A 72,089-nucleotide genomic window follows, 5' to 3' on the forward strand; every position below is an offset into this window, starting at 1 on the left:
TATATATGAATCTATATACAGGTAGTGAAAAATGGATTGCCCAGTTGGTCATAGGCATGGAAGAGAGCACTTGTACCACAGAAGAAGAGCTCAATAACTATTAAGACAAAATGACTCAGTCATTTGAGGTTATCCAGTCTTGGGCAATGGCCACTCCAGTGTCAACACAATGGGCGCAACAGTGGAGCAGTTAAAATGGTGGCGTGAAGACTGCATGTGCTCAGCAAGGACACTCACTCATCAAGGTTGATCTAGTCACTGCTCCTGCTGCCAAATATCCAAGCAGCCAGCCACAGAGATTTACAATGATGGTAAGAGATGAATGCTGGGTCCCGATACGGCATCATTCCTCAGGGAGATCAAAATAATCACTTAGTGTCAATTTGATTACATTTAACCCTTGTACTCCAGAAGGGGCAGTTATGCATCTTGACCAAAATGAACACAGATTTCAAGTATGAGTTTGCCTTTCTTCCTATGCTAGGGCTTAGAGAGTGTCTGACCCATCAGCATGAAATTCATCTAACATTGCTCCAGACTAAAAAACTCACTTTACAGAAAAGAGGGATGGCAGTGAGTATATGACCATAGGCCTATCACATACCATACCATCCAGAAACCGTTGGTTTGATGGGGTAAAGGAAGAGTCTTCTGAAGGCACAAGTGAGACAACAATTAGAAAATAATTTCATACACGAATAGGACAATGTCCTTTATAAATAGCATATATCTTAAGTAAACAACCCTCGTATGGTGTTGTGTCCTCAATAAATGGATCTAGAAATAATGAACTACAAGAAGAAAGTGGGTCTACTTGGGGAATTTGTGCTTCTCCTTCTTGAAACTCTGGGCTTCATAAATTTAGTGGTCTAATTCCCCAAAGCGAAATACTTTCACTGAGGAACAAAACATGATTCTCATGAAATCTGGTCAAGTCAGAGTCCTCATTCCAAGAAACCAGCAGAGAAGGAAAAGCATAGCCATATTGTTAGAAGGAATGCACCTTGATCAATAGGAAGTGATAAGGCTACTCAAACACTCAAATGATGAAGGCATATGTGTATTACTCAGGTGATCCCCTGGAGAGTCTTGTGTTTTTCCCTTGCCTGATTTTATTGATAAATGACTTGTGCAATCTCCATGGGTATAGTGACCAGGGATTTAGACTCCTCAGGATTGAAGTCTGGATCATTTCATCAGGCCAAGTAATTTAAACCAAGAGATGTGGTAGAGAAAAGTGGGAGAAGTGAGTAGAGGGTAGTAGAGGAAGAAGGGAAGGATATCAATTTCAGTCTTAAGACCAGTTGCAGAGATGGGCTGATAACTCATCCCTCTAACCTTTCTCAGGCAAGATTCCCCCCAGAAAAGAGACCAATCAGAATTCTGGGGAAATTGTTCCCAGAACTTCTCCTGCAAAACAAATGGATCTGAGAAACTCAGTGGGTGGACTGTAATGGATGCTGGGAGACAGCTAATGTTTGAAGGTGATGAATCAAGTCCTTCACTGGCAATTGCCCTCAGCAGGAGAGAGAGGTGACCTCACCTTCTCATGGGCAGCCCAAATCCACTCATTGTTTGATGAGTAAGAATAAAGGTCCAGAGCTGGGACGGCGCCGCGGTGCTGAGCAGGCTCGTGCGCCTGCGCTACCGCCAGCTGGCCAGAAACTGGGTATCCACGGTGGGCATGTGGGGCACCGTGGGCACTGTGGGGCTGGTGTGGGCCACTGACTGGCAGCTGATTCTGCACTGGGTGCCCTACATCAACGCCAAGAAGAATGACTGATGAAATCCACTCCTCTCAGACCCTTCCAGTATCTGGTGGTGCTGCCTTCTTCCATCTCCATCTGGAATGGCCCAGGCTCTCGAGATGGACCTCGAGGAAATAGCACGAGTTAGATTTCCTGTGTTGGTGGAAATAGCTTTGGTGTGTGAACAAACATGGTATTAAATGTTGCTCTGAAACCTGAAGAAAGAAAAAAAAAGAATAGAGATCCAGCACATGCAGTTTACTGTATGACAATTATATCTCAATAAAAGTTCTAAAAAGAAAGAAAAGGAATAAAGGTCTAGCTCTGAAGAGTCATCCCAGTTCCACAACTCCCTTTAGGATCCAGTGAGACTTTGTTGTAACTGCATCACAATTCAAACCCTCCCTCTGCCATTCTCCATCTTTCTCTCCACCACAGGTGTTGATCCCAAGAGTATGCCTCAATTAGCATCCTGCATGGAAACTTCTGTCTCAAATTTTATTTCCCAGGAAACCCAACTTAAGATAGTTTTCTATTTACATTTAAAAACATGTTAAAAAAAGATATATCCTGGAAAATTTCATTATGAGAGTAAGTTCAGTATCTTCTAATAAAAATTGATATAGATTTTCCTTAGATTACGAACATGCTCAAGTTTCTAGAATCAAGACGCAATTGGCTTCCTCAACCAAAAGATAGGAATCTGCAGAGGGGCCCTCAACAGTAGTGGGCATTCTGATGAGGTGGTTTGAGATATCAAAATGCTCCTAAGTGTGATTATTTTAACAAACTAATATTTTTAAGCCACTGATGGAAGAGATGAGAAAAATTATCTTGCATGATTCTTAAAGCTAGTACAGAAAGACAAACTTTAAAGAAAATTAAAATAGAAATGAATTGTTAGCATAAACATTTCCTTCTAAATCACCCTTAATCCTTACACTAGACTCAAACTGCTTTCAGCATTAATATGCTTTGGGTTTTCACCAAAATCCCTCTAGACAGCCTTCATCAGCTGCCAATATGTCTCCATCACAGAACCAAGTAGTCTGTTCATTCTTATTATACAGTTGGAGCTAATTTAGAGTATGGCCTTTGTTGTGTCTACAGAAGCCTAATCAGCTAGGAAGATTCTCTGACACCCTGGCATCCAATCCGTCTCCACGTCACTGAAGCAGAAAGACAAAGATTATGGCCATCAAAGTATATCTTCAGGCAGAAATGTAACTCTCCAAACTAGTGCTTAGTTAAAATTGTCATGTTTTAAAATCACTGCAAGGATACTCAGATTTTTGATAGAAATTTCAGGAAGCTCAGAAGTGTTTCAATTGTTTTATCTTGACTAGGTCTCATTTTCCTAACTAGAGGGTAAGTTCCTTGCATTTCCTAGAGTATGTTACAGATAGAATGGTAATAAAACAATTACCTTGTTTTATATATATATATATAAAACAGGGTGATTTACTGAGAAAGTTTCCTGTTACTCTGAGGTTTTTCCAATGCAATCTCACCAGAAAGTAATGAAGTTTCTCCTCTTCCATCAGTAAGGATAGATCAGAATTGTGTTTCTAAAGTTCTGGGTTCTGCCTTATTACCACCACCCCCTGGTGAAGAAAGAATGCCTTTACTTCAGAGCCAGAAAAGAGAATATGCCAGGCAAGGTCTGGCTACTCTCAAGGTAACAATTTACAGAGGCTTGTGGGTTAAGGAGATGTAGGCTCAGGTATTTCAGAAGAGGTAGGGACAGAGGATATTGAAGAGGGAATGATTCAGACTCAAAATGCCTGGTTAGACCCCAAAGACTGGAAAAGAAGACTTTGGATTTGGGTTTATGGGATTTGGTGGTGACCTGGCTGCAATCAGATGAGTGGAAGAACCTTGGATAGAAATGACAACAATTTTAGGAAATGCTTGGTGGAGAGGCCTGATTTGGGGAGAAAAGCCACATCTCTGAATAGGACACATAAGCCTGGACATCACCAATGATCTTCCTCCAATGAGACTCATAAACTCTGCTATGAAGTATAGGAATGGGATCTCCAAATTAATCAGGGAACTTTTCACTAATCCTTGAAATGGACCAAAATTGTTTACAATACAGAGAAGTGTTATTTCTTGCCTCTGAGTATAGAGAAGCAGTTTATACCTATCACATTTATTTAAAAATAATAATAGGGAAACTAACATTTCCTGAACACCCGCTTTGGACTATACACCATGTTAAGTTCTTTTTTATGTATCATCTTATTTACTCCCCACGAGTTTAGGAGTGAGGCTTTATTATCCCCATTGAGACAACCAAGACACAAGAAAGTAAAATAATTTGTTACATATATCTGGTTGGAGGCAAATGTGGTGTTTAAACACAGGTTCTCTGTCTCCAGAGCCCAGGATTTTATCTTCCTGCTTCTCGATGAAGGCAGAAGCTTTCAGAAGATTCTCAATAAGTATAAGAGTTTGCTCCTGGGTACAGCACAAGTAAGGGAGGGAGCTGAACTTGGTCCTGGCACCACGTGTTGAAAAGTGATGTTCGATTAGAGAATAACAAGCATTATACTCCTAGCCCTTCTGCTGGGATAGCTGTTAATTCAACAAATATCTAAATGTTAGCCCTTCCTTATTTATAATCTTCCCTACTTCATCTTCAGGGTTTTTTTTTTTCTCTCATTCAAATCTTGTTCTCATCCCCAGAGATGGCATGGTATGTTGCAAAGAACATGAACCTTGGAGCTGAACCAGCCTAGTTTCATTTCTTTTTATCATTTTTTTTTGGCCATGCCATGTGACATGAGGGATCTTAGTTCCCCGATCAGGGACTGAACCCATGCCCCATGAAACAGAAGCAGCCGAGTCTTAATCACTGGACCGCCGGGGAAGTCCCATCATTTCTGAGTCTACTATTTACAAACTGTGTCCTTGGGCATAGTATTTAAAGTATTTGAATTTAGGGAATTCCCTGGTTGTCCAATGGTTAGGATTTTGCACTTTCACTGCTGAGGGCCTGGGTTCAATTCCTGGTCAGGGAACTAAGATCCTGCAAGCTGCACAGCATGGCCAAAAAAAAAAGAATTCAGTTTTCAGTAAAATGAAGACAAGAATCCCTACCACATAAGACTGTTTTGACAATTAAATGATACAAGGCGCATAAAACTCAGAGCCCCTCAATGACACTCAAAAACTGTGAGCTCCCTTTGCCCTGCTTTGGCCGCTTTATTTTCCCGATGAATGGATACAAGTGCAACCAGCCACCAAGTCTTAAAAGTCTCTCCCTACAGCAAGGAGCAAGGAAGAGCTGCTCAAGCTGGAAATTGAAGATTTCTCATCTCCCACATGTAGAATCGCTTTAACTGAGTCATTAAGAAAGGACCTCAATTACATTTAAATACTCGTCTTGATACTTTAAAAACTTGCTGTAGTGCTTTTGTATTTTAAAACCAGTACCTTTGATGTTTGAGCACTCATCTTTAGAAGACTTGAGGCTCATTGGTTTTGGCAATAATTTTTCAGATACGACATGAAAAGCATAGGCAAAGATGTAGAGAAAAAGGGACCCTTGCACACTCTTGGTGGGAATTTAAATTGGTGCAGGCACTATGGAAAACATTATGGTGGTTCTTTAAAAAATTAAAAACAGAACTGCCATATTATTCCAGCAATCTCATCTCTGGGTATATGTCTGAAGGAAAAAAAATCAGTATCTTGAGAAGATATCTTCGCCCCCATGTTCATTGTGGCATTATTCACAATAGTCATGACATGTTAACAATCTAAGTGTCCACTGATGAATGGACAAAGAAAATGTGATATCTCTATCTATGTCTGTATATCTATATCCATATCTTTTCTTTGATACAACATACAATAACCACACGCCACTTTAAAACTTATAGTTTTCTGTCTTTCAAATGAAAATATAAGGGTTATATCCAATTTGATTATTCGTACTGTCTCCTGCTCTGTCTGGTTCTTACTTTCTAACCCTACAATGTTAAATTAAAAAAAGAGTTTTATCTCAAAAAAAGAAAAAAAGTAGAACCTGAAGATGGACTGAGTTGTTGCAATCTCATAAGGAAAATTAACTGATGAGGGATTTCTTCTTATGGATGAACAAAGAAGGTGGTTTATTGAGGTGGAATCTGCTCTTGGTGAAGATGCTGTGAAGATTGTTGAAATGACAACAAAGGATCTAGAATATGACATAAACTTAGTTGATAAAGCAGAAGCAGGGTTTTGGAGATTGACTCCACTTTTGAAAGAAGTTCTACTGTGGGTAAAATGCTATCAAACAGCCTTACGCACTACCAAGAAATTGTTCATGAAAAGAAGAGTCAGTCGATGCAGCAAACTTCACTGATGTCTTATTTTAAGAAGTTGCCACAACTACCCCACCATTCAGCGACCACCACCCTGATCAGTTAGCAGTCATTAACGTGGAGGCAAGACCCTCTACCAGCAAACAGATTCTGATTCACTGAAAGCTCAGATAATGGCTAACAGTTTTTAGCAATAAGTATGTTTTAATTTAGGTATGTACATTTTTAGACATAATGCTATGGCACACTTAATAGACTATAGCACAGTGTGAACATAATTTTTGTATGCACTGGGAAACCACAACCCATTTGATTTGCTTTATGGCAATATACCCTTTATTGCAGTGGTCTGGAACCAAACCCACAATATCTCCGAGGTATGCCTGTATTTGTTAGCTTCTTAAAATGAATATTTTGTTTTCATTTATTTTCTTATCTAAATAAATATTTACTTTCATACCTAATTTTATATTTTTAAGTTTTTTTTTCTAAAGTACCCACAAATTGTATAAGTGTCAGGCTCCATGAAACCAGGAACTGCCCCGCCTCTATTACACTTCTTTCCCATGGGAGACACTGAAGATGTCAGCCCACACTAGAGTCATCTTTCAGAAGGATATATTTAGGGCCTCTCTTTCAGGGCCTCTGTCCCATAAATGTAAACATACGAAAATAAGCCTTCACCTGTAGAATTTCAATCCCCAGCTGACAGAGTTGCATATATTCCCTTCAACCCTCTTCTCATGTGAGTATTTCCTTCCTCTTCCTTTTTCATTTATGCAGCTTCATCCCAGTCTTCCACTTGGTAACTCTTGATCCAGTGCTTCTAGCTCTCACCACATGACTTTTCCTTCTCCAAGAAAGTTCATGCTTCACTCCAAGCCACCCCTGGGAGATTTTACCAAAATGTCCCAACAGTGCTCATCAAACATGGTTTTATACATCAAACCCTAAAGACACAGCTAATAGAACACTTCATCGGGAATCCTGCCTCCCTGCTGGTTACTGCTATAAGGCAATCATGTCATCTTGTTGTCCTTACCAGAGCAAGGAAGTCCAGACAAATCCTGTTTCTTCACGGGGCATCCTGAGAAAGAGAGGGGAAACCCTTTCTATCAAAATTTGGAACTGAAATCTCAAGAGCTTATAACAGAGAAAGCAATGTTCTCTGCTGCTTGACTTGACCTGACCCATGGAATCATAAAAAAGAGAAAAATAGTGTTTATTTTAACTCAATTATTGCCTGGTTTAAATGGTTTTCTGTGAGTGAACAGGAAAATTAACCACCATTCTCAACATTGTTTTTAAGGCAAATTGTGCTCTTACATTACAAATAACTGGCTTAATAAATGATTGTTGGGACACAAACTGTTGGTGCATTGAGTAAACAAACTATTTCTTTCCAGTCTGTGAAGCTAAAACTCTTTTCCACGATTTCTGTAATTGGAGCTGGTTGTGGCATAAGACATCACAGGATTGATCACCCAGGTGTCACTCCGGCTAATTATTAAAATGAATCCAAGTACATGGTATTTACCATCCTTCAGCACCTTTATTTCTCTTCTAACGTACAGAGTAAACCTAGACAAGATTCACTTAATTTCTGCAAGCAGGTTTGTAATAGGGAAGAACCTTTGTATTCTACTTCAAGTTAATCACTAACGGGATGTTGCCTCTAAGCTTAAATTATACACAATGGCCCATCTCTGGGAACACTGCCTCCCAGGTGAGGAGCATTAAGCTAATACACCTTTTGCTCACAGGAAACATCCTGACCAGGATCACCTATGAATGACTGCAGGAAGAAAGGAATTAACACATCCCCTCCGGAGGCTGACTGGAACCAGGAAATGTTTGACTTTACTCCCTCCCCTTTTAGTATGAAAGAAGCCTGAATTCTAACTCAAGCAAGATGGTTCTTTGAGACATGAGTCTATCATCTTCTCAGTTTGCTGGCTTTCTGAATCAAGTCACTATTCCTTGCCCCAGCCACTCATCTCTCGATTTATTGGCCTGCCATGCGTCAAGCAGTACGAGCTTGGGCTCCGTAACAGGTTCAGAAGCTGCAAGAACTCTCATTCCCTCTCCACTGCTGTGGCCTCTGGGGACCACCCACTGGTTTCTGTTTAATGTTGCCTTAATCTGAGATTCAGTGCAGTAGTTCAGTGGAAGGTCCAGGCTTGACCCGGGGTAGAAGGACAGAGACCACAGCTCTCTGCACATTGCATGAGTCTCCATTCAAGTCTTCTAAAGATGCCTTGAGCTGCTGCAGTTCCCCATGACCCGTTAGTTTTAATTCAAGGATGTAGAACGAAGCCTTATGATGATGCCTAGGCTGGTGCCACCCAAAGCATGACCCTCAGACTAGTGCTGGTCCACAAGCTGTTGCCAGCCAAGGACAAAGGAAATACAGAAGTTGAGAGAATGCTTTAAAACACCTTTTATAGTCAGCAGACATTGCTGTGCAACATCACATCCAAGTACATAATCTGTCATTTCATTAAAGAGGGAACATCGAGTTTGGTGGTTATCAAACACCCAAAGTGAGCAACCTGTGATGTCATGCACAGTAAGACCATGTGTTGGTCTGCAAGAGAACAGAAGTGCAAAAAACCAAAATGTTTTTAAAAACTAGTTCTCCATGATAGTTTTTAAAGCTTTGGTCTAAGCTACCAAGAGGGGGCTGGGAGGCAGGGAAAATTTAACGAATGCACGTTGGAAAGAACCGGGGACCTCTGTGGAGATCCTGCTGATTTCTGCACAGTCTCAGAGTACTCTCCAGCTTTGCCAGGCCCTTGGACTTGAAATTAGTGTCCTAGGGCTAAGGTGTGTTCGGTCCCAGCTTGGATGATATTCCACTGTAAACAGCCTCTTCAGAGACTGCGATGCACTCTCCTTCCATCCAGCAGAGCAGAAAGAACTTGCAGCATGTACAGCACTGGTGTCCAAAAGAAAAGCCACACAGGGACATCTAGTGGTAATGGGAGATCACCAACCTCCTCTAAAGGAGTCCAAGGATTTCCAAACCACGAGCTGCTTGGGGACTTTAGATTCATTTATTGAATTTTACCTCACATCCTAGCGAATTAGTTGCTGCGTTTGAAGGTAAGCAGAGGTCAACGTAATGTGAGGCCCCTGAAATGGAGCTGGACATCTTGGCCACCTGTTAGGGTACCTCTAACAAGTCTCTGTACAACCAGAATGAAGCAAAGAGTGAAGGCAGTAGACAGAGTCTTCAGGCAAGGGTGCCAAGGAAAGAATACAGATCAGAGACCCTCATTTTATTGGCAATTACTTCAGCAGTGTCTTTCTAGTTGGCTGTAAAACAGACCTGACCCCAGAGAGGTAGAAAAGATACAAAGCTCCAAAAGAAACTGAATACATTAAAAATAGTCCTCCAAACTTGTTGATCTATAAATGAGCATCAGCAGAACTCTTAATGGGAGGTACTTGTGAGCTCCCCAGCAAGATGACAAAGCCAAGTCAAAGCTAGCCACCCAGATTGATAAAAACAAAGTCCTTAGAAGAAGCAGGTTTCTTCTGGCCTTTGATGGAAAGATTGAAGCTAAAATAGTTACAGTTGCATCAGATTTTTATTGTCAAAAGCTGACTCTTTTGCAGGCTGACAGATGTGCAAATAAATTAAATTGTCTATTTTATCTGGTAAAAATCATAGTAGAATTTACATGAGAAACATATCTAAAGTCTATAACTGCTGATTTTTGCCTCTTCTATGTGTAGCAAGGTCAGATTTTACATACTACAACTCATGCATCCTAATGTAGCTTTAAAAAAGTATCTAATTGATGTAATATCAAAGTCCTTCCTTCAACCCATCAACCCCCACCCATCTAATGACATGAAAGCTCTTGAACTTGTCCATTCATGCTCACCAATCCCCTTCTTGATTACAGTCGCCCATTATGGTTGAACTTGTATTGCAGTTCAAACTATTTATTCTAACACCTCATTTCTCCCTCTTTCCCAAATAAAATCTGGGCACAAGAAGACGATTAAACTGGAGAGCTGGTCTCTAGTCCCTATGTTGTATTCCTCTCCCAGCTTCTGCTTCTCTGAGCAGTAATTGATTCCCCTGCTCTCTGACCTCAGACTGTTCTATCTAAATCCACTTTCCAAGTCCACCCTGGTGAAACCCATGGTCTGTTCCATCAGCTCCTTTGGTGTCTGGTATTCTGTCACTCTTCCCAACCGATCTCTTCTATCCACCTCCTGCTAGAGCCCCTGCTGCAGCCCTTAGTGGAGTCCTCCCTCGCCACAGGGGTCTCTTAATGTGGCCACCGGTTTCTCAGCGATGCCACCAAGAGTATGTCAGAACTCCAGGAAACAGTCCGTGAAAGCGAGCCAACGGAGACCTGTAGCTCTTATTTCTGGACCTCTCCCAAACCACATGACGCTGACATCACTACCCTGCCGGGCTCCCGTGTCACTTTGGAGCACTGTGTGCGATGCCTGCCTCCACCGTTCCCCACGAGACGCAGCGTGTGTTCGGTTCCTAGGGCTGCGAGAGCAAATTATCATGAATTCAGTGGCTTAAAGCAACACAAAATTGATTCTCTTCCAGTTCTGGAGGCCAGAGTCTGAAATCAAGTGGTCAGCAGGGTGGGTTCTCTCTGGAGGCTCTGAGGGAGAATCCAGTCTACGTCTCTCTCTAGCTTCTGCCGCGGCTGGCAACACCTGGCGTTCCTTGGCATGGGGCTGCGGAACTCCAGTCTCTGCCTCTGTCTTCCCATTACCTCTTCTCTCTCTGTCTGGTCTGTTTTCCCTTCTCATCTCTTACAAGGATTTGCCATTGGATGTAACAGCCATCCTAATCCAGAATAATCTCATCTCGAGGTCATTAATTTAATGACATCTGCAAAAACCTTTGTCCACATAAACTCACATTTTCAGGTTCCAGGCGTTAGAACACATACGCATTCATACCCCCTCTTTGGGGGGGGTGGGGGTGGCACAATTAAACCAGCTTCATGAGGCATGAGCCTCACAGGGGCCTCTACCTTCTCATGAAGCCCAGAGGTGTGTAGGTCCCTGCAGGGGGTCCCAGTAGCATCCTAATCCCAGAGCCATTCTCTCTGAACCCCTTCCTTTTTGCACCAGAAGTGTTTCTACTTCCTGCCCCTCTTTCATGAGGAATTCACCTTTCATATCTGCCCTCTTCCTACTTCCGGGCCTCTTTTTTTCTAGAAGGTACCTACTTTCCTCTTCTGATAAAGATTCAAGGTATGCACTAGTGGCAAAAAAAAAAGTGTGGTTTAAGAGAGAGATTATATTATTTGTCAACATATTTCAAAAACGTTCTCTCATTATATACATGCAGACATATGCAGTCTGTTATATTAAGACGATGGCTCCACATGACAACCAAAACTTTAAAGGAAAAATCCAGATCTGAAAATAATCTAAAGATTTACACTGTATAAAAAATTAATAATCACAAGCATCCGCTAATACAACTCAGCTTATATACAATCTTCCTCTCTAGAGGACGAAATATTGTTGAAGTATTAGTTCAACAGGCAACTGTAACTGATTTAGGTTTCGATAAGCTATAGTTATAGGTCTCAGAAGAATTTGCTCACCTCTACCCTCTATGTTAATATTTTATTCTAGAACATCTCAAATATAAATAACAGTAGAGAAAACAGTATAATAATTCTCCACATATCTATCGCTCAGCTTCAACACTTCACAACTCATGACCAACTTTGCTTCCTTTTACTTGATACCTTCATGTCTCTCTCTATCCCATCCCTGAATTTTGAGGCTATGTCAGAGCATCATGTCATCTGTAAATATTTCATAGATTTTTCTAAAAGACAGAGACTCTTTTTTGCATATTCAATAACATGATCATACCTGAAAATGTTAAAATAATTCTTTAATATTGAATATTCAATCATGCTCACATTTCCCCAATTGTTTTTTTTTTTTTCTATCATTTTCACTTTGTTTTTAGCTTGTTTTCTGTTTCAAGCTTCTTTCAGTCATTAGGTTCTCTGTCTGTGTCTGTCTCCTTCTTTTTTTCTTTTCCCTCTCTTCAAGTTTTTGTTGAAGAAATGGGTGGTTTGTCCTATGAAATTTTATTAGATTGAATTTTTCTCACTTTATCCTCTTGGTGATTTTTGTCTTTTGTATTTTCTGTAAATTTGTGTTCAAAATTAGAGATGGGGGGAGATTTGTGCAGGATTTTTTTGTCCAGACAACTTGGTAGGTGGTGTTGTATGATACCTTCAGGGATGAGTAACCCCTGGTTGTCTTCTTTCTGTGATGTTAGCAGCCATTGATAATCATTGCTTAGATCCAATAATTCTTAAGGTGTTAAAATGATAAAATATTTCTTTAATTCTTAGCTGGTAAGCTTCTCAGATATATTTCCCCCTCAAGAGCAATTGTTTATGCTGAGGTACAGTTTGCTTAGGAGAAGCAAGATGAAGGCTTGGTTCATTTTTTTATACATATATGGTCTTCTATATATATAATATATATATACATGTATGTGTGTATATGTATATGTATGTATTTGATTAACACATGGATTTAAACATCTTTGATGTCTTACAACTTATTGCAGTTATTGTACTTAGTGATACTTAAGTCATCCTCCCTTTGACAAGGGAGTCTCTTCACTTAGACTCCTGAGTCCTTTTGAGATGATGCTAATAAACTGTCAGATAGATAGCTAGTGGGAAGTTGCTGTATAACAAAGGAAGATCAACTCGATGATGGGTGATGCCTTAGAGGGCCAGGACAGGGAGGGTGGGAGGGAGTCGCGGGAGGGAGGGGATATGGGGATATATGTATAAAGACAACTGATTCACTTTGGGGAACCTCAAAAACTGGTACAAGAGTGTAAAGCAATTATATTCCAATAAAGAGCTTAAAAAAAGAAAAAAAAAGAGATGACGCTAATAGTCTTGAATAATATCCTTATTTTCTGATGTGAAAAGATTCATCTTGTATTTCCTACATCTGGCTGCTAGTTTTTTTCAATGGCTATAAATAGAAAATATTGTTATCTTTGTTTTGTTTTAGATAAAACACATCCTAAGTTCAACCTAATACTTCTAATTCAAATTCAGGAATACAAAGTTTTTACTTAACTTAGCTGATTTCATATCTGTTTCTCTCTTCTGCCATGCCCCAAACCCTGGTTTTGATGACACCAATCTAATTTGCTTTATCCATACTACATACATGATGGTCTCAGAATAATATAAACACTACCACCAATTATATCATTATTGTAAACAGGGTTTTTTTCTTTTTTTTAAATTTATTTTGTCCCACTGAGGATGTACAATCCAGCTGTTATGACCTAAAGTCACTTGGGATAATTTCTCTGTGAGAGGTTATACCATCAACAGGATACGCTTTGCGGTTTCTTTTTCTTTTCACTTTTGATATTTAAGAATTGCATTTTGTGTTTAATTTTATTTTTTATTATGTAAAATATTTACATTTCCAAAGTTGCGTCTTCAAAACAAGGCATCTAAAGAAAAATATAGTTTCTATCCCCCTTCCTTCCATCTCTTCCCTCCTTCTCCTATAGTTAGCTACTTTTTCAAACTTGACGGTTTGTCTTTTCATTGAGTTTTAAATTATAATCACACACACACACATGCACGTACACACGAACACACATTCTTATATCCTGGAGATTATTCCATAGCAACATAGAGATTTTTCTCATTCTTTTTTATATCTGCATAATAATCCATTGTATGAATACATCATAGTTTATTCAACCATTCCTTTGAATTATTTGCAGTATTTTGCTGTTATAAATGGTGCTTCAGTGAATGGCCTTGTTCACAAGTACTTTTATATTTCTGACCCATGTATCTTTGGAATTGAGTCCTAAAAATGGAAATCTTAAAAAAAAAAAGGAAATCTATGTAATTTTTCTAGTTCATATTTTGAAATATACTTTAAAATGTTAACTCAGAATTCTAAACATAATGGTTATTGGTTTTGGGTTTTGGTAAAGGGTTTGGGGTGATTCTTGAATTAGTAAATTTAGAATTTGTGTGATAGAGCAGTCACGATTTTCCTAGTGGAACAGTATACTATTTCTCCATAAAATAGTAATAAATTTAAATCCACCAAAGAAACTAGAAGCAATTCTAAAAGCAATAACTGGGATTATGTTATATGTGTGCAATATAAAATCACCACCATGAGTATAAATGTCCCAGGAAAAAACAAAGATGTTGAATTAGACCTCATCAGCCGTTTCTGAGTTTTCCGTTCAGTCTCATTTGGCCATAGCTTATTCCGCTCTCTGTTAGAGTAAACTACTTGGCATTGGATGTGAAGTGATTAAACATTAATGGTTTTAACTACCATTTCTGAGAAGTGAGTGATGTAATAGAGTTACACTGGAAGTGTCATGATTTCTATATATCTACTCCAAATTAAAGGAGACTTTTCCAGCCAAGGGGGCTTTAAAACTTCAATATGCATCACAGTAACATCAGGAGCGCTGATCTCAGAAGACAAATACCATATGATATCACTTATATGTGGATTCTAAAATACAACATAAATGAACCTATCTACGAAACAAAAACAGACTTACAGACATAGAGAACAGACTTGTGGTTGCCAAGGGGGAAGGGGCTGGGGGAGGGAAGGACTGGGAGTTTGAGATTAACAGATGCAAACTATTATGTATAGGATGGATAAACAACAAGGTCCTACTGTACAGCACAGGGAACTATAGTCAATATCCTGTGTTAAACCATAATGGAAAAGAATATGAAAAATATATATATATATACAAAACTGAATCACTTTGCTGTACAGCAGAAGTTAAACACAACATTGTAAATCAACTATACTTCAATAAATTTTTTTTAAAGAGAGCACTGATCTCAGAGAGAAAACTCAGCTACCAGGCAGAACACTCAAAAACATGCCAGTAAGAAGCTGTGTTTTCATAGCAGTCAGTTAACAATATCTCAATCCTTTAACAATTGAGAAAATGCTTATAAGATTACCAAAGATTCCAGCATATACCATACCATATAGGATATAATAATTTAGAACAAAAATAGGTAATAATTTAAATATAAAAGGATAAATGTTGAAATAGTTACCTTAGTTATTTTGATTAAATTCAGTTATTTAGTGAAAAAGAACTAGAAAAATTTCTGTATACATTCATATTCTTTGTATTCAATTGTATAGACTAGGCATTGACAAACTTTCTGTAAAAGGCCAGATAGCAAATATTAGATTTAATGAGCCAAGAGGCAAAATCAAGCATGTTATGTAGGAACTTATATAACAAATGAGAAAACAAATTTCCACATTTTTATTGTTGAAATTCAAAAGCTAATAATGATGGAGCACAATTTTATTTTTATAATTCAGATCTACTAGCGAAAAGAGTGGAATTTTATTCAAAGGATAATATTTTGCTCAAGTGGTTTTCAAGGTTAGTGTTCTCAGTCATCAAATTTATTGCAAATATTCATTAGAAAAAAAAGAACATTTTTAGCTTTTAGGCAAACAAAAACAAGTGGAAGGCCAGATATGGTCCACAGGCCCTAGTGGACTGACCACTGGGATAAAAATTCTCATGATAGTATGAGTTCAATCAGTTCAACAAATCCTTTTGCTTTCCTTACAATCCCTAAATTAAAGAATCACCACTAGAAGGTAAACTCTCCGTGTGTCTATTCATTGATGTATACCAATCACTTAAAACAGCACCTGGCATACAGGAGGCCCTCAGTGAATATTTCTTGCATGAAACAATAAGTAAAATACATAAAATATCTATTTTATGTATAGATATTTGGACTAAGTGGAACCTAACTAACTCTTAGATTCAAGATTCTGGGAGCCCAGGATGAAAAAACAAAACCACCAAGAAACCCTACTTCGCTTACTTCTGGGTATTCTATTTGTTTGTCCCACAATCACTACTACTAGTGACTGAACTACTCAAGTGATAGCACATTCAATGTTTGGAGAAAATTTAATAGAAGGAAATCTTCAAGTGGGGTAACAGTGCATTCGTTTATTTCTGAAAATTAACAAATGATCATTTGATTTTGGTGGCATCACGTTGGTGATTCAGAGAAAATTAAAGATTATTATCCTAAGACACTAAACCACAAAATGCTATTTAACACACAAATTTAGCTTTGACTTCATTAATAGAGGCTACAAGTGTCCTACTATAGTTATTCCCACATCTTGCTATTCGTGTTTTATCACTGGAAAAAAAGGAGACCAACACCTGCCTCCAGAACAAACAGAATTTTTGGAGTCAGAGAATATTTCAAATATTTTTCTAATTTAATCTCTTGATTTTAAAAGTGAAGACATGGAGAGAGCAAGAGCAGGTGATTTGCCTGTGTTTCATGCAACTTAGTAGAAAGCTATTGTTAGAACCAATTTGTGGTTCTCAAGTCCGTATTGTCATGAAAGATGAGTTATAAAGAAAAAAGTAAATTACATTCCATTAGCTATTGAGTTATAGAAGTGGTAGCTCAGACAAGGATTTATCACAGCCCTTATTTTCATGATTAATTCAACCCATAGAAAGATAAAATACAATTATTTCAGCAAACACTAACACAAAAATTTTATATTTGGGCCAGTAATATTGTCTGTGCTACGCTCAATACACCAATAATCAGAGCTTGATTAATTTTGATGAAACACTTGGTTGGGAGCAGGGTACAGATGATAATTTCAAGCGAACAGACTGGGCACAGTTTGGGAACCAACTTGATTATAGAGGCGATAAGGCTATCCAAATATTTGTTCCTTGTCCCATCTGTCTCCCTAAGGCAGCACATTGCAAATGAGAGCGAGAAGACCAAGTTCACATACGACATATTTAGTTATAACTACTCCTATCATACTGAGTAGATAACATTACCACTAATCTGATAAAATCACGACACATTAGAATGAATGCTGTTTTAATTGTGTAACGTTGTAGAGTTTATAAGATGCTTTGCATCTGTCTGACTTGAACCTCATAGCAATATCATGAAGTGGGCAGGTACGGTTAATTGGTTGCATAAATTCTTCATCTCTTCAGGCACCCAGGCCCCTGGGCCACATGACTGCAGTTCTTCTCACTAATAACATTGGGTCTGTGTCCCAGCACTTCAATTCTGCAGTCACACATACGACTTGCTTTGGCCAATAGTATGCGAGCAGATGTGATACATGCAGAATCTTGAGAAGACGCTAACACATTGCCATTTCCTCTCTTGCTCTTTGCAAGAGCAAAATGGCCATAATACGGACTTCCTAGGTGGCTCAGTGGTTAAGAATCCGCCTGCCAATGCAGGGGACACAGGTTCGATCCCTGCTCCAGGAAGATCCCACATGCTGCGGAGCAACTAAGCCTGTGAGCCACAACTATTGAGCCTGCGCTCTAGGGCCCGTGAGCCACAACTATTGAGCCTGTGTGCTGCAACTACCAAAGCTCACATGCTTAGAGCCTGTGCTCCACAACAAGAGAAGCCACCGCAATAAGGAGCCTGTGCACCACAATGAAGAGTATCCCCAGTTCTCCGCAACTAGAGAAAGCCCACACACAGCAACAAAGACCCAACACAGCCAATAAATAAATAAATAAATAAATAAAATGAAATAAAGACATTAGAGAATCAATTCATTAAAAAAAAAAAAGTGGCCATAATAACACATCCAGACTAGCCTACGAGAGCAAGAGTCAGCACGTGTTTTCTGTAAAAGACCAGGTAGTAAATCTTCTTGGTTTTGTGGGCCATGTGGTCTCTATTGCAACTATTCAACTACTCCATGCTGCCATCATGACGTGAAAGTAGCCATAGAAAATATGAAAATGAATGAGCACAATCGTGTTCCGATAAGATGCCATTTATGAAACAACCCATGAGCTGGGTTTGGCACATGAGCCATAGTTTGCTGACCCTCATACTAGAGGATGAGACACATGGAACAGAGTTGAGTTGCCCCAGTAATTCTAGTTGAGATCATTTGGAATTAGCCAAGCTCCAGCCAATTCCCAGATATGTGAGACAGTTAGACACACATCCAGGAGAACCACTTAACCAACCTGTAGCTCACAGCAGACACATGAGCAAACCCAGCCAACCCCAGCCCAACCCTGCAGAATTATTTGCAAAGCCCCTGAGTCATGGATGATTTGTTACATAGAATTATTGTGGCAAAAGATTATTAATACCATAGGTAAAGTCTTAATTTTGCCACTTCAGAATTAAAGATGGGGCTTAAGGAAGTTAGATACCTTGGTCATTATCTCAGGCAGCCAGAAAGTATCAGAACCAAAATTCAAATACAGGTGTTCTCAAATCTAATGTTCTGTTCACTATATAAAACTGCTTCAATCCTTTACTCTTCTCTTTATTTTAGATGGTTTTGTTTATATAGCAATATAGGCATAGATACATATAATTTAGGGTAAAAGATGAATTTTAGGCAGCTTCTGACTCTCCATTGATTCCCCTCTTAGCTTTTAGCTATGAAAAATCATATCACCTGGCCTTAAAATTGGGGTGATTTTCTTGAAGTTGCTAATGCAGATCTCTTTGTGGTGTAACATAGTCTATACCATCCTTGTTCTTATTTTCCGAAACTCCAGTAAGAGGAAATAACTTAAATGGCCTACCCTTGCACACAGCTCCTATCTCTCCATTTTACTGCTCCCATTTTAGGCAGGGCTGTCAGGGCTTTCTGAATTAAATGTGACTTAGGGCCTGCGCTTGCTGACTGAGGAGGCTCATAGGTCCTATAGCTCATCCACAATCCTGTACTTGAGCTGTCAAGTGTGAGAGATTGGTGCCAAATTCAACCCAACATAGCCCCTTCCCAGTAGTCTGCCTTTGACAACCCCTCCTTGTCAAACCCAACAGTTTACATAGGATGTATAGTGAATAAAGTACTCTGAAAGATACGAATGTAGAGGTGCTGCTTCCGCTGATAGCAGGAACACCTATCAGCTTCCCACAGGGCTGACATTTCAGGCTGGCAGGGGGGAGATGATCATAGGATTTTTGTGCTGCTGTTTCTAAATGGATTGTAGAGACTTTCAAGGCAAATTGCCTCACTTCTCACCATCTGCCTCCAAGAAGAGTCAGTGTGAAGCAACTATGCAACTCAAAAAAAATTTTTTTTTTGGTATTTATAAAGTAGAACCTTCAGGTGAATGGTTTCTAGAACTTATACAGGATTCCCTAGGCTTGACTCTCTCTACATTAAAGTTTAATGCTTTGGGCACTGGAATCTCTATGTCCTTCTTCCTGTTGCCTGGAGAAATGTCTAGCCTTAGAATCATTGAATGTTAGAGTGCAGGGGTAGCTGTTAGCAGTGTTTAGGTGTTTCTTGAGGGTCCCCTAATAAATAGGAACTGGAAGTTGTAATTTGGCCTTTGATATTTAACCTCCTAGCTGAACATGGCATAGATATGGCAAGTTACTCACTTCCAGGTCAAGAAGACCCAAGAGGTAGACTCTTTGTCCTTTAATATTGTGTAAAGAAGAATGTTCAGAAGAGGTATTAGATAGCCAAGGAAAAAGAGAAAAGGAAGAATAAGCATTGACTGTGCCTATCTAAGCACCCACAGTGGTGAAGGGCTTGTGTCATTAGACGTGGTCTTTCAGCCTCACTTACAAGACTGGTCCAAGTGTGGAGATGAAATGTGGGGTACTGTAGCCAATGGGCTTTGAGTATTTTTAGTCCCATACGTGACATCATCTCTATCTTGAAATGGATGTATCAGATTACCTTAATTTCATGCCATTGAACATTTGACTCATCCAACTCTCTTTGGTCTGAACACATGCTCATCAAGCCACGCAAGTCTTTTTTTTTTTTTTTTTTTTTTGCCACACAAGCCTTCCTATAGTATGCAGAGCACTGAGTCATAGAGTAACCTTGGTACCTTTGGCAGTGCACCGCAAAGAAAATCAAGAGGATTTCTGATCACGATTTAGCTTCTAAGCTAGCTTGACCACAGGGCCAGAATGGACTGATCCCTGGGATTCAAGACCACTAGAGCATGAGACAATAACCCAGGACTGAGTTTCAATGAATTCCTTGCTACTATGGTTTACACTCAGGTCTCATTTATGAGTCTACCTCTCAGGGCTTAGTCACATCAATACCCTGAAAGAGTAAGTGTTCAGAGAAAGACCCACCCATTTGGCACTGATTAGATAAGGTTTTCTCAATCTTTTAAAACCACAGAGCCCTTTAATATACATGAAATTCTGATGTCCCACCATCTTTCAACCTGTCCAAGCCAAATAAGTACATCTTAGAGAGAGATGTTCCCACCTGCAAAGAAGATTCTACTTTATGTAATACCACAGGAAATAACCATAGGGCTTATGTCCCAAATGATATAGACTCAATATGTTGTGTGTATGTGTGGATGCTAGCTCTAGAGATTGTGATAAACCTGCCCCACCCTCCAGCCCCATTTAAGAGTCACTGCACCCTCTCCACTAAAACTCCCATCACTGCCCTTGATAATGCTTCTATAAGAATCAAAGATAAATACCTTCTGATTTCTGCAGAAGGATCTTGACTTACTTATGGTAGAGTTACTTTAGGGTCAGTGAGGAGAACCAAGGCATGAGTGAAGGGAGCAGTGAAATTTAAAGAAGTAACTTGTTACCTAATTACTAAGTGTATCCATAATGGTTAATACTGGTGATGGCGGTGGTACTAACTCAGTGTGTGTGTGTGTGTGTGTGTGTGTGTGTGTGTGATGAGTGTGGAGTCTGAGAATGGGGTGTGTGAATGTAGATGTATGTCTGTGTACATGAATGAGAATGTATATACAAAAACAAAGAAAACACAATCCTTGTGTTCAAAGAGTTCTAATTAAGAGATAGAAACACGAACATATCCATCACACCCCTCCTAGGCAACAGTGTTAGTACAAACTGTGCTCTCTCTTCTCCACCTCTGTTCCATCGCAAGTCTTATGGCACTGACTTCCCTCCAGAGCCCAGTGTGTCATATGGTCAGGTCCTCGGTGCAGGAGACACTAGACCAGTAAATATTCTTCCCCTTCATCCACCCTCTTCCATTACAACAGTTTCACTGATAAATCCCCCAACACCCACAGCTTCTCTTCTGAGTGAAAATACAGTTAGAAACCATTTTAAGTTGTTTTTACAACTACTATTCAAACTTGGAAATGGAAGTAGGTAATCTCTAGATGTTTTCATTTCTTCTTAAACATGTTCTGGTCATATACGTAGTTCTCATACTTCTAAGAATGCATAATGTAAATGTCCTTTCTTTATCCTGATAGTTGTTAAGTAATGGATATCAAATATTAGTAGCTGAGCACATAATCATAATCACAGTGCATTCTGCTACTACTCTGAGAAGCTTAACTGGCAAGTAGAAAATTTATAAGAATGACTACAGAAGTGATGCTGGTTAAACAAGTATCTCACACGAAACTCGGCTAACTGAATTTTTGTGCTCGGTAGGTTACTCAAATAATTTCCATAAGGAGGACACTTTATTGTTTAGAATATCCTTTTTTCTCATTTCACATACATAGGTCATTTGACCTTCAAATAACCTCACAAAAGTTTAAGGAAACTACAGATTGGGTAGGGTAAATAGGTTACCCAAATCCAGAGAGTAGGGGTGTGTGGGTAGGTGGGTGTGTGTGTGTGTGTGTGTGTGTGTGTATATGCGTGTGTGTGTGTATATGCGTGTGTGTGTGTGTGTATGCAGGCAGATCTAATCCTTACATTTTGAACTTTTCATTTCTGAGCTCATGATCTTTCCCATTAATTAAACCACAAAGCTTTCCTGATATGGAAAGCTGTTTTTATTTATTTATTTTCTTTTCATTTTATTTCTTTCTTTATTTTTTTGGGGGGTACACCAAGTTCAATCATCTGTTTTTGTACACATATCCCCATATTCCCTCCCTCCCTCGACTCCCCCCCCACCCTCCCTCGAGTCCCCCCCACCCTCCCTGTCCCAGTCCTCTAAGGCATCTTCCATCCTCGAGTTGAACTCCCTTTGTTATACAACAACTTCCCACTATCTATTTTACAGTTGGTAGTATATATATGTCTGTGCTACTCTCTCGCTTTGTCTCAGTTTCCCCTTCACCCCCCACCCCCTCCCAAACCTCGAGTTCTCCAGTCCATTCTCTGCACCTGCATCCTTGTTCTTGTCACTGAGTTCATCAGTACCATTTTTAGATTCCGTATACGTGAGTTAGCATACAATATTTGTCTTTCTCTTTCTGACTTACTTCACTCTGTATGACAGACTGTAGGTCTATCCACCTCATTACATATAGCTCCATCTCATCCCTTTTTAGAGCTGAGTAATATTTCATTGTATATATATGCCACATCTTCTGTATCCATTCATTTGTTGATGGGCATTTGGAAAGCTGTTTTTAACATTAGGAAAAGATGTGAAAAGAAACTTGCACAGAATCCTCCATAGTCAATTATCTAATATGTTTTATGGATGTAAGAGCTGCTCAAATTGTGAAACTTAAAATATAACAGAGTGACTTCTCTTTTATGTGGTAAACCTAAGTAGACAATTGTGAGAGCCACTAAAAGCACTACTTAAGAAACATGCATTTAAAATTAAGAGTAATCAAGAGATAGAAAGAAAAACTAAGTGGCAAGTATAAGAAAAATACCAATATTTTAAAAGTTCATCCTTTATTATAAAGGTTTGAGCACACATAATTCCATTTAAGACAAAAAATCTAAATATATATGGATGTATATAGTGTTTATAGGTTTGTAAACATATATGTTTTATGAATTTTTGTTTATATATTTATATTTTTATACAGAAACAAAACTGAGCATTATTTGATGCTAAATCCATTGGGTGAAAGTTTGTAGGACAGGCTTTGCACAGTCCCAATTTATCACGCCAAATATTATTACAAAGATAAAAAGCTTCACAAAGAATAAATCTAGTCGATACTACCTTCCTAAACTGATCACCACTAATGAGACAAACTGACGTCATATGTCTATCAATGTGTTATAATCTGAAGAACACAATATTACCAAAAATGTTTAATCTTTATCTAAGAATGAGAAAATAGTACACAAAAACTAAATCAGATTAGGGATCGTTCTGTAAAACAACCAGCCTAAACTTCTCAAAATATGCCAGTCATAAAAGACAAAAAAACAAAACAAAACATGAAAGAACTCATCCATTTTATTGAAAACTAAATAGAAATGATAACAAAAGCCAGTGTGACATCCTTGTTTGATTTCTGGGTCAAAAACTAAACAGTCTTAACAGATATTATTGGAAAACTTGGGGAAACTTTAACTATAAGCTGTATATGTTAAATAATATTGTATTAGAGTGAAATTTCTTTGGTGTGATAACGGTATGGTTATTTGGAGATTGCTTTGTACATAGGAGATACATGTTAAAGTGTTTAGGAGTGAAGTATGTTAAACACATGATACAATATCTGCAACTTACTTTCAAATTCCTCAGAAGAAGAAACACTGAGTGACAGACCTAAAGCAAACATGGGGAAACGCTAACAATTGGTAAATCTAGGTGAACGACATATAAAAGTTCAAACCTACTTTCTGTAGGTTTGAAACTTTTGAAAATATATTCAGGAAAATAAAACCAAGTGAAATTATTCTTTAAATTCTTTATTTCATATGCCAATTTCAACAATATTGAAATACAGGTTTAACATACATGTACTTTTACTCTTTTAAAAGATTTAAAATACGAACAAATGCTACAAATTACAATCAAAATTTCCAACAAAGTACTTTAAAATAAGACAAGAGAGCTAAAAATTATGTTAAATTTCTACTGCAAATATTAAAAAGAATAAAGGATATTGGTGAGATTAATATTCAGACTAGGTTTTCCCTATCTTAATTTTTTTGCTCCCTTCCCACATAAATCTTAAAAAACATTCATTACAAATTGGAAGTACAGATTTCTTAAAAAATCATTGGATGATGAGTTGTATGATTCTCTTTACAGGTAAAACCTACTTCTCAGCAATCTGTAAGCCATCGACAGTGTAACTCCATATCCAAGGAAAAAAGCCAAACCTCGATTTGGCTGGGGAAGGGGTGTCAAATACGCAATTGTGTGGTAGATTCGTGCTCCAACAAAGAGTCTGAAATGCAGGATGGCAGTAGAAAGATCTGGACCACTCAAGGAATACAGAAGGCCAATACCAAGAAATGGTACGATATTTTCGAGGTCATTCAAGTGGGCTCTGTGAAAAAAGATGACTTGTAAAACACTAATTTCAAAATCAGCAGAAATATATTCATTTTCCCCTCTCTTCTGGAACTAAATAGAAGTGTTAATGGAGCCTAAACATGCAAAGTAAGATTCATTTTATTTCTCCCCAATTCCCCTGCTTCCTTACCTACTTGGCCTTTATCTAGAATGTCTATGTATTTTCTTTTATTTTTAGTGTATCTTAACATATCATAGAGAAGGCTTTTTGCACTTTCAAGAATATCAAAACTGCATCTATATAATAAAACTCACTTCATTTTTATACATATAAAATATTCTTCTTCTATAGTCCATACAACAGCAATTTAAGATTCTTCTCATAAAAATTCTTCTTCCCCAAAGAAGAAAATCCTTTTGGTTATGCTCTTTCTTAAGACTCCTCCCTCACTTGCGTTAGTCTGTAAAATGGTTACTGAGACCACCCTTGCCCATTAACCCAAACCACTAGGATGCCAAGATCAATTTACCAACTTAATATCAAGAATTTTATGCTGCCCACATCCAAATAACAGAACACATAACTACTCTTTCAAATATGAGAAAAATTTTGCCAACCTATCCTAAAATTACAAACGGAATTAGTTAGTAGTGATGGAGCAAAGTGCAAAGTGTACCCAAAAATGATAGACAATAAAGAGAAAGACATATTTCCTAGACTAGAATTTCATACCACAGCGAGAAGAAAACAGAAAGCATGGTTTAGACACAAGTTTTCTTCCAATTCAAGGCATCTCTGGCTAGGATCATGAATACAGGCACATCTGTTATTGACTTGACCTTTTTTTAAAAGTGCTTAATTTTCAAATCTGATACCCATGTTCAAGTCTCCAGAGTTAAAAACTGCTTAAGAAACTAGACTAGAAATCAAGGTTTTGATAGTTTATCAGCTATTGATACACATTTCAAAATGAAAAATATTTGTTTTATGTTACTTTCTTTTCTTTTAGCAAAAAATGTAATTAATTACATAGTGGCTGCTCCATGATCACCATTCTCCTCTCCTCCTTTCCTTTCTCCTGTTTTTTGTAGATTATCCTTTCTCATCATCTTTCTGACAAAGGTGATGACAACATAAAGGTATGAAGAAAGTGACAGTAACTGAGATAACAGTTTTGAAAGATTTAAATAAACAACTACCTGTTCCTGAATAAAAGCCAAGACAAGAAGGTATGAGTGTCCTCATCCCCTCTCTTTCACGGAACAACCCAAGGGTTACTGAGAGGGAGGTGGGCAGGAACCCGCTTCACCAATTACACCAAGGGTATTTGCTTGGGTCCTCTGAATTCTCTGCTGGACCACAGATACGTCTTCACCTCCCATCTTGGCCATGTTACTTTTCTCCTTCACAACATTCTAAACGGACAGACAATTAGAACCTATAATGGTGAGATCCTATGGAAATATGTTTATTTCTAAGCTTATATTAAGCAATTGACAAATAGAATGCACTGTGAAAATAGAAAAGAAAGTCAAGGACAATAAGGGGTAAAGCACTGCAGTGAGGGGAGAGGGAAGAAGGTTCAAGGGCAGGGCTTCCTTGGACCTTATTGGTCCCTCCATTTTTTTTTCTGGCCTCCCTCTCTATCTTATTTCTCTTTTTCAATTCTCTTTCCCTGTCCTTAGCATTCAAAATCCTCTCACAGATAGCACCCCTCATTGTCCTAGTAAGACCTGTTTTCAATGGAGCCTCATACTCTGTGTTCATTTATGCCATTTTATATGCTCTTCGGTTTTAGATCCTGCACCAGGCACATACTGACGCAGCTCTCCCAGTCAGCACCTGCTGTAGTTCAGAACCACCGTTCCACCGTAACCCCTTCTCTGCTCAAACAGCAGAATTCATCCTAGAGGGGCAGCGTCATTCATTTTTGAGTCATTTCTAGATGGCTACCGAAATCTACTATCAGGTGGACATCAGTGTTTATGTGTAATCACTTTCTACTGGGGTCTATTCCCCCCTTTCCATCACCCCACGTTCCTATTTTGCTTTCTTCTTCGGATAGATGCTCCTTGGGGCAAGCTTGCTCTGGGCTGACCTTCCCACCAGCCCTGCTCTGTGCTTCCGATGCTCCAGTCATACCACCCTAGCCAGATCAGAATCACTGGGATCTCAGCATCGTCCCAACCTGAACCAGAGTTGCTACCCATCTTTGAGAATTGTCAGGGGGTGGCCAGCTACGAAAGGAGGTTCACACCAGACTTGCTGACTCCCTTCTCTCACCCAAAGTTCCTCACGCTCAGCCTATAGTGGTGTGTCCAAATTCCCATAAAGAAATTTTCCCAGATTGACGTGATCTCTCCTCTCCTTCTCCTCCTCCCAAATCCTAACATTCTTCAATTTCTTTCCTTATTAAATATTCCTAAATACCCAGGGAACTTATACCCCGTATCCCATGACTTAACATCTAGTGGGAAATTGCTTTATATCACTCTCTAAGTACTACATGCATGTTGGTCTTATTTTTAGGGGAAAAGTTATAAACCCCTCAAGGGCAGGAACCCAGTCTTAAAGCTATTTTATAGCATTCCAATAAAAGAAGTGACACTGAGACACCAAGTAATCTCTCAATAAATGCTTCATTCATGCATTGGGGCCAGGAGGGAAGTCATCTGGCTCAAATCCTAGCCCGTGCTCCTGTTCCTTGAAGAATCCCCAGTGAGTATCACCTGGACCCCACAGAAAAGTCTTAATGAAGGGGTATTCTCTACCTCTGAACATAGCCTATTCTAAACATCTCTCCTCTTCCTAAGCACCAACCCCCTTTTTCTCTTTTCAATGCTTTCCTTTATTTCTCCAGCTGCCCTGATTACCTTACAGCTTTCTTTTTACCTTGTTGTAGGGAATGTATATGGTCTTGAATTCTTTCTAAAACAAGATGGGATAGGATTAAATAAATGCCTAATGTAAAAGGTTTTCTAATCATCACTGACTTCTGTCTGCCCAGAATATAAATAACCTACTTTAGGCTACTTATCTTGACATTTCAACACATATTACTAGTTAATGTTTTTAATTGTACCCCATGTGTAGCATGTATGAATTTTCTCAATAAGGCATACCTGAAAGCCTAACTTTCACTTCCTTTGTAGCCAAATTCAGTCCCTGTCACTGAAATATGCATATAGAAACAACTTGATAATTACATGTGGAAGTAATGAAAAAGAAAAATTCTAGGTTAAAAATGGAGAGCGGAGATTCTGGAAACTCTTTCTCTGAAAAGTAGCTCCAAAGTGATTTGTTAGTATGAACTTTTTTGATGGGACTGATTCGACCTCAAAAAATACACCTGGAAACTGGATGCTCTGCCTTTTCCTGGAGACGCTTTCTTGCCACACTGAAAAGCCAGTATCTGATCACCAGGGGGCGATGTACACACAGTGGCTGCACCTCCTCTGGACACCGACTCCTTTCAGAACTCAGGTCAATTGTTCTTACTAAATTTTATTTGTTGTTCACAACCTGATGAGAAGAACATCTTAGATAATGGCTTTCTCCTCTAGAAATACAATCCTACGTGGAGAGACAGAAGTAGGGGCTGAGAAGGAGAGTGGGGAGGAATCTAAAAAATCCCCAAATAAAATATCTTTTGCTAAGCTTTCATCTTTGATCACTTACTTTGATCTTCCTTTCAAACTTACTAACGCTACCAAAGGTCTACTTGTTGTCACTTTCAAGTTCTGGGCAATTTTATGAGCACAGGGTCATGATTAACATCATGTATGTGAGTACCTTCCCCAAAAGGGATGCACAAAAAGGATGAGACAAAGCTTTAAACCGCCTACTGTCTCTTTAGTGGTTTTCATAACTTCACAAAGCTTTATTCACATTTTCTAATTTTCATTCTTTTTCATCATAACCCATATAATTTTCCTCTGATACTGTTTAAAATTTCACATTGACTATCTGTCTTGAAACTATTTTAGATCCAGATTCTTGGCACAATCCATTTTCAAAACTAGTCAGTTTATTTCACAGGACTGCTGAATTAACAAATATATAGCTAAGTGAAGCAGAAGTTAATTTTATTCTAACTATCCAGGATAGACTTCCTCTTAGAAAAAGCCATCTTTGCTTGATAAATAATTTGAGATTAAATTTTTTGCATAAACAAAAAAATTAAACTAAATTTCAGTACTGGAGGAGCAGAAAAGTATATGGGGCAAAAGAAAAGCCTGCACAATGGTGCAATGCTGGCCGTTCTGTGAGGTGAAGAGGGTACCATGCAACTTCCCCAGGGAGAAGATACTGAAGGACAGAGCACTGTCTAACATACAACTTGAAATGTTTGTATTGCTATAGTGTAAACTCTGCACCTCAGTTTATTACTCAAGTCTATTTTTATCCACATTTTTTAATTGATTTGTTGAGAAAGTTGAAGAGCCAAGTTTACATCAGCCTAACGAAAAGCAGAATATCAAAACATGCACAAATGCAGGACTGCAGACTGATAATCTTTAGACTATATACTATAAGGGAATCTGCAGAAATCTTGGGAAGGGCTTCCAACTTTCCAGGAAATCAAAAGTGACTGTGCAAATATGATCTAGATTCCAAAGGGATTAGATGCTGCAGCGGACACCTGAATTACAGAAGTAAAATTTTTTCTTTCAGTCTCCCTTTCATTATTATTTATACTCACCAAATGGAAGAAGTGTAGTCAAATACATTCATGATGTTTCCTATCTCAACTATTCATCACAAAACTAAATATCTCAGTGTTTAAGTATGGCTATGAAAACTCTTCACTGCTTCTTTAATTTTATATGATTTTGCTTATCCCGTGAAATGTGTCTAGAATTGTACTACAGTTTAGATGAGCATTAGAAAATATGAAGTGAAGATGGTACATAACTTTAATGTTTCATATGTCAGAAAAATGTAACTAGCGGATTGGCAATGGAATCTCAATATAAAAAATTCTGCACTGGGGAGGAGGTCAACCAACATGGTGACATAGGAATCTCCTTAACTCCCCTCTTTCCACAGATACACCAAATCAACAGTTACACATGGAGCAGTTACCTGTGAAAGAAAGCCAGAAACTAGCCGAACAACTTCCACACATTGAGAGAATGAGAAAATACCCAAATCAAAATGGATGAGGAAAGGCTGAGAAAATCTTGCCATAAACCCCAACCCTAGCACAGCATCATACAATGGGAAGGGAATTCCCAACTCCCAGCTTCTCCCTGTGGAGAAAAGGGTTTAGATCCCATATTTAGTGCCCCAATCTTTAAGACTTTCACTCAAGGAACAGGCCACCCCCCAAAAAACACCTGGCTCTGTAATTCAATGAGGATTGCATCCTGGAGACCCACAGGACTATAGCAAACAAAGGCAAAGTTGTTAACAGGTTCATAAGACTTGTGGCTATTCCCCCAGGACTCAGTACAGACTGAGCAGGCAAAAATGCCCATCTCCCAGTCTTTCCCAGGTAGAGACCCACCTGCATACTTTAAAAGCTGCTACCTAAAGGTCAAGCTTCCAATTAGCCTATGCCTAGGGTCTGGCTTTAATCCTTCCTAGAAAAGCCAGTAGACACCTCCTCCATTTTCTCCTTCAACCCCGAAACAAGTCACCGGTATCTCCCTGGATGGAGCTTATACACATCTGCACCTCAGCTTTTATGGCTGCAGCCCAAGTGATGGGTCTCTGGATCACTGGCTCTGAGAGCCAATAGTGCTACCATTCACAAATCCCACAGGAATATAGCAAGCAAAGAAGCAGTTCTCAACAAGCACAAGCACTTGCTGCAGCTACCCCCACCCCCAGGGTTCAGTGAAGAGGGAGAAGACAAAAATGTCCATCTTCCAGTCTTTCCCTAAAAGGAGTTCATCTGTATACTTTAAAGGCTGCTGCCAAGGGTCAGGCTTCTAATTCAGCATGCATCTAGTGGCTGGCTACAATCCTTCTCAGAGACTGGAGTAGCCAGCTGACACACCTCCCACCTTCTCCCTCCAGCTCACTCCAAGTTGGCCAGTATCTCCTTGGAAGGAGCTGGTATGCGCTTCTGGCACCTCAGCTTTTGCAGCTACTACCAAAGGGACAGGCTCCTGGATTGCCTGGCTGTGAGAGCCAATAGGGCTTGCATTACCGAGTTCCACAGGACTATAACAAACAAAGAAGCAGGTTCTTAATGGGTACAGGAGCTCTCCTCACAATTATACACCTGGGCCCAGCAAACAGGGAGCAGGCAAAAATGCCCAAATCCCAGTTTTTCTCTGGAAGGGGCTTATTAATTACATACTTTCCTATTGGAAACTGTTGCTTGAGGGTCCAGCTTCCAATCAGCCTGCAACTAGGTGCTATGATCCTCTCCTTTGGAACACTTGAAAAGTCTTGGCACACCCTCAACAACTGGGAGACAGTGAAAACAAAGAAGGCAGCTTAGACAATCACAAAGGTTTGAAAGACAACCTTTCAGGAGCTCAGGCAGGCTAATTAACAAGGTCCATCTCCCACATGAGATCAGTCTATCAAGACTGGGAGAGGTAGTTGTTTTATCTAATGCACAGAAACCAACACAGAGAATAAAGAAAAATAAAGAAACAGTGAAATATGTTTCAAACAAAAGAACAAGATAAAGCTACAGAAACAGATCTTACTGAAATAGAGATAAATGATTTACCTGACAGAAATAATGGTCATAAGATGCTCATCATGGTCAGAAGAGCAAAGCATGAGCAAAGTGAGAATTTCAACAGAAAAAGAAAATATTTTTAAAGTAACAAACAGAAATCACAGAGCTGAAAAACAGAATGACTGAAATGACTGAATTAAAAAATTCAAGAGGAGGTCACAACAGATTAGATGAAGCAGAAGGAAGGATCAGCAAACCTGAAGACAGTGCAGTGGAATTCATTAATCAGAGAAGCAAAAAGAAAAATAAAGAAAAAGAGTGACAACAGCTTAAGGAACTTATGGAAAACCCTTAAAAAGACCAATATATGCATTATAGAGGTATCAGAAATATGAGACAGAAAAGGGGGCAGAAACTTATCCAAAGAAGTAATGGCTGAAAATGTTCCTAATCTGGAGGATGAAATAGACATCCAGATTCAAAAACCTCAGAAAGTACCAAAACAGATGAATCCAAAGAGACCTACACTGAGACACATTATATTTAAATTATCAAAAGTTAAAGACAAGGAGAGGACCTTAACAACAGCAAGAGAAAAGCAACTTGTTTTATACAAGGGAATCCACATAAGATTATCCACAGATTTTTTAATCAGAAATTTTGCAATCCAGAGGGTGGGATAATATCTTCAAAGTTCTGTAAGAAAAACTACCAACTAAGAAAACACTACTCAGCAAAGTTGTCCTTCAGAACTGAAGGAGAGATAAAGAATTTTCAAGACAAACAAAAGCTAAAGGAGTTAATCACCACTAGACCAGCCCTATCAAAAAATGTTCAAGGAGTTCTTCAAGTTGAAGCTGAAGGACAATAATTAGTAAAAGGAAAACATGAAAGTATAAAACTCACTTGTAAAAGTAAACATATAGTTAAAGTCAAAATAATGTAATGGTGGTTATAAGTTATATATTTATAATGATTAAAAGACAAAAGTATTAAAAATAACTGTAACTACAATAATTTGTCAGTGGATACACAAAGTAACAAGATGTAAATTGTGACATCAAAAACATAAAATGTTGGGGGAAGAGTGTAAAAATGTAGAGCATTTGTATGCATTCAAAGCTAAGCTGTTATCAACTTAAAATAGACTATTATCAACCCAAGATGTTTTATGTAAGACTCAGGTTAACCACAAAGTAAAAACTTATAGAAGATACACAAAAGATAAGGAGAAAGCAACTGAAGCTTACCATTAGAGAAAATCATTAAATCATAAAGGAAGAGCAAAACAAAGGAACAAAGGCATTCCAAAACAACTAGAAAAAAATTAACAAAATGGCAATAAGTACATACCTATCAGTAACTGCTTTAAATGAAAATGACCTAAATTGGCCAATTGAAAGACACAGAATGATTGAATAGATAAAAATAAAACAAGACCTAACAATATGCTACCTATAAAGAGACTAATTTCAGCTTTAAGGACACACACAGACTCAAAGTGAAGGGATAGAAAAAGATATTCCATGCAAATGGAAGCCATAAGAAAACCAAAGTAGCTATACTTATATTAGGCAAAACAGACTTTAAGCCTAGGACTTTAACAAGAGACAAACAAGGTCATTATATAATGATAAAGGGGCGTCAATTCATCAAGAGGATATAACATTGGTAAATATTTATGCATCCAACATAGGACACCTAAATATATAAAGCAAATATTAACAGATCTGAAGGAGAAAGAATAATCCCATAATTGTACAGGACTTCAATATCCCAATTTAGACAATGGATAGATCATTCAGAAAGAAAATCAATAAAGGAACATTGGACTTTAACTATAGTTTAGATCAGATGGACCTAAAATGATATTTATAGAACTTTACATCCAACAGCAACAGAATATTCATTCTTTCCAAGAACATATGGAATATTCTCCAGGGCAGATTATATGTTAGGCCAAAAAGCAAGTTTAATAAATTCAAGAAGTGTTAAATCATAACCAGCATCTATTCTAGCCACAGCAGTATGAAACTAAAAATCAATTACAAAAAAAAAAACAAAAAACCTGGAAAATTCACAAATATGGAGATTAAACAACATGCTACTAAACAACCAATGGGTCAAAGAAAAAAATCAAGAGAAATAAAAAAAATGTCTTGAGACAGATAAAGACAGAAACAGAATATACCAAAATTCATGGAATACAGCAAAGGCAGTGCTAAGAGGGAAGCTTATACAAGTGATAAATGCCTATGGTAAGAAAAAGAAAGATCTCAAATAACCTAACTGTATACCTCAAGAAACTAAAAAAAGAAAAGCAACTAAGCCCAAAATTAGTAAAAGGAAAGAAATAACAAAGGTCAAAGTAGAAATAAATGAAATAGAGACTAAAAAGACAATAGAAAAGATCAATGAAACTAAGAGCTGATTTTTTGAAAAGATAAAATAGATGAACATTTAGCAAGACTTACCAAGAAAAAAAGGGAGAGGACTCAAATAAATAAAATCAGAAATAAAAAAGAAGGCATTCAAATTGATATCACAGAAATACAAAGGAACAAAAGAGACTCTTATGAACAATTATACACCAACAAATTGGACAACCTAGAAGAAATGGTTAAATTCTTAGTAAAATACAAACTACTAAGACTGAGTTGTGAAGAAATAGAAAATCTGGATAGACAAATTACTAGTAAGAAGATTGAATCAGTAATTTAAAACCTCCCAACAAAGAAATCCAGGACCAGACTGCTTCACTGGTGAATTCTACCAAATATTTAAAGAAGAATTAATACCAATCTTTCTCAAACTCTTTCAAAGAATAAAAGAGGAGGGAACATTTTTACAAACTCACTTTACAAATATAGCATCACCCTGATATCAAAGTCAGATAAGGACACTATGAGAAAAGAAAATCACAGGCCAATATCCCTGATGAACATAGAGGCAAAAATCCCCAATGAAATATTAGCAAACCAAATCCAACAGTTTAATTGAAAGGATCAAAAGGATCAAGTGAGATTTATTCCAGGGATGCAAGGATGGTTCAACACCTGTAAATCAATCAATGTGATACTCCACACTAACAAAATGAAAGATAAAAATCTTCACAATAGAAGCAGAAAAAGCACTGCACAGCTCAAAATCCTTTCATGATAAAAACTCACAACAAATTGGTTATAGATGGAATGTACTTCAATATAATAAAGGCTATATATAAGTCCACAGCTGACATCATATTCAATGGTGAAAAGCCAAAAATTTTTCTTCTAAGATCAAGAACAATACAAAGATGCCTACTCTCACCATTTTTATTCAACATAGTACTGGAAGTCCTAGCCAGAGCAATTAATCAAGAAAAAAAAATGGTCATCCAAATCAGAAAGAAATAAGTAAAATTGTCTCTATTTGCAAATGATATATCAAAAATACTCACCTAATTCCACCAAAAACTGTCAGAAGTAATAAATGAATTCAGTATAGTCTCAGGATACAAAATCAATATACAAAAAGATTATGTTGGAGAATATCAAAACAAAATTCTCACTCAAATTTCAATAAAAATACAATGAAAAAAATCACTTGCATTTCTATACACTAACAATGAGCTATCAGAAAGAGAATCTTAAAAAAAAAATTCCATTTAAAATAGCATCAAAAAGAATAAAATATTTAGGAATAAATCTAACCAATGAGGTGAAAGATTATACATTGAAAACTATAAGACACTGATGAAAGAAATAGAAGACTAATAAAAAGATATTCTCTGCTCATAGATTGTAAGAGTTAATATTAATATTGCTAAAATGTCCATACTACCCAAAAACAATCTACAGATTTAATGTACTCCCTCTCAAAATCCCAATGGCATTTTTAGAGAACTTTTTAAAACTCCCCAAATTTGTGTGAAACTACAAATGACCCTGAATATCCAAAGCAATCTTGAGAAATAAAAACAAAGCTGGAGGCATCCTACTTCCTGATTTCAAACAACATTACAAAACTATAGTAATCAGGGCAGTATTGTATCAGCATAAAACCAGACGTATAGATCAATGGAAGCGAATAGAGACCCCTGAAATAAACCCATTCATGTACAGTCAATTAATTTTTTACAAAGGAGCCAAAAATACACAATACGGAAGGACAGCCTCTGCAATAAACTGTGTCCGGAAAACTAGATTTCCACACGCAAAAGAATGAAACTGAACCCTATCTTACACCAAACACAAAAATCAACTCAAAATGAATTAAAGACTTGAACGTAAGAATTGAAACCATAAAACTTCTAGAAGGAAAACACAGGCGGTTAACTCTTTTACTTTGGTCTTGGCAATGATTTTCTGGATTTGACGCTAAAAGCAAAGACAACAAAAGCAAAACTAAACAAGTGGGACCGCATCAAACCAAAAAGCTTCTGCTGAGCAGAAGAAACCATCACTAAAATTGAAAGGCAACTTACAGAATGGGAGAAAATATTTGCAAACCACATATGTAATAAGGGCTTAATATTCAAAATGTATAATGAACTCATACATATAATTCCATAACCCTAAATAAATAAACAAATAAAAATTACCCAGTTGAAAAAGAGGACACAAGTAGTCATTTTTCCAAAGAAGAGGAAACTGGCCAACTGGCCAAGAGGTACATGAAAGGTGCTCAATCACTAATCACTCAGGAAATGCAAAGTGAACCAAAATGAGTTATCGTCTCACACCTGTTAGGATGGCTACTATGAAAAGGATAAGAGATAGCAAATACTTGCCAGGATGTAGAGAAAAGGGAACTCTTCTACAATGTTGTTGGGAATGTAAACTAGTACAGCCACTATGGAAAACAGTATGGAAAGCCCCTAAAAAATTAAAAATAGAACTACCATTATCCCAAAGAGATGTCTGCACTCCCACATTCATTGCAGCATTATTTATGACAGCCAAGACATGGAAACAACCTAAATATATATACATATTTCTATATTTATATACAATACACTTATATATAAATATTTATATATATTTATATACATTTGTATATAAATATTTATAAATATATTTATACACACACACAATGGAATATTATTCAGTCTTAAAAAAAAGGAAATCCTGTGTTTGGATGCACCTGGAGGGCATTATGGTAAATGAAATAAGACAGAGAAAGACAAATATTGTCTGGTATCACTTATACATAGAATCTACAAAAAGGAAAAAAGGCCAAACTCATAGAAACAGAAGGTGGTAGTTGCCAGCAGCTAGGGGAAATATATTTCCATATTTCCCCCATACCTTATAAAAAGGTATAAACTGTCAGTTATAAGATGAACAAGTTCTGAGGATTTAAAGCATAACATGCTGACTAAAGTTGATAACACTGTATTGTGTTATTGTATAACTGAAAGTTCTACTGAAAGAGTAGAAATTAAATGTTCTCACCAAAAAAGAGGGGAGGGGAGATGAATATGTGAGGCGATGGATGTCTTAATTAACCCAATAGAGGGAATCCTATCACAACATATATGTATATCAAATGATGTTGTGTACTTCAAACATCTTACAATTTTATTTGCCAATTATACCTCCTCAAAGATGAAAAAAAAGGTTGCAATTTACATGACTTTACGACAAGGATTAACAAATATAACTCCAGAACTAGAAGTCAATGTGCTTTTAAAATAAGAATATTAATGGTATTATTAGGAAGCTGTGTAGATGGTATATTGGCTTATTGCTTTTCATTGTTCACTGAATTCTCAGTACATTAAACATAACATCCACAAAGGAGAGAGAGAGAGAGAGAGAAGAAAGGGAGAGATTTCCCAAGTTCATATTTTGAATATAATGCAAAAATACCTAGTTCTTCAAACTTTTACACAAGCTGACAGTCTCACCTCTAGATAAAGACGACAAAAACTGCAAGAATCTACCGTCCTCATTTCACCTCCTACCTGTCATTACTTTTGATAAATCCCTACACAAAACAAAGTCATTAACCCCAACAAAGTACAAGAAAAGCTAAACTGGAAATATGTGCAATCACAGTGATAGTTGGAGGCTTCCAGATTGCTAATTTTCTATAATTATGTGGACTAGGTAAAGTGATTGACTTTTCTTCCTTCTTCTTTAAGACCCCAACATCCTCACTTAACTCTGGGACCAAAATTCTTTGGTCAGGTAAATCATTTCAAGAGATAGTGGGTTCACCTTCGTACACGTTCCACTCTGTCATCTGTCCGAAGATACTTCTTGGCATTTTCTCCTTTGCCAAAGCCTGCACAGTCTTCTGGGTTGGCAAAAACCTATTCCAAATAACGAGAAAAAAGCCTATTTCAAATATCAAATAACATGGGGGTACTCTACCTGGTAAGTTGCTTACATTTTAGTGGAAGAAATATAGGCATCCAGGTTGGCCATTATGAAAAAAAAAACCAAAACAAAACTGGGAGCAAAAGATCAAACCCAGGGGTAGGAGAAAGCATCTATTCTTAAAATCCGAATTTTTATCAACAGTGTAAAAAAGTGTTTTAAAGAGAAGCATAAATAAGAACTTAAATAAAAACCAACGTATAAAAATAGTGAAAAGGCAGCAAAAATGGAAAAAAGCATAATTCTAAGTCCTCATTAAAATAATAAAACTATTATTATGGTGAATTGGCATTGTTTTATAGTAATGTTGATGTACCTTCCCTCAAGAGTATTAATATTTCCAACTGGCTGGCTCATATGAAAGGCATAAGTTTACTTGCCAAGGATATCAGAGAACAGGCATGTAGCATAAAAGAGTGAGGGCAACAAAGTATTTTGTACTTTGTTAGGACATGTGTGCCTCTTTTCTTGTGCTTTTATTCTTTAATAAATTTACTTTATTTATTTATTTATTTATTTATTTATTTATTTATTTATTTATTGGCAGCATTGGGTCTTTGTTGCAGTGCACGGGCTTCTTATTGTGGTGGTTTCTCTTGTTGCAGAGCACGGGCTCCAGGTGCACAGGCTTCAGTAGTTGTGGCACATGGGCTCAGTAGTTGTGGTGCATGGGCTCTAGAAGGCAGGCTCGGTACTTGTGGCACACAGGCTTAGTTGCTCCAGGGCATGTGGGATCTTTCTGGATCTGGGATCGAACCCGTGTCTGCTGCATTGTAGGTGGATTCTTAACCACTACGCCACCAGTGAAGTCCCTTTCTTTTCTGAATGAACTAAAACTTTGGTTGAACAATATACAGTGAAATACAAGAAGCTGAATTGCATTTCTATAAACACCAAATACATGCTCTAGGGCATATTTCTTGTATTGCTTCCTGCCATTATTATGCTATTTGAAATGATTTCCCCATTCCCTGACACTTGAAACATGCATTTAAAAATATTTATGTTCCATTATTTAATAATGTATAATAAAAAATACCACAAACTATAAAATTAGTCTTAATTTAAGCTGAGAAACCTCATAAATATTATAACATTTTTCTTAATATGACACGAGCATTTATTTGATAAAGATGTTGAGGAGAACCGATGGGCAGCAATGTGATACAGTTGAGGTCAGACCTGTCTGTCTTGTTCCTAAATAAACGCCTGGCACACACTTGATGTTCAATAAATAGATTTTGAATAAGTAAATAAATGCATTACAATGGAAAGTACATGAGATTTGAGTTTAAACCAATCTGAATTGGAATCTCAGCCTCATTCTTTATTGGTGTGTAACCTGGGGAAAGCTACTTAACCTCTCTGACTTGCATTTCCTTATCTATAAAATGGGAAGAGTAATGCTCATCTCACATGAGAAAGCGAACAATTATGTAAAATGCTTCCATGACCTGGCACACACACAGAGTGTCATAGCTCCTAACACACAGCACTGGCACTCCACAAATTTGAATTCCCTTCTCCTTTTAAGACAAGCAACATTTCTGCTTTCCTTAGGGTCACAGCATTTCTAAAGGACTGTGTGGATCTGGTGGTAGCAGTCACTTTACACCCTGCTGCCCTAACACCTTGCCCCATTAGAGATTTAAACATGTGGGATTGTTGGGTCACATGGTAGTTCTATTTTTAGTTTTTTAAGGAACCTCCATACTGTTTTCCATAGTGGCTATATCAATTTACATTCCCACCAACAGTGTAGGGGGGTTCCCTTTTCTCCACACCCTCTCCCGCCTTCATTGTTTGTAGATTTTTGGATGATGCCCGTTCTGACTGGTGTGAAGTGATACCTCATTGTAGTTTTAACGTGCATTTCTCTAGTAATTAGTAATGTTGAGCATCTTTTCATGTGTCTGTTGGCCATAACACATACATGTGGAATCTAGAAAAATGGTAGAGATGATCTTATTTGCAAAGCAGAAATAGAGACACAGACATAGAGGACAAATGTATGGATACCAAGCGGGAAAGGAGTGGGGTGGGAGGAATTGGGAGATTGGGATTGACACATGTACATTATTGATACTATGTATAAAATAGACAACTGATAGGAACATACTGTATAGCACAGGGAACTCTACCTAACGGCACTGTAGTAACCTAAATGGGAAGGAAGTCCAAAAGGGAGGGGATATCTGTATGTGTACAGCTGATTCATTTTGTTGTGCAGTGGAAGCTAATGCAACATTGTAACGCAACCATACTCCAATAAAAATTAATTTAAAAAAATAAAAAAATAAACATTTGGATATATGCCCCCATTAAAATGCAAATATCCTTTGGGAAGGAATGACACCTCAAGATGGTAACGAGGAAACACCTTGGGGAGGACTGTGACTTCTAGATAAAAGCAAGGCTCTGGAGGGAAAAAATTCAGGACAGGGACTAAAAGAGAAACGGTGGTTTCCAGTAAGTTGCTGAATAGGCATAGGGACCACACAAATGAAAAGCATCTAACTTTGTCAATGCAGCTTTGCTTTACTCCCATCACTGTGGTCATAAACCCTGCTTGAATATAGGTTATGTGCTTCAAAAACTTTCTACCACCTTCCCCAAGCCTCCAGTTTGAAAAAAAAAAATCATTCTTATCATGCTGGGCAGAAATATTATCCACTTAAGAAGTCACAACAATACAAAATTCAAATGCCTTGTCCCAATCATAAGAGGCTCTACTGACAATAAGAACTTTAATTCTGTCCCCAAAGGCATGTCCTTGACCTGTAATAGAGATGAAAACACCAGTTCTCTGTCTAGAAAATGTCTATTTTCTAAACTCTAGTAGGCAAAATTAACTTCGAAATCACAAAGTTTCCTTGAAAACCTTGATACTTCAGAAATCTCATATGCTTAAGTGGCATGATGGAAGGTAAAAGTACAATGAAAAAACCATTTACTAGTTTCTGGGAGAAAGCACCTATTCCATAAATACATCAGAACCACCTGTACCAGATGACTGAGTATTCATTTGTAGTATTAAACAATATGCCATTGGGCTTTACAAAAAAATAAATTAACAAAATTGCTTTCCAGAATCCCAATTCTTAAAAGAAAATATTGCCTCCAATGTCTTACCTTTCTTGTCAATCTATAGAATGCAGTTGCAGTACTCATAAACATCATTTTTGTAAGAACAATCGTTGTGTAGGAGGCAAAGGCCATGAATACTTCATTCTCCATTAGCTGCGTGAGGTCAACCATTTTTTTTGATTTTGGTCTGGAACCTTAAAAAGATTTTAGATAAGAAAAAGCAGATACAAATCAATACCCCAAATAACTTGACAATCACTTGATGTGCTTATATTGCAGCATTAACTATACTGTTCTTAAAGTATCTTGGGTTATTTGAAGAAGAAATAATCATTTAGGTTTTTTTTTTAATTTCAAAATGAATAGTATTATTTTTTTTTCTAGCTCTATATCATTAAGCTTGAAGACATCAAACAAGTACTGAGTGAAAATGAAAATGTAGGGGTTATTACAAGCAAAAATAAACAGGCAAACTTCTCCAAAGATAGACTAAAATCATATTTTGCATCAAAATGAGCCACAAGTTGGATGCACATGAAAAGAACAGAATCCATGGATCTCTTTAGAAACATCAAACTATGTACATAGTAGTATCATTAATGTTTGATTAGAGATGCCTAAGTTCTAACATCTGTCCTTCACAAACCCAACTTTCAACCTTTTGTCATTTCAGTAGTATCCAAGATCTCAGGCTCCAGGATTCTAATTCCAGTCGTACCATTTGGCTGTTAACCTTGGTTGAGAGATTTAGCCTCTGTGAAACTGAATATCTTCATTTATAAGACAGGAAGAGTAATACCTCTTAACTCAGTGGGTTGTTGTCAGGATTTAATTGAGATAACGTGAACATACCTAGCACAGTGCCTGGCCCATGAAAACCCTCAATAAAGTTTATTATCTCCTTATCACCATCATCACTATCACCATGACCGTGGGCCTCATTCACACCAACACAAGTGAAAAGGGGGAAGCAGGATAATGGAAACATAAAAATAACAGGCTTGCAAATACAAGGTGAGAAACTGGCATTTACGATACTTTTATAGAAGGGACAAGGGGAGGAGGATTCGCTTTCCATAACTCTTCAGGTCACTTCACATTCCATATTTACTCCCAACTAAAAGCTGTCAAGAGTAAACTGAATATAACTCCCTGAGTCTGGAGCTGGAAGTCTAGCTGGGAAAGTGCTCAGGAGGGAGGCAGAGGCACACGGGTGACAGTGAAGTTCAAGCGCGTGGGAATGTAGGGTAAAGTTGAAATTCTACACTATATGAGAGCCATTCTTTTTAACCTCTTCTGTTCTATTATCAGCCCTGCTACCACATCTTCTGTCTTTTCCACATAAACACACATCTTTTCTCATACCCAAGCTCAAACGCTATTTTACTGGCTTAGCACAGAGTGTCGTCCCTTGTAGACGTATCTGTTGCTATCTTTAAAACCCAACCCCTGCATGCAACCGAAAGTGACCATTCTGATCATTCTAGCCATCTACCAATAATCTATAAACCTATATATCTTTCTCTATTCTGTTACCAGTCACATAGTTGTCTATGTTACTGTTGAATTGTGACATAACTCACAAATATATTTAATTTTACATGACTTGGCTATACATCCAAATATACCGTGTACTTTACGTGCACTACCTTACATAATTTTCATAACTATAAAATTATAATCCTCATAAGTACATCTGTTTTACAGATAAATGAAATGGAAATTAGACATACTAAGCAGAAATGCTGGGACACAAACCCAGGTCTCTGACTTCACATCTCATACACCAACCACACTGCACTGCCTCCTTCAAGATACTGCAAACTGCTTAATTCTGATTCAACTAACATTGACTGATGTCTACCCTGAAGCTGGCAGGGCTGGCACCCCTTCCATTCGTTATCTTCCCTCCTCCTCCAATTACGTTACAAGGTAAGTATTACTCCCATTTTGCAAATAAGAAACCCAAAGCTTCCTAAGCAACCCCTATTTTAAAAGGTAGGCTAAAAATATACTCCTTGGATTCGGGCAAACAGAAATGTACAGTTGACCCTTGAACGATACTGATTTGGACTATGTGGATCAACTTACATTTGGATTTTCTCCAACACTAAATAGCAGAGTGCTACACAATCAGCAGTTGGTTGTATCTGCAGATGCAGAACCACAGACACAGAGGAACCAAGTACAAGGAGAGGGTGACTGTAAGTTATACGTGGATTTTTGACTGCACAGAGGGCTGACCCTTCCAGCCCCTGGGTTGTTCAAGGGTCAACTGTATTTAGTTTAAACACACAGACAGACACACACACGCACACAGTAGCCAATTAACCCACCTCCACGAGTCAGTAGTCTTGAAAGCAAGTATGATAGAATCTGCCAACTAAAGAATGTCACTCGCCATCTGATTCTACGAGAATGCCAATGCAGTCTCTGACCTTTAACACACCCTGAAAGGAATGCAGGGCGGATCAGGAATGAGGCATTGTGTGCTCTGGGAGAAAGTGGCAGAAGAGGCCTTCAGAGAATTAGATATTTTCAGGAGAAACTTGGATGAGCCCAATTTCTTGCATCTTCTCATACCTAGAAAAGCACTAACATCATTAATGGAGACATCTGTTTCTCTAAACCAACAGCAACCATCTACCAAGATGTGTGTCGGACTGCACACTCCCCCGCTATCAAAATCATGCATAGACTGACCTCCCCCCACCTCTTCAGAGCACTTCCTCAGAGCTGTAGTCTGCTGGAAGCCCCAACTAAAGCTGAACTCACAGCTCTCATTCATGTGGTTTTTTTCCGTTGACATCTCTCAGTGCAAGATAATACTTTTAGCAACATTTAATGTATCTGCTCTTGTTCTAGTATGGGTGGGGGAAGTCATGGATAAAATGCACTCTCCTTCAGTGTGCACATAAGAGTAACTGGCTTAATAAGGAATCCCTAAGTCCTATGCCTCTGGACAGAGATCTTAAGAAACACAGCAGGGATATTATTTTTTTAAAAATTTAAGAGAAGTTTGTCAAGTAGGAAGTGCTGTTATTCAACCCCAATTTTAAAAGTCAAACAGTTTCTGTACGTCCCCACTAACGCCCTCAGAATGAAACCGTTGTATTTAGCAACGGAACAGCAAGTCCAGAGGATGGTTTTCTCTCAGTGAAAATGGGTATTGAAAGAATAGAGAAAAAGTGGAAGACTTCCAAAACCATTGGTGGGAAAAGAACACAAAGACAAGAGCAGTTGTGTAACAGGGAAGAGCTAAATTGGACTCCATGTTCGATCTGTTGTTTTTTTTGTTGTTCGATTTGTTGTTTTTTTTACTTTCTTTGCTTTTCGTTGCTTTTGTTATTATAACCACACATAACGGCCTGTCTCAGGGAACCCCGCCCCTCTGCTGTTCAGCTCAGAGGGAGACAATCTGACCCTGCCCCGCCAGTGAACGCTGCAAGAAAGAAGAAATTAACACATCCCCTCAACCGAGGCTGGTCATGCCAGGAGATGTTTTGCAAGACTGAGGGCCCTTTTACTTTACTCCCCCTCCACCTCTTCCTCTCTATTCTTTCCTTTTACTTTACTCCCTCACCACCTCTCCCTCTCTGATTCTACAAAGGAAACCAGCATCCAGACCCCAATAAGATGGTTTTTCAGAGACACTGGACTGCCACCTTCTCGGTCTGCCGGCTTTTCGAATAGGTCGTATTCCTTGCCTCCACACCTCCTCTCCGATTCACTGGCCTGTCGTGTGGGGAGCAGAGCGAGCTTGTACTCGGTAACAGCTGGAGGCAAAGGTCAATGGGTGGCTTTTTCTCTAAATGTGAACAACACACAAAGGGCAGTTCACAGGGAGGGTTTCTCAATCACCGAGAAGGTGGCTTAGCTCCTCAAGTCTGTGGCTTTGGGAGGCAGGCCAATACTGAGCTTCTGATATCACACCCTATGGGTCCACGAATCGCCTCTCAGGATCAACACGGTCCACTCTCAGCATATCTGAGGGTGGGGTAAGGAGGGTTAAAGGTAAGACATTAAGAAACAGGGAGTCATTTATAGCACGAAATTAGGCGGTGCTGATCTAGAGTTTCTTTTTCAAAGCTGATTTGTCATTAAGTTGCCTTGAACATACACCATGGCTGGACACTGCACTCCAAAAAAAGGGACTGGAAGGTTTGCATGTGAAAGGTCACCATCTTGGGAGAAGAGCAGTAAAGTAGCAATAATAATTCAGAAAGTAAAGTGTTCAGTGATTTGAGTAGTCTAAGAATGCAGTAGAAATAATCTACGAAAAGTAAGCAGAGCAAAACATGAAACTTGGTGATGAGTTAAAGAAAGTAAATTATTCCAATGATGAATTCTGTTTGGATGGTGTGTTGTTCCTTTTATTGTCCAGCGTTGGTTGGCACAGTAGAGAATATCTTTACCTATCTAGCTGGGTGGGGGGAGCTCAGTCCCCTAATGTGGAGGCGATGCCTTTACAAAGGACAAAGAGCTGAGTGTCGAGCTCACAGACTCTGGAACTAGACTGTGGTCCAGGTGGATGCAACTTTGCCACTTACCCACTGCAATTAATTTACCTTACTTGTAAAATGAGGTTAATAATACTTCCTACCTCACAGGACTATTGTGAGCATTAAGGGAATAAAGCATAAAGTGCTTAGAAAGGCAGTGGGACCTGGTAAGTGCTATGTAAGTATCTGGTAAACAAATAAGCTCTTGGTGCCATTCTAGGCACTGAGGATACAATTTTAGAGTTTTCAAAAGTCATCATATTACCTCACTTGAGAATTTGGAGAACTCTAAGGTAGTCAGAGCAAATAATATTTGTCTCTACCTTTAACATATAAGGAAACCTAACACAGAGAGGAAGAATGAGTAATCTGACTCCAATTCACCGTGGAACCCAGTTTTCTCAAGTGTTGAACTTGTGGGCTATCTACCGTCAAGGCTAAAAATTCTAGACTGCCCTAGCCTTCTGGGGGCCTCTTTCTGTTAAATCTCCTTCCTGTCTTGTCCTCCTCACCCCCCAGAACCCCACCCCGTTCCCTTAGTATCTATCACAGTTGAGTTATAGCTACTACCAACTGAGAAATATCCCTCCTCTCTTTATAGGCTCTTAGCCAAAAAGAGCAAAGTTCTCTTATCCTCAGTGGCCTTTCTACATCAACATTGTGCAACACACAACATGTGAGCACACATTCCGTTGCCCATGACTCTGCAATTTTAGACCTTCTTAAAGCAGCAAAACACTACCCATGAGATAAAGAAAAAACATAATTCAGTGGTCTCGTTGCTGTTTATGGGTTCTAGAATTTACCCAATAGACAGAGGTGACTGCAGACAAGGCCTCCTATGTTTCTGGGCCCAGGTGTTAGCAGGAGAATGCTTCTGGCTCTGGGAGGAAACTCAGCGGACTATGCTGAGCTCCTTTTCCAGCCTCCACTGGAGTTAAGCAACTCCACTCTCAAACAAACCCTCAGAAAAACTGTCCTTGTCTGCCACAGAGAGTAATATTCAAATTTGGACCGATTTGCCGTTTTTCAAGATGACCAAAGATGGTCAACACACGTAAGCCTTTTATTTTGGAAAAAGCAGAAGACAGCAAAACTCAATACCAGCCTAACTCCCAGGTGATGCAAAAGGTGCATCTAGTTTGGTATTCATAGCAGGCTAGGGCTCTGAGAACAGTGGGCTAGACTGGCTTAAAGCCTATTCGCTGGGGGCCTGGAGAAGTTTCCAAGGCCATTCAACAATGTTTGATTACAGTCCAACTGGCACTTTCTTGGAGAATAAACAGTCAGAGGATAAAGGAGAAAATAAAAGTGGTGCCAGGACTACCAAGAAGCCTTGGGACTATTTCAAAGGAAGCAGGCAGGTGGAATCTGCATGCATCCTGTCCCCACCGCTCCAGTCCAGCAATGGCAGTAGCAGCTGAGGCCTTCACTCCCAAAGAAGGCTTTTCTTTCTCCTTTACTCCTTCTGCATGGCTTTAGCCTCCAGACTGTAGAATTGAGAAGCCTCCCAGGGAGTTTCAGCATTTGCTTTCCAGTCAGCTGACTAATAATCTCTAATTCATCTAATACAGTCTAATTCATGTCCTCCTGCACTTTGTTAATTATTATTATTATTATTTAACTTGCTGATATTCCTGTGGCCTATCAAAGCAAGCCAAGAGAAGCAAGTCCTATCTTTCAGGAGGTACACAGGCCAGTGTGTCCTTGAACTCAGAGTTGCTGCAGGATTTTACACTTTAGGATGAACAGGAGTTGCTTAAACTGCAGCTACTTCCTAGATTACTATTACTTGCACGTACTTTTTACTCCCCAAAAGTTCAAGGGGGCCCTTTCAAAGTGGATGCTACCTCGGTTTGAGAATTAAAAGTGGGTCAATCATCACTTAAACACAAAAAGACTTACTCTCTCAAGTTTTAGTCCTGGAATTTGACAACTAACCTACAAGGGGGGACAGGAAAGAAACTCTCTTTTAAAAGTGATGGATTGAAAAGCAAGCGTACAGCAGGTACACGGAGCAAAGAAGTTTCAGGTCGACAGAGACCCTCAAGCCTACAACTGCCACCCCCGTCCCCTTCCCGCCGCCACCCTCTCCTTACCCTCTTTTTACACACCCCCTCGGGCACGTACGGTGAATGAGCAGAAGAAAGACCGCGAACTGGTCCCAGAGGCCGGTGGCACGGGCGCTCGGTGACTTTCACTGCGCGGGCGGGCTGGCGGGCGGGCGGCAGGCGCCACGCCCCCTCTGGTTAATTTCCTCTGCATTTGCTCTGGGCCGCTGAAGGCGTGACTTCCAACTTCGCCAAGCTCCGCCCCTAAATCGCCTGATTTTTCTCTCCAGGGATAACCCCCTCCCACAGGTTCCTCCCTCTGAACCCTTCTTTCGCCGCGGGCGGAAGTCCTCCTCCCAGAAGGCCCTTCCGCCGCTGCAGCGCCTCGGGACATTAGCGACTGTACGGGAACATTTCAAGTTTGCGCGTGGGAAAGGAGGCCGACTTTTATGTAGCTGCAAACAACTGTAAAAGGTCTCAATGTTGAAAGCGTTGAAAGCTTTAGAGAATATTTAAATGGGGGTAGGGGTGGGGGAGGACGCCGGTTAAAAGTCATTGATAAAATTACCTTCTGTTGAACTTCCCTCTTCCTGCCCCTCTTCCTGCTCTGGTCCGAAGGCTTCCCGGAAAGGCTGGCACTGACACAATGCAACGTTTGGTGAAGATCACCTATAGTCTAACAAATTCGTGATCCTAGATAATTCGCTACCTCACCCTGTTCCCTGCTGTTCAGAGTCCAAAATGGAACTGAAAGAGCTTAAGCTGGATGAGTTCATTACACAATCACCTTCGTATGGTTTTTGCAGGGACTTTTAGGAGAGTGTTTTAGGAAGGCGTAATTATTCTAACACCAATATTAAGGATATTTTCAAGCTTCCTAGTGTCAACTTAAAAAAATGCGCAACCTGAGAGTTGTGAGTTAAGTTCTACTTAGGGCAACATGAGCACTGCAGCCCGGCAGACAGCATCCCAGATAGGTCTAAGAAACTGCTCCAAAACGAAGGGGAAAGGTCAGTTTATATGTGATTTTGCTGAAGGGGGAGTACATGCCATCAAGCACATATGTTTTAGCAGAAGGTGTCTGCTAGTCACGAGGAGCAGTTAAGCCACCATGAAGGATTTTAGTGTTTTTCTAGGTGTGAGGAGATAATAAGAATTGGGCTCATAAAATTGGCTTCTGAAAATATCTGACTACCTGAAGACCTGGTCTGCCAGTTGTTCGCAGAGCACAGTGTGCCTCATGTCAGCTCTCCACCCTGAACACACTTCGGGGAGGGGGGGGGGGTTGAAAATCAGCAGCTGCAGCAGCACATGATGTAATCCTTGTAGAGGCGGATGGCAAATGCCAAGGGCGAGTGCCCGCTGGAGCGGACACTAGTCCCCACAGCGGTATTTATGGATCCCACTTACATGGCTTTATCTAAACATGTTTAATGATTTATGTTTTCCATCTACATGACTTCTCAAGTGGTCATACGTCTCACACATTTACCACCTGCTATGTGCCGTGTACTTCCTTTTTATTTTTTATTTTTTTGGCCCAATTTGACCACCTTTAGGCTTTAAAGGGTGCCTTCAAGACTAGCTGTCTGAGATTTGATGGACAAATCCATATTCTACGAAAAAAAGAAGTAAGATTTACCAGTTTGCTCTAGGAAACAGAAATTCATCACAGACCTGAGAACACTTTCTACAGAAGCATAGCAGTAGAAGTATTGGAAAATCTAGCATCAGCAGACATTAGTGCTTCATTTTCATTGTCTGTGTCTTTGGAAAACTACATATATGTATTCCCCTATCTCGGTAAAGTACACTGGAACTTGGCTGTGACACTAACTGGAATAGACAGAATTTGAGAGAATTCTGAATTCTTGCCAAGGGATTTTAGTACTACAGGTATTTAAAAGACTCTCTTCATTTATTATGAGGTAATACAGCTCTAATCTTATGGATAACATTACAGAAAAAGGTACAGAGAGCTATTAGTTAAATAATTGATATACAGAATTCCAGTTGAGCAGTTCTAACAGGTTTTTTGAAAGAAAGGAAAACCAGATTCATCTGATGCTCTAATTATAAAATGAATTCAAACTATTAATCAATCGAATAAATACTGGCTTCTTGCTATCAACAAACCATGTACAATTATTGCCTGTCTGCTATATATATGAAACTGTCTTTGGCACAATAATCAGCATTTGACTATAATTAATTAATTTATTAGACAGTTATGAAGTAAATACAAAGCACTTGGTTTGACACTAAAATCTGAAACTAAGATAAATAACATCAAATAATTGTGCTCAAGGAGTTTACAACTGAGTAAACACAAAACCCAAAAAAAGTGAGAAGTTGCCACTAAACTTAAGGAAGAAAAAACTTTAATTCAACAATGAGAATGATAATTGGGGTATGATCTAGGGCAGTAACAGGAAAAAGGTTGTGAAGGAATTTACATTTCTACTCATCTTTGTTGTATGCTCTAGGTGAGTGAGGAAGAGAAAGAGTTATTCTTCAGCTTGCTTTAGTTTGGGTAAAGGGAGGTTGAAACTTCGAACCCTTCTGCTCACCACCATTTTAAGCCTATAATGAAATCTTTCAGGGAAACTCAAGCAAAGGTTCAGGACAAGTAATTCCACAGTAAATATTAAAACAGTTTAAAAGGTCACTGATTTGGGGTGGGGAGAGCAAAGGTCATTCAGCAAAGAGTAGCTGCTACAACAAAGAAAAGGGAGATCAAATCAGAAAGATCTGGAAGAACAAAGCATTAGAAATCTAGTCTCTCGCCTTTTAAAAACCAGACAAACGAGAAATATCAGAAAGGATTGCTATCACCACTAGACTAGGTGGGAAGGAATCAGGTGTCCATCACTCCTTTTAATTATCTTAGATCTTTGTTTTTTCTCTAAAACCATAGAATAGGTGCCCCCACAAATCTGAAACTAAGGATACCGACCCTTCTTGGAGATTTCAGTAAATACATGTGAGAACATGTCTTAAGATTAAGGGAAGCAAAAAGAGAAATAAAAATAAGCAATTCTAAACATATAAATATTATTTTGGAATTATAATATGCTTTTTAAAGGTATACTAGATTATTTATCTCTCCCAAAAACCCTATAAGGGAGTTCTTATTTTTCCTATTTTATACACACTGAGATCTAGAGGAGTTTGGAAATTGTACTAACTTGGGAAATAAAATCTGAACCTAATACCTGCTGGTGTTAAAAATAGCCACAATAAGAGGGAGAGGACTAAAAAATGATGAAACTCATGAAGCTACTCAAGAGAATATGGTAAAGGTTTAGGGTAACAAGTGGGTCAAAAGAACAGAATAGAATCCAGAAATAGAATCACACTCAATTGGTCAATTGATTTTCAGCAAAGGTTCCAAAACAATACAATAGAGAAAGTTTTCAATGAATGGAGCTGGAACAACTGAATTGCCATATGGAAAAAAAGGATCTTCAACACCAGCTCACAGCAGACACAAAAAATTATTCAAGATGGATCATAGACCTAAAGGCTAACACTATAAAAAAACTTCTAGACTAAGACATAGGAAAATATCTTCATTATCTTAAAGTAGGCAAAGATTTCTTCGATCAGACACAAAAAGCATTATGTGTAAAAAAAAAAAAAATGGTAAAATGGACTTCATCAAAATTAAGAATTCTGCTCATCAGAAGACATCATTAAGAAAATGAATAGGCAAGCCACAGTCTGCGAGAAAATATTCTCAATACAGTTATCTAACAAAGAATTTATATGCAAAATATATAAAGAATACCTTGACAATAATTGAGACAAAAACATACAGTTAAAAATAGAAAAAACACAAAAGATTTGAACAGACACTTCACAAAAGCGGGTATATGAATGCTTAAAAAGTATATGCAAATGACATTAGTCTCCAGATAGGCAGTCAAATCACAATGAGATGTTTCTTCCCAAACATTAGAACGGCAAGAATTGAAAACACAGACAAGATCAAATACTGACAAGGGTGTGAAGCAAATGGGATTCTCACATGTTGCCTGTGAGAGTAAAAAATGGAATACCCACACTCGGAAAACTGTCTTGTAGTTTCTAATAAAGTTGGACTTAGGCTCTAATCCAACATTTCCACTCTGAGGTATCGCTCAAGAGAAATGAGGACATTTAGAAACAAAAAGGATTTTTAAGAATATCTTCACTGCTTTATTCATAATTGCCAAAAACTGGGAAAACCTAAATGTTCATCAGCAAAAGAATGGAAAAACAAATTGTGGTATATTTATACAAAAACACTACCTACAGCACAATTAAAAAAATAATAATAAACTACTGATACACACAATAACATGACTACATCTCAATACGATGTTAAGTAAAAGAAAAGAGACACAAAAGTTGACATACTCTATGATTTTACTTATATGAAGTTCAAAAACAGGCAAACTAATCTATGATAATAGCAATGAGAAACATGGTTGTTTCTAGAGGAATGGGATAGTAATTAGCTGAAAAGGAGCATAAGAAAACTTTCTGGATGAAAGTGATGAAAATGTTCAGGATATTAGTTACAGGACAGTATACATTTGTCAAAACCATTGAACTGGATACTTAAAATCTGTGCACGTCACTGTATACAAATTAAAATTCAATAACAGATTATTTTTTATAAACTCATGAACTCTATGGAAGGTGGCGATGAGCTAAACCGAAAATAATTGCGTATCTGCCTTTATCAATTCCATCTTAATATTGGATTGAAAGTGTTGAAGGTAAATACATTATGGCAGAATCTGTGAGATTCCTGGTTTATTTCCGCGTTTCTCCCTCTTCTAAGGATACAATAGATATTACTGTTTGTTATTCCCAGAAGAGGGATATTGTTAAGTGCAATTGACTGCCAGGGCTTAAGAAGGACATCACCCCTTTCATTCAAGCAGTCAAGCAGCAATACCTAATCTTGGCAAGATTCTCTGGCAAATGTTTCAGGCAACATGGAAAGAGAACCCTTCATTTGTGGGACTAATGCTGACTTCTCCTGCGTGCACCACTGCTTTGATTCGTAGGCCCTACCATGGCCTCAGGGGAGGCATTCTAACACTCCAGTCACAAAAATTCAGTCCTATACATACTTAGGTTAATTTAATTAAGCCCTTCAGTGTAGATGATATATTGAATATAGATGTGAAAACACTGAATTCACAGAAGCAAACCTAAAAATATTATTTCAGGCTTAGAAAACAAGCAGTAGGGACTTCCCTGGTGGCGCAGTGGTTAAGAATCCGCCTGCCAGTGCAGGGGACACGGGGTTGAGCCCTGGGCTGGGAAGATTCCACATGCCACGGAGCAGCTAAGCCCGTGCACCACAACTAGTGAGCCTGTGCTCTAGAGCCCGTAAGCCACAACTATTGAGCCTGCATGCCTAGAGCCCGTACTCCGCAACAAGAGAAGCCACTGCTCTCTGCAACTAAAGGAAGCCCGCACACAGCAACGAAGACTCAACGCAGCCAATAAAATAAATAAATAAATAAATTATTTATTTAAAAAAAAGAAAAGAAACAAGCAGTAGGCACCATTTGCTATCTCCATAATTGCTTTTGTTCTTTTGACGGCATGTAAGTTTACTGGCAACAATTACCAGGACATACTAATAAAAGTTACAATGGTTTCTATCATGGGGGCTTTTTAAAAAATATTAGAGCCTTCCGTGTGCTGAGAGAAATCACTTGGCAAATCTTGTAGAACCTATTTTTTTTCTGCCAAGACTGTTTAAAATTCTTCTTTTTCTCAGTTTTGATTTAGTAACTTTAGATCTCTGCATTATGTTGTGTTTTGCACAGAGCTATTGACTCCAGCTAAGGAACCGTGAACAATAATTATTTTGCATGACTAAACGCTGGTACACCATTGTCAGACAGGCACTTTACAGTTCCACCAGTTTCAAAATTTAGAACGGAACTGTCAAACAAGCAAATGCCTACACCAAAGACTTCTATTTTCAAGCTACAGGCATGAGTTCTATGATGTGCAATAATAGAGTGAATCTTTGTGTTCTCGTGAAAGCTCCTGATTTGACAGTCCTGGAAACGAAAGCCTGTCTCTTTCTAGAACAGATCTATCAGCGGTAGCAACAGGATAAATTTTCCTGCAGGGCTGAGGTATGGCATGAGTGCTAGGAAAGGGAGCTTCTGGCACTGAGATTATTAAATGTTATTAGGAAGGATGGGTTTTATGGTGAACAGAGGAGAACTTACCCGGAACTGAGAACATATGATTTGGTTTATCTTGGGTGGACAGCTTCCCTGTCATTCCAGAAAACTTTTATGGCGTTACCAATTTATACCCACTAAAACTTTTTATCCTAGAAATAATATAAATCTAATTCAAATGTTTCTTAACATTTTACAAAGCCCAAGAATGGAGCACGTGACAGTAATCATTCATGGGGCATACATTTTACATAAATGTCTTTTACCCTTTCAGTACAGCCGGGTATGGCCTGTCAGGATCACAGGGTCAGACAATTTCTGTTTATAAAGTTGACTTTTAATCCCTTTAAATTTTTAGAACATCTCAATTTTTTTCTCTCTGTCTTTTCTTCTACAGATAATTTGCTTCTTAAAAGTACACGTTAGAACAAGTATTAGCTTCCTTGCATAGATTAGGAAACTGAAGAACAGAGATTAATGACCTTGAAATGGCATATGGCAATTAAAAAGTAAAGGGGAGGGTGGGGATACTGCTGACCAAGACACCACACAGATGCCTCTGTCTTTAACTATTCTACACTTAAGTATTTAACTTAATATTAAAATAGTTGAAATGTTTCCTTTTTATTAGCTCAGACAGGTGTTCAGTCTCTCCAAAATGAATTCATACTAGTAGATTTATTATTGCTGATTTATAAATCAGGATTCAATTTATTAGGTAAAAAAGGAGAAGCAGTCATATCTTCTTTACAAAGAGCTCCCTTCCTAAGTGGAAAAGCAAATGGGAAATAAGAAATTATCCAGAACAAAAGAAATACCTCATCCAGGCTATAGTAGAACTTGGAGAATTATCTCAGGTTCCCTTCAGAGGATAGCTTTTCAGTAACCACAGAAATATCACCAGAATTTTTAAACTGGATTCTCCAATTTTAGCTTCTTTCTCCACCCATATAGCCAACCCAGCACTGCCTGTTGACACACAGCTCTGATCAAGCCACTCTTCTCCTAGAAACTTGTAGTAGAGTTGGAGAAACAATGATTTCAACTGGTCTGTCTTTCCAATCTCATCTGTGGGATGCATCAGATTGCAGGAAAGGTAACATACTTGGGAAATGGGATGAGTCTTCTTACCTGGTTTGGTCAACTTCTGGGACATCAAAATCTTGACAGTGATAGTAAGGTCAACTGGATGTGCACCCAGTTATAACGGTACCCAGAAGAGCACTTACGTGTAACTTAAGTTTCTCTCTGTGAAAAAAACTATGAAGGATTTGCTGAAAATCACTAAACAGACATTTTTAAAACAGACAATACATCTTAGTACACAAATAAAAATTGTGAAATTTATATTAGGGAAAGTTTGCAATTTTACAATTTCCTGACACCCTCAAAAGAAGCTGCCAAATAAAAACAGAGAGGGTTTAAGTAGCTCTATGTGAGCTAGAAGAGAGATAAAAAGAAGAAAGGGTTACTAGAGCAGAAACCTTACAAACCAGAGCCAGTAGGTCAACAGGAAGAGTTAGGGGAAGGGTGGAGAAAGAGGTGAAGTGGCTAGTGAAAAAGAGGCACTTCAGAGGGAGAAGAGATGCAGCCGATGAGGATTTTCAAGAGGATTTCAAGCACAGTATGTAATGCAACCCTCCTCTTCTTTTCCCATCAGTCTGCAGTAAAGTATCCAACTCTCTAAAGACTTAGGGAGTTAGTTTTTCTTTAGGAACTCATGAGAGGTGCTAAGCTGGGTTCCAAGAAACAGGTTGAGAATGTACAAGTCCCCTAAGCACAGCCATGTCTTGGTCAAACAACTAATATACAATGAACACACAGCAGGCTCTGATCACAATGCAAGTTCCCCCTTGGGAGGAAAACTGTCAACCGTTGGATTCAATGGCTCAATAACTGGCAATAACTGGATTCTGAATGGATTTTTCCCCTACACATTCTACTCTGTTTTTGTCCAGCAAAACCTATGCTGCATTGGTTTTGGAAACTTTATTTTGAAGTCTCAGACTTTACTTGGACACTTGCTCATAGTGCAGTCTCTCCATATATATGGAAGTCTGTATACATGATGTCTGTATATGGAAAGTGCTGACAAGCTGCAGACAATGATGGTCTCAACGTCTGCCATCTCTTTGTAAGATCAATGACCTTCTATTCTGCTACTCACAGGACATAATAAAGATAGGAGTGGGGTTTAAACCCCTATTAAGATAAAAGTGTTGCTTCCTGCTTCACATGAGATCTGAAAATAGATTACGTTGGCAGTGACAGGACACTTTACGTCAACACTATGAAGTTTCCATCCCCCATAATCTCTGTCAACAATGGTTTAGGAATGCCAAAATATTTTAATAGCTTATGGGGCCAGTATACAAATTATTTTTTTATTGAGATATAGTTGATGTACAATATTATATATGTTTCTGGTGTACAGCATAATGATTCACAATTTTAAAGGTTATATTCCATTTATAGTTAGTATAAAATATTAGATATATTCCCTGTGTTGCCCTATATATCCTTGTAGTTTATTTATTTTATACATAGTAGTTTGTACCTCTTAATCCCCTACCCCTAGCTTGCCCCTCCCACCTTACCTCTTGCCACTGATAACAACTAGTTAGTTGTCTGTATATGAATCTGTTTCCTTTTTGTTATATTAACTAGTTTTGTTTTTCTAATCCCACATATAAGTGATATCAAACAGTGTTTGTCTCTGTCTGTCTTATTTCACTTAGCATAATACCCTCCAAGTCCATCCATGTAGTTGCAAACGGCAAAATTTCATTCTTTTTTATGGCTGAGTAGTATTCCATTGTATATAAATACCACATTGTCTTTATCCATTCATCTGTTGATGAACACATAGGTTGCTTCCATACATTGGCAACTGTAAATAATGCTGCTGTCTTAACTATATAGGCATACTTTGGAGATATTGCAGGTTCAGTTCCAGACCACTGTAATAAAGTGAATATTGCAGTAAAGCAAGTCACGGGAATTTTTTGGTTTCCCAGTACCTATGAAAGTTATATTTGCATTATATGTAGTCTCTTCAATGAGCAATAGCATTATGTCTTAAAAAAACAATGTACAAAACCTCAGACTTCCCTGGTGGCACAGTGGTTAAGAATCTGCCTAACAATGCAAGGGACATGGGTTCGAGGCCTGGTCCAGGAAGATTCCACATGCCACGGAGCAAGTAAGCCCGTGTGCTACAACTACTGAGCCTGTGCTTTTGAGCCTGTGACCCATAGCTACTGAGCCTGAGTGACACAACTACTGAAGCCCACGTACCTAGAGTTCGTGCTCCACAACAAGAGAAGCCACCACAATGAGAAGCCCGTGCACCGCAACAAAGAGTGCCGCCACTCGTCACAACTAGAGAAAGCCCGTACACAGCAGCGAAGACCCAGTGCAGCCAAAAATAAAATAAATAAATAAATAAATAAATCTTTAAAAAAAATAATGCACATACCTTAGTTAAAAAATACTTTATGGCTAAAAAATGCTAACCATTACATGCGCCTTCAGTGAGTTGTAATCTTTTTGCTGGTGGAGGCTTTAACACGCTGTAAGAATTATCGAAATGTGACACAAAGACATGAAATGAGCAAATGCTGATGGAAAATTGCGCTGATGGACTTGCTCGATGCAGGGTTGCCACAAACCTTCAACTTGTAAAAAGCACAGTGTCTGTGAAGTGCATAAAATGAGATCTGCCTGTATATGAAATCCCAAGCCAAGCAGAGAAAGCAGAGGCTAGGGGAAGGGTCTAGTCGGACTGTCTACTCTGGGGTTGGTCAATTGACAATTGTTCCCCCATTTCCATTGCAATACCCTCTCCTCTGTTGTCTTAGCAGAGAATACCTTCTCTCTTACATCAGTCTATCTAAAATCTGTAGAGCCTCTTTTTCTGAAGCTTTTACCCAGTTAAAAGTGATTTCATTTCTGCTGGACTTTTGCAGCAGATTCTATTTACCTCCTTTACGGTATGTTTACATTATCTTGTAATTTAATCACTGTTGCATTTTAACACTCCTTCTAATCTACTCTTTCTCACCTTTAAATGTACAGTATGTAAAGATAGGGCCCTAAGTTTGTACACACACACACACACACACACACACATACACAAAGACCAGAAGAAAATAAACAAAATGGTGATAGTTATTTTCTCTGGCTTAAAGACATCCATGTGATTTCCATTTTCTTCCTTACACTTCTCTTTACTGTTAAAAGTGTCCATTGTAACATGTATTACTTTTTAATGTAAAATACAATAATAAATATATTTGATCAGAAATCCAAATATTTGATTAGTTCCTTTGCCAAAGTTACTTTAGGCCCTTTTTTTCACAAGACGCTCTCAAGTGATATCAATAAAACACAAATCATTTATCATCTAGGGTTATTTGCCAGAAGGATAAATAATCCTAGTTTATATCGTGAAAACAGACTCTAGCAGCATCTGTTCAAGCGGTTTTCAAACTATTTTTTTCAGTAGAATTCTATTTTCAAACAAAATCTTATACAGAACCTTAATATCTAAAATAATTTATAGCAAGGTGCAAGTTTCTCAGATGGTCTAAAATCTTTAGTGATTGGAGCAAATATGCACTTTTTCTGTTAGAAAATCCATGAATCACCCCTTCGAACCTTAGGGTTCATCTAGTCCAACCCTCTCATTTTTTTAAAAAATAAATTTATTTACTTGTTTATTTTTTAGCTGTGTTGGGTCCTCCTTGCTGCCTGTGGGCTTTCTCTAGTTGCAGCAAGCAGGGACTACTCTTCTTTATGGTGTGCAGGCTTCACACTGCTGTGGCCTCTCCCATTGCAGAGTACAGCTTCCAGGTGCATGCGCTTCAGTAGTTCTGGCACATGGGCTCAATAGCTGTGGCTCAGTAAGTGTGGCGCATAGGCTTATCTGCTCAGCGGCATGTGGGATCCTCCCAGCCCAGGAATCGAACCCGTGTCCCCTGCATTGGCAGGCAGACTCTCAACCACTGCACCACCAGGGAAGTCCACCCTCTCATTTTACCAGAGAGGAAATTGAGGCAAAGAGAGGTTATAATGCCTGTCCAAGATCACTCAGCTAGTAACTAGAAGTTACATTTTCTAAGTCTAAGGTTCTGGCTCTTATATCTTATGGTCCTGATTCTTATTTGGGATTATTTTAGAGCATTACATTTCTCTGACCTAACTCCAGATTGTGACATACATCCAAGTGAGTCCTTACCCTCTGCTTACATCCTAGTCTCAAGGTCTAAAGTCCTGCTTTCATTTCAGACCCCAGGGGATGCCTTCCCTGCCAAGAACTTCTCTCACCCAGTGGCTGTTTCCTGACTTCCCAGGGCTTGTTCTCAATGCCTGGTCTGTTATCAGACCATGTGCTCATCCTTACACTGCTCCTCCTTTGACAGGCCGAAGATGCGTTTGAACCTAAAGGTACGGACATCTTTTCTGTCTATTCCACATTTGGCCGATTTTGCAATTGAAAGCACTCCAGTCTCCAGGTACCTATCTCTAAATTCACCACCGCAGACTGAGCAGTACATCTAGATCTTCCCCCATTCTGTATTCTCTTTCTTGCCCAACCTTGAGTACGTCCTATCCTGGTCTTATGAATTAGAGTGGTATATCTCTCTCTTTCTCTTTCAAGGACACAAGTCTACAGGGTAATGACATAAGACAACAAATGACTAAGTGCTGAAATGAGTAGAACAGGCAATACCAGCTTCGCTGGTTTAGAAAAGGAAAGATCAACCTGGTTAAAATAAACAGGAAAATGCTTTTGAAGAAGACAGCGCTTTTTGGTACCATTGAATAGACAGTTAGGTGGGGTACAATGTGAGCAAACGAAGAGTCTCACATACAGCGGGATTGACCAGGATTGAGAGAAAAAGAAAATTATTGTACAGGGGATTCGTGAAAGATTATTTTTGATGGAGTTTAAGATGAATTATTTTATAGAGTACATTAAAATAATTTTAGTCACCAACCCTTCAAAAAGTTCTGGTTTAGATTTTATTACTGTATGGACACATCCTTCTCTTTATTTGTTATTGTTAAGTGAGTCTTAGATGGAACCATGAAGCAGGCAGTAGTTCATCTGGCAGAAAAGGTCAGCCAGGCATTTCTTTGAACCTAGAAATACATGAAAATGTCCTTAGTGCTTTCCCAGATCTGTTTAAGAGTCAGCGGCCACGGTCCTTTTGTGATAAATCATGGTAGCTGCCTACAACCTGAGGTTGATCTCAAAAAGTTTGGGCTCCTTCCTTGCCTAACTTCTCTGTATATATTTGTTAGAACTTTTTTATGTTACAAGAATCAGAATGCCCAACTCAAATGCAACTAAAAGGGATTTATTAACTCACATAATTGGATAGTCCATAGGTATATCTAGTTTCTATAAGATATCAGGTATATCTTTATGAAACTTGGATGAAGTTTCATAAAATAAAATTGGGATGTCTCTCTATCACTCTGCTCTGCATCCTTGGTGTTGGCTGCATTCCAGGCAACCTCTCCCCTCACGCTTGCAAGAAAGTCCTGTCTCTGGGAACGAATTAAGTCACAGAGGTAAGTGTTCTTGTCTCTAATTGGTTTTAATGGAGTGAAGTATCCATCTTGGAAATCATGCAGATGAAATACACTGAATTGCTTACACGGGTGTGGTGGTTATGTCAACTTGGAAGATGTTTTCGAATGAGGTTAATATTTAAATTGGTGAACCTTGAATAAGCAGATTTTCCTCCATAATGTGGGTGGGCCTTATCCAATCAGTCGAAGACCTGAATAGAACAAAAACATTGGCCTCCCAGAGCAAGAAGGACTCCTTCAGTCAACTGCCTTTGGTCTTCCTCTGTGCCATTGGTCTCCTGGGTCTCCAAGCTGCCAGCCCACACTGAGGATTTTGGACTTCCCAGCCTCCATCATCACATGAGCCAGGTCCTTATAATAACTCTATCTATCAATCATCTATCTATCTATCTATCACCTATCTATCTATCTATCTATCATCTATCATCATCTATCTATCTGTCATCTATGTATCTATCCTACTGTGTCTGTAGAGAATCCTGACAAATATAGCCGCTGAGTGGCTCCTAATAAGACAAGGAACGAATATCCACCAAGACTTAGCATTTTCTATGACCTTTGTCTCATTTCTGAGACCAAGTGACTGGCTTTGAATCTCAGTTCGGCTTTTTGTTAGATATACAACCAGTAAGTTACTTGACCTGTCTGTTCCTCACTTTCTCCTTCTCTATTCCTCATTTAAAGATAATACCTCCTACCTCATAGGTTTGTTGTGGTGATTTTACAAAAATAAAGAAATATTTGTCAAATGACCTAAACAATGGGAATTCCCTGGTGGTCCAGTGGTTAGGGCTCTGAGCTTCCACCAGGGGGCATGGATTTGATCCCTGGTAGGGAAACTCCACATGCCACAGGGCACACCAAAAAAACAAAAACAATAAAAGACTTAAACAGGGTCAAGAACATAGAAAGTATTCTATTATGTTACTAAATATCACCATCACCATCACCTCCTCTGATCCCTGCTTCTTCCTCCCCATTTATCGAGTTCCTAGTTTCTCCACATTGTATTGCCCAGGGCTCTCAACTGAACATTCCTGGCCTAGTTTTTTAAGGCTTCTTCTGGCTCTTCTATCATAATTTACTCATGCCATGAAGATTTTCATCAATTCATTCTTTCTATAATTTACAAAGCTGAACAGACAGCCTAGAATTGTAGGTTTTCAGAACTTTTGGAGATCACCTAGTCTGTAGTGTGCAAAGTAGGTTGCACAGGAAACTTGATACCTTGATTCAATCCTAAGGAGAAAATATTAGGATTTATATTTTTAGTGTAAAATTTAGGAAAGAAATAAGCTCATTATTTAATGAGTGGATTCACAAGAGTATATATATGACTTACCATAAACACGTGTTAGGCGCTAAACGCGCAGAGATTTTTTTTTAACTAATAGGTTAGTATAATCAAGAAAGTTGAGAGACCAGTGATCTGACCTATCCTTCTTATTTCACAGAGGAGGCAAGCGACCCCAAAGAATGGAGCAACTTACCCAAGATCTCAAATGTGAGTAGAAAAATCTGGTTGTCAATGCAAGACAGTGTGGGTTGCCCAGAGCTAAATTATTTAACCCCACTGGGTCTCACTTTCCTCATCTTTAAAGAGGCAATCACGAACACTACAAAAGAAAATCATTATGAGTATTAAATTAAATGAGAGGATATTTAAAGAGGGTAGTACACGCTTGGTTCAGTTTAAGGGCTCGGTTAACGTTAGTTCTTTACCTTTAGTGTTTGAGTAGAGGTCTTTCTATTGAATAATAGCACCTTTCAAAAACTGGAATAAATAGCAGTGCATTATTCGGTACTAATAAAGACACATGACACTAAGTAAAAACTTTCCAATTCAAAATATTTTTTAAAGAATGCAAAGAGAATAATAAGAAGAAGAAACCTGAGTACCGCAGTAGACTGGGAGCTCAGGGATGAAGGGGTTAGGGGCTCCTTTGCTATCCTCCCTCCAGATCAACCCACATGGGTCAACACTGTTGTTGGTACCATCTCTATTGAGGAGTTTAGGAGCAGTAATCTGTTTAGCAAGGGAAGCCAGGAACTTGTCCTAAAGCTGGTTATATAGAAAGCACACTGTTTACTTAACGTATATTTATTTGGGGTTGTATTTTAAGGGGCTTGTTCTATTGCCCCACCCCCACCCCAGCATCACTGGTTGTTGCCACTTATTGTCACACATGCCTCTATTCACAGCCTGTCAGTCCTTCCATTCCTTCTCAAAATCCTACGCAAACACTAGTGAATCTCCTTCATATTCCTATGTGCTCTAAATAGCTGCTATCCTATGCGAACTCTCCACTTTCAACTTAATAAGTCTTCCCATCCCTAAATCAAAACTAATTAGCTTTGTTTTTCAAATTGCTGACACTAGGGGTCTTCGCTATAACAAACCTGTGTGTGATTAGTGATATAACGGCTGGTGCTGAGCTTGGGCAAATATTTATAGAGTAATCATATTGGATAGGGTTGAATAACCTCTTGGATTAAGTGTGAGCTTCTGCCAGGCAGTGCTGCAAAATTGTGCTAATTTAATGGTACAGTCCATTGTTCCGTCTGCTGATACAACCTCTGCGACACTGATTCAAATATAATCAGGGATATTAGGGCACAGTATGATTCCTTTATCGGCACTCTTGGCAATACTGGGGCAGAAGAATCCAAATATCACTTTGCAAATATAAATTATGTGGTAAATGGAAGCTCATACAGGGAGAAGATTAAATATCTACACACCTAGTGCCGTGATGAGCCTAAGGGAGGTAGTCACTGGATAAATAGTTGTTACATTATTAGTATATTAGATACCGGAGAAACAGTTTTGCTTTTATTTACTTTCAGGAACAGTAAACAGATCCTAATGAGGCAAGCCAGTTTTAATGCTAAAGGTGGATTTCCTCTATATCAGGCTGAATTGATATGAACCCCGACTTCTCACAGACACAGCGAGTAAATCTGAAAATATACAGTTAATTCTTAATATGTAGTTCTTCACCTGCAGTCTGAAAGGAGACACAGACCTTGGGAAGGAAGAGATGAAGGTAGTAGTTTTGAAAGGTCATGCAGTTAAGCAGTGGCCAAAGAGAGGCTAGAAATCCCATCTTCACATACCCTGCCCAGTGCTTTCCCAACCTGGGCATTGGGACCTAGTAAAACAAAATAATATTGACATCCAAATGACTTTAGGAAACTGGGTCATTTTCTTACACATATTCTTTACTCATATTGTTATATAATTTTTAGTTTAATAGAGATTATATATTTGCTATGTATAGGTGATAAGACATAGAGCGTTTTATTTGCATAGATTAATTGCAATTGCACCATTTTTAAAATACAGCTTAGCTATCTGTCTTAGACACTCCAACCGGTTGGCTATATTTAGATGTGAGGAGGAAGCAGAGTAATTCTTAAAGAGTTCTATGTTTCTTACAACTGACTTGACTGACAGTCCTTAAGTGCTATTTCTTTCAAAGCAAATATGACTCACAGCCCTTAGGTAGAGTGTGTGCACAGGCTGGAAATATTGATCTGTCCACATCCCAGAAACATTAAGACACAATAAAAAGAATTCTTAACTTAATTCTGAATAATGCAAAAGGAAAAACATAGGAACAGTACACAATCGACAATGGTAATGTATCTGTAATGTTTTATAATGTCAAGGATTTAATTTAAACTCGAGAAAAAGAAACTCTTTCCAGCCCGAACTCACTCCCTTCAGCTTAACTGTGACAGTTATGAGAACAGTAGGTGCCTAAAGAAACTTATTTAAAGATATAAATAAACATGCATTATTTAAGTCATTGAGGACAAGGTACCCACCATGTAAGTCACTCTAGTCACCAGCTCAAAATTCAGAAATGAGAGGCAGTTTGATAAGTCTTCCCTTTGGAGTTTGCTAATAGTGGAATAAAAAAATGTTTCTAATTGCTCCACATCTACACTGGCCAGAGGTAAATGGAGGGAGAGGGGGTTGAAAACGGCAGTAGGGGATCCACAGGTCCCATTTGGTAGATGCTCTCTCTCTGGTGCTTCCTGAACTACTTGGAAACCCCTTTTTCTATTTGCCCCCGGCCAGCCTTCTTGCTACAATCATTTCTGGTTCCCAAGGAAGGCAGCAGAGAATAATCAATACTGCTGTGGGTTACAAAACATGAAGTTTTCTCAATTTTGGCTTCAGTGGCTCTCCCAGCCCCACAGAAGTGCCACCAGCTGGATTCTTCCTTCCAGCAGTGGTTCAATGACAGGGTTGCAGGCTACATTGCTGTCACTACCTGAAGAGTAGTATTTTCAATTTTTTTTTTAAAAAGTTAAGCTTTCTACAAATGGCTCTGTTTCCATTTAATAAATGTATATAATACTTTCCTAGGGCAATAGAGATTGGCTTCCACAATTACAGTATTTGGGGAGCAAATGTCAGTGGATGAGAGAAAAATGGGCTAAAAGCAGAGAGAGCTGATGAGTGTGGGAGGAAAAAGACTGACAGGTCTCTGAAGGACATTTCCTTGCCTTCTGAGTTCTCCTCTTTCTCTGCCTGCCCACAGCCTCCCTCCTCCCCCCCACCCCCTCCCCCACCCAGCAAATCATCACCATGGTCTCTCACCCACTCCTTTCTCAGAATCTCTCTGGAGTTTGCAATACTGTGCTTATCTCTTGTCACGTAGATCAGGGTTACTGCTTGAAAAATTGTCCACCTAGCCTTCATCTGTAGGCTAAGACTTGCCTCATACGGTAAAATCAGCCCAGTCCTTAGACAGAAGGAATTCAAGGGTTCATATTTAAGAAGTTTTATCTCCATGTTAAGTCAATTTGTTTGCTATTATGACCCTGTGACTAGTGCAACCAAGTCTCCCCAAAGCTGGCTTCCTGTCCCTGAGCCATCTTTATCAACTAATCCTTCACCTAATCTGTGCCCCATCCTGCAACAGGGTTCTTGACATCCACTACTGAATATCTGAATACCTGTCTCTTTAGACTGTTGTCAGTGCTCTCTATAGGGATGGGGGGGTCTCTGTAGACCCCATAACTATCTGCTTAAGGTGACACATGAGGTTTCCTCTAACCTTGGTTCATATCCAAGCTGTTTTTCCCCTTGGAGTCATCTCCCAATTTCAGATTCCCTTGCTATACTCACATCCTTGTTCTCCCAAAGCTAGATGAATAATTTGATTATAAGCCTATAGAAGCTCTGGGAGTGTCTGTGGACTCTTGGACCTGACCTTCTGTGGTCTGGCTCAGTTCCAGATGTGTAATATATGTGATAAGTAATTAAAAGCATGAATGATAATAGTACCTTCTATTAGTTGAATTACTTACAACGTACTTAGCACTGTGATGTTAAGTATTATTTTAATATTCACAACCACCTTTTAATTTACAGAGAGCTGTTAGCCTGCTGATAGGCATAAGGATATCGCCTTCCCAATTTTGGAAATACTGTAATACTTTCTCATAGGTTAGTAAACAGCCATGGCCTCAGTCTTCCAAGCGCCCCACCCCGACTCCCCAGGCCCCCCGGCTCTCTTACCATCAACTTCCCTCTCCGTGATCCAGCAATTAAAAAGTTGATGCCTGGCACAGTGCTCTGGCCAGTGTTGCTTCTAATCGGTGCCTGCCATGCCATTCTGGCTGTCAAATATTTTTAATATCAGTCCTTATTAGTATTATCCTTAATCTACTGATTAGAAAAGTGAGGCTCAGAGTTTACTTGCCAAGGCCACACAATTAGGAAATGAGAAAGCAGAGACTCACGTCCACGTCTGCCTGTCTTCAGAGACCATTTTCTTCCCTCTATACCAGTAGCTCACAGACACAGAGAGTTGTTCCCCAAACCTGTCTGATAGTAAAAGTAAGCTTTTGTCAAAATGATAGATTCCTGGGCTTCTCCCACTGGAGAGTCTGATCCAAATCAATCTAGTTTCAGGCTAGAATCTACACTTTCAAGAAGGTGGTTCTTATGGTTATTCAAGCTTTGGTAACACTGCACTAGAACATTTTTTCCAGAACACAATTTGAGACCAGCTAGAATTATGGTGCTATCTGTATGTCTCAAGTAAGCAAATAAAGACTTTGGCACCATTCCTGAATCACAGAAAATGTTTTTTGAACAGAATAGGATATGTGTTTCAGGCAGCAAGCTGGTCGCTGCTTGTTTTAGGTGAGGTGGTACAATTCAAAAGTACAGTCATTCTTTATCATCTCTGGAAACATCATTAGAGATAGTCAATAATTAGAATGAAGCAAGATTACAGTTTACAGATAGGTCAAGTGAAAAGGACATAGAAGGAAAGCTGAAACAAAAAAGATTCCATGAAACCTGGAGAGGGGACACTGAATTTACTAAGAGAAACATCCTGGTTCTAAAAACTATCAGTTTACCCCAATAGCATTCCCAAATCTGCTCTGTATCCACCTGTGAATAAAGAACTTAAAGGAACTTAAACGCATGTGGTTATTTGTGGTGGTCATTGGCGTCTCCCCCTGGTGCTTTGTCACTGTTCTGCGGCCATGTTGTTACTGGTAATGTTTGATAGTGTGGTTTGTCACATAAAGCCTTTCCAGTAGCTTCTCCCTCCTGACATCCTGTCTCCCATTTCTGCTGTTAGCAAAAGCTCATTGTGAAACATAAAGAGATGTCCAGAAAAAAAGGAAGAATCACATATTAATTGCACATGGCAGGTTTAGGATGCAATTCTCTTTCTCGGGAAAAGGCTTAGAAAGAAACAGGAAGAAAAAGAGCAAAACAGAGGAGCGATTGTCTCCAGCCTACTCTTATAACGGGAACTGATTCATTAAATATTTCTGAGGATGGCAGAGTCATCTAACTCAATAGAACCTCCTAGATGCTCTTCCTGACGTGTAAATCATCGATGAGCAGGAGAAACCTACGGTGGAGCTGAAATTTACTACCACAGGACATGGCCCAAGCTGGGTTGGTTCTCTTCCAAGTGACAAACCCTGCCAAACACTTAAACACCTGCCACAGTTATCAGCACACAAACTCCCTTAGACAACTGAGAAACAGCTCATCGGATAAACCAATAAGTAAAATAAAGTGCCAAATGTACCCTCAGCAGAGGCTGATAAAATAAAACATTTAAATAAATTTAACTGAATACTTCCAAATGGCACACATGACACTGAGAACGCACAGTGGTAGAAGCCTTGGAGAGACAAACAATATTGAGCTATTTTTCTGTAATTCTAGAAAGCTGAACCCATATCCAACCGCACCCTCATCATCTACAAATAATGCAACTTTCTACCCTAGAGTGAAGAAAAGTGAAATAAAATAGAACAATAGCAACAACAACAATAATAAAGCTTAGAATTCCATGGTACAAGGGACTTGGAATCAGGAACGCTGTCTTCCCTTATTTATTTGGGTGAGGAATAAAGCTTTTCTTCATTTACTTGTTAGCTTTCTTTTTTCCTCCAGTGCTTAACACCTGTATCAAAGTCCCTGACTTAAGAGGTAGGGCTTAGCTAATGAGGTGTGTCAACACGATTGGAAGCCCATTTCTAAATGAAAATTGCACTGTGCTGCGAGCACAATCCCTTCGGGTTGAAGAGAGCATTTATAAAGCAGCAGGGGTGGTAGCCGGGGCTTTCTCTGTAAGAAGGGGCTGGTAGGGTTACCACAGCTGGGGGAGAGAGACGCTGAACTAGAGCTGTGGGCTAACGTGATAATTCTCCTCCAAATTAGTCATATTTCTCCAGGTTACCTTCATAGACAGTGAGCAAAGGCAGATATAATCCCTCTCCTAATTGTAAACCAGCACCAGCCTAATTATATTCCCATTTACCCCAGATACTCTAAAATCATAGGCTTTCTGTTTGCTAATTCCTCTTATTCATGGTTTTATGGCTCCAGAGGAGGCTTTGGGGAGTACGAATTGAAAAACAGTGCAGCCAGTTAGTTCCACATAGACATTAACTATGAAAAAGTAATGGAATGAAGGAGGAAAGAGGGAGGGAAGAAAAAGCCTTGTATTTAGTTTAGACTGATTTCAGTCAAGTCTGGAGAAGGATTTGAGGCCTTGCCACATATGCATGGGAGTCAAGGTCATAGTCTCAAGAGTACAAAGTAATGGTGCAGCCACCCGGCCTGTATTTCTCATCCACTAAACAGAGTCATTCTGTGATGAGTTGCACTCCCTTTGTCTTAGAATGTGTTGTATCTGCATCCTGGTTTTTATTTAAGATCTATGTAATGATGAGTATTTTTATGTCAACTTATTAACATTAGCCTGGGAGAGACCCGGGCATCAAAGCTCTTGGGATAATGCTGAAAATCATACGATGTTGGAAGCTGACAAGTAGGATAAAGGGTGAAGGTCACAGTGGTAAACAAATGCATTCAAGTCATTCAGTAATGTTATCCCCATGCTCCTTTCCTGTTCTCACCCCATATGATGCATGTGATTCTAGTGTGTGTCGGGGAATGATAACAGAATATTATATAATTGTATTCTGGGAGAAGACACACAGTGCACATTTGTGTGTGTCTGTGAGAGAGAGAGAGAAATCAAGCTACAAAATTCCTGATTGAAAACAAACACTCTTCAAACAGGCTTGAATGCTTTATTCATCTGTAGCTTTCTTTTTATTTAAATAAATTTATTTATTTATTTATTGGCTGCATTGGTTCTTTGCTGCTGTGCGCAGGCTTTCTCTAGTTGCAGTGACCGGAGACTACTCTTTATTGTGGTGCACGGGTTTCTCATTGTGGTGGCTTCCCTTGTTGTGAAGCGCCAGCTCTAGGCATGTGAGCTTCAGTAGTTGTGGCACGTGGGCTCAACAGTTGTGGCTCACGGGCTCTAGTGCACAGGCTCAGCAGTTGTGGCACATGAGCTTAGTTGCTCTGCCGCATGTGGGATCTTCCTGGGCCAGGAATCGACCCCGTGTCACCTGCATTGGAAGGCAAATTCTTAACCACTGCGCCACCAGGGAAGCCCTCATCTATAACTTTCTGATGCAAGTAAATAATGAAAATTTTTCAAGCTATTGCCAAGATCATACAAGCTTTGTCTCCCAACTGTTCTTCCCAGCCACAACTAAACAGGGATCATGGCATCAATATTGTGATGTCAACATCATGGAAGGCCAGGCATTATCTTGGTCTTTAGTTGGAGAATGTTCATTGCTGGTCACCAGGTCAGTACCACTTCCCAGCGTCGAGGAGGAGGAGGAAGTAAGGTTGAACAGGGCCAAGTAAACAAACTTTCTGATAGTGAAAGTTGATGCCCTCCCTTGAAACCGGGGCATTTAAGGTGGAGACATATTACCCCAAGACAGTGTGAAGCCAGAATGTGATCCTTCGTGACTACTCATCAAGGAATTTAATGATCAGCTCCTCTATATGATAGGACCCACATTTATACCAAAAATAAAAGCCCTCACAAGTTTGTAAGTTAACTGAGAACAGGGAGGATGTTCTAGCCATCTTCAGACCACATCCACAGCCTAGAAGAGCTCCTTGCATAAATGAAGTGCTTAAGCAGCATTGCTTGAAATGACAATCAAGAGAAAATTTAATAATTTTCCATGAAAATTTTTGCTTTAAAGCAGACAAGTTGTCTGTTTGTTTTTAGTTTCTTAGACCTTTTATAAAAAATTAATTTTATTAAAGTATAGTTGATTTATAAAGTGTTAGTTTCTGCTGTACAACAAAGTGATTCAGTTATACATATGTACATATGTTTTCATATATTTTCCATTATGGTTTATTACAGGATATTGAATGTAGTTCCCTGTGCTGTACAGTAGGACCTTGTTGTTTATCTATGCCATGTGTAATAGTTTGCATCTGCTAATCCCAAACTTCTAGTCCACCCTTCCCCCATCCCCCACCCCCTTGGCAACCACAAGTCTGTTCTCTATATCTGTGATCTTAGACCTTTCTTACCCAGGTCAGGAAACATTGAGAAATTGAATCTTAATTCGAAGGCTGCTTGGTAAATACAGTTGGCCCTCTGCACCCACAGGCTCCACATCCACAGATATAACTAACTGCAGATTGAAAACAATCGGAAAAAAAATCCAGAAGTTTCCAAAAAGTGAAATTTGAATTTGCTGCACGCTGGCAACTAGTCACGTGGCATTTACATTGTATTTATTACTATTTACATAGCATTTATACTGTATTAGTTTTTATAACTAATCAAGAGATGATTTAATGTATACAGGAGGATGTGAGTAGGTTATGTGTTAATATTTTACCATTTTATATATAAACTTGAGCATCTGGGAATTTTTGGTACTACACAGGAGGGGGTGCTGGGGCTGACCTGGAACAAATCTCCCAGGGATTCCAAGGAATGACTGTATGGAATCAGAGAAATGGAAATTGTGCAGCCCCAAGGGATGATATTTTCATCAAGCTTTGAAGCCTTGTGTGTTATTCCTCTCCAATAAGGGTTCTGTTTGCCAATTTTACCATATATTTGTGTCTCTAGTCAACTTAGCCTCTTTCTTTTGAATGCTGTTCTTTCCCTAGAAACACATTCATTCTTACCCTACTTTTTTTCCCTGGATTCTACAAAAATCTTATTGTTTGTATTTATTATCACCATGTTCCCCATTTTCATTTAGTCCTCATTTTTTCCTGCTAACCTCCAGAATATTCTCCCAACTGACTCGTTGATTTTTAAGGTCTAGCTTAAGACCTTTCCTCACCTACCCTGCTGACATTCTGATTCAATCTGATACACGACCATCACATGTAAGGCAGTGAATTAACTAAGTGGATGTGAACCTTTATGAGATATGGTCCTTGCTGTCAACATTCAGTTTCAGTGTCAAACTGATGAGCCTGTTAGACTAGTTCAGAGAGTCGTAGAGTCGGGTAGCCACGTGCACTAGATTGTTGGATTCACGTCCTGCCTTGGCATTTGCTAAGTGTGTGGTCTTGAGTGTCAATTTACTGAACTCCTTTGTGACTGTTTCCTCATCTATAAAATATGCATGTTAATAACAGCTTCTACTTGGTGGGGTTACAGTGAGAGTTAAATGAATTAATACGCTTACATTTCTTAGAAAAATCCCTGGCATACAAAACACACAAACAAAAACAATGTGTTTGCAATTATTATGCACTACTTTCTCAACTGTTAGAACCTTCGTATTTACTTCTTTCAACTACCCACAGGCACAGACACTTCTTGTATATAATCAACATGTGGGTGGTCTTCGTTGTCACCTCATTTTCTGAGTCCGTTAGGCACGGAGGTACGGATGGTCAATAACACTTCCTTATGTTGGTTCGCTTATTCATTCGCTCACTGCACAAATATTTATTGAGTACTTGCTCTATGTCAGGCTCATTTAACATTGGAGATACAACAATAAACAAGACAGGAATAAGACCTCTGACCTCCTGAAGCTCTTATAGCAGAAAGAAGCATATACAAATGAAATAATAAACAAGATAATTATGAGAAAATTGTGTTATAAAGGCTACAAAGAAAATGAAAGCGGTCATCATTTGTGAACACAAACTTGTGACTCATCGCAAGCAGGGAGAGCATTTCAGGCTGATGAAACCAGTGACAATCCCCAAAAAAGAAAGCAACCAAGAAAGAAGCAAAAAGGGCTTGATATTTTGAGAAGTAGAATAAGATCCCTTGGCTGTTGTTAACGATATGGGAGATGTAACAGAAATCTACTAACGGGAGACATTGGAAGCCATGGTTAGGAGTTTGGAGTTTAATCAAAACAGAAATCAATTGAATGGTTTTTTTTTAGTTGGAGTATTGTTGATTTATGATCTCTGTGTTGAGGGGAAAACAGAATTGTAGGGGAAAAAATGAAAATTAGAGACCAATCAGGAGGTAACTGCCATTGTCAAGGCCATGTAAACGGTGAGAGATGGACTATTTAAGATGTGTTTGGGAGGTAAAGCAGACCATCCGCCTTCCAAGTAAGTGGGTGAGACCTTAACACTGAGAAGCCAATTTCTCAGGGCGCCAAGAAGTGAGGCTGGTAGATGGCACTTCCACAGGGCTGGGGGCAGAGGTCACTTGGAATCATTCTGTTTATTTAAATTATAAAGTATATGAATTAAGAGAAAAAAATGGATCCCAAATCTAAATTTACTAACCAATGATTACACATGGTCCAAAAGCCCTTTTCTGGACAAAATTATAAAGTAGGTGATGTTTGTCTTTGGCTTCACAATTCATACTTTTAAAAATATTATTAATAATTTTTGAGAGCTTAGTATAAACGAAGTGCCCATCATTCATTTTCACATTTAATTCACATAATGGCCCTTTGGGCATTTACTATGATCATGACCAATTTTAGACATGTGGTGAAACT

The 72,089-nt window shown here is 38.7% G+C and overlaps 1 protein-coding gene across 5 annotated transcripts; it reads right to left on the minus strand.

Annotated features, from left to right (window-relative positions):
• Positions 1 to 23,273: 23,273 nt before the first annotated feature.
• MGST1 (microsomal glutathione S-transferase 1) lies at positions 23,274 to 47,644 on the minus strand. 5 transcript variants are annotated; one of them, XM_057702372.1, is made up of 4 exons: positions 47,522 to 47,644; positions 40,446 to 40,594; positions 37,152 to 37,246; positions 23,274 to 24,338 (listed from the first exon to the last, which is right to left on the minus strand). In XM_057702372.1, exons 2-4 carry the CDS (start codon positions 40,569 to 40,571, stop codon positions 24,092 to 24,094), a joined length of 468 nt encoding a protein of 155 aa, XP_057558355.1. In that variant the 5' UTR covers positions 40,572 to 40,594; positions 47,522 to 47,644; the 3' UTR covers positions 23,274 to 24,091. The 5 variants fall into 5 exon arrangements, with proteins under 5 accessions (XP_057558355.1, XP_057558352.1, XP_057558351.1 ...); XM_057702369.1 differs by lacking the exon at positions 47,522 to 47,644 and adding an exon at positions 47,033 to 47,156; XM_057702368.1 differs by lacking the exon at positions 47,522 to 47,644 and adding an exon at positions 47,002 to 47,142.
• Positions 47,645 to 72,089: the final 24,445 nt, after the last annotated feature.

This window comes from Hippopotamus amphibius, chromosome 12 (assembly GCF_030028045.1).
Source record: "Hippopotamus amphibius kiboko isolate mHipAmp2 chromosome 12, mHipAmp2.hap2, whole genome shotgun sequence".
Lineage (NCBI taxonomy): Eukaryota > Metazoa > Chordata > Mammalia > Artiodactyla > Hippopotamidae > Hippopotamus > Hippopotamus amphibius.

Excerpts from the sequence above, each read along its gene's own strand:
- MGST1 (XM_057702372.1), bottom strand. The coding sequence starts at position 40,571 with ATGGTTGACCTCACGCAGCTAATGGAGAATGAAGTATTCATGGCCTTT. Across the intron at positions 37,247-40,445 it reads TCTATAGATTGACAAGAAAG|GTTTTTGCCAACCCAGAAGA; the intron begins GTAAGACATTGG and ends TATTTGGAATAG. Across the intron at positions 24,339-37,151 it reads AGAGTGGAACGTGTACGAAG|AGCCCACTTGAATGACCTCG; the intron begins GTGAACCCACTA and ends CTTTTTTCACAG.